Below are 61,908 nucleotides of genomic sequence, written 5' to 3' on the forward strand. Positions count from 1 at the left end.
TGTGACCCAGCTCAGCTCCCCCATCCACAGTGCCACAGAGGGGTCTCCTGAGAAGGCAAGCAGGACCCGGCTCCTCCCGGACATCCTCCTCCTCTCTGCCCCGGGAGAAAATCCCAGCGCATAATTGTGGCTTGCACCTCTCTCCAGGATCTGGTCTTCCTCTAATCCACTGTCCACAGAGCTGTCAAATAGGTATCTCTAAAGGGCACACGTGGCTCAAACTCCCCCTCTCTTCACGGCTGCGTCTGAGCCTCGGCTCTAACCCTCCTCCCTGCCTGCCTCCCCACCTCCTCCACACTGACAGTCACCTGGGTAACTCCTACTTCTTCCAGATGCAGCTCAGGGGTTGCCTCCCCAGAGGGCCTGCCAGCCTCTGACCTGGGTTGCTCCCCGCCCTCCCCACTCCTTTACCGTCTCTTCTAGAACTTGCATTTGTCCTGCATTTACCATCTCTCAGCTTACTCGGGAGTGTCCGTACTCCCCCAGGAGCGGTGGGCTTTCCTAAAATGCTGCCTGTCCTTCCTGAGCCCCCAGAGTCTAGCATGGGGTCTGGCACACAGAAAGTGCTGAATGAATGTTGAGTAAATGGAATCGTAACTGAAGAAATGATCAGTGTCTAACGCATACCTGTCACCCGGAGCCTCCAACTCCCAAATGTGCCTCGCCCAGAGCTTGGCACACAGTAGGTGCTCAGTAAAGGTTGTCTGCATTCCATTTTCTGAATTAATCTGCCTCAACGCAAGGCCTGGGGTAGGCTGAGATACGATAAGGAGAAAAGGGAGGGTCTGGGTGCGGGAAACTTTAGCCAAAAGAGACGCTTGGGGTGCACCGCAGTGGGGGGAAGGGGCAGCAGGGTTGCCTGGAAAGGCGGGAAGAGCCAAGTCCCCCGCCCGCTGCCCTTCCGCGCCCCGAGGTCGGGCAGAGAGTCCCGCCGGGCTAGTCCGACTCAGCCCGGAGAGCGCAGGACCCTCGCGGTCACCCGGGTGCTGAGAACCCCCGGCTCGCGCGCTCGGCGCTCGGCGCTGGGCGGCGTGTGTGTCGCTTTAAAAGCTCCCTCCCGGCGCGCAGGGCCGGCCCCTTCCCTGACAGCNCCGGCCGCTCTGGACTGGACAGAACGAATCCCGGACTGTGCGGAGCCCGGGGGATGCCGGGCGTGGGCTGAGGGGATCCCGGCGCCCTCCGAGCCCTCCGACTTTGGCTCACGCTCTGGGACCGGCCCGGCGTTGCTTGGTCGCTCTGCGCCCGGGTCACCTGTGGCCTCGGAGCCACGAGCCCACCGGACCGTCGCTCGTTCCCGCCCCGGAGCCCGGCGGGCGTTGGGGGAGATTTTTCCTGCCCCCCTTCCTCGGAGCACGGAGGCCCCGCCCCCTCCCACCGTCCAGATGTCTCCCGTGGCGGCTCTGAGGACCTCCCTGAGGCCAGGGGCCGAAGGGTCCAGAGAGAGAAGCCCGCCCTAGGGAGCCTTTGAGGGGGCCCCCCAGCATCCTCTTGGGGCTTGGCCCCCGACGCTGCTTGGAAGGAAGGCCGGTGCTCCCACCCTTGGTGAGTCCGGGAGCGGAGCTGGGGTTCCGAGGGAAGGCGGGGCTGGGGAAGGGAGGGTCCGCTGCGAGTGAGGGCACCCTGGGGGCACTGGGAGGGAAGACAGAGGCTGGAGAGGCCCTCTGGAGAACCTGCGGGACCAGGCCTGGCTGGGGGGGGGGGGGGGGGTGGAGGCACCCCCCAGGGATCAGGGATTGCTGGGGCAGGGTGCCCCGTCCCAGGCTGAGGACTTCTGCCTCCAGAGCAGGGGCTCCTTCTTTTCCTTCTAGAGAGGGGGCTGTGCTGGAGACCATCTGCCCCCACCACCCCTCCCCACAAGGAAAAACGTCCCCAGCGACGGAGGGTGCAGGCTGGCGAGAGGAGGGAGGCAGCGGCATTGCCGGCTGGTGCTGCAGCCTGGGATGGCTGACGCCAGGCTTGCTCTCTCTGCAGGGGGCTGCCCTTCTCCTCTGCCCAGCTCCCTTTTCAGAGCTGCCCACATCTGGAGCCCCCTCCACATCTGGAAGACCCCCGCCACAGTCCCTCTGCAGGTGTCAGTTGCATCCGGAGACCTCCGCCTTTGCAACCGCCTAGGAGTTGTGAGGGATGACTGCTGCCTTCCCCCATCCCAAGGGCATCTCCTACCCTTAGTCCCTGCAGCGTCATCCCCCTGCCTCTGTGCCCAGGCTGGGCCGGAGATAAGCTCAGCACACGTTCAGGCACTTCAAGTCCTGGAGGCCACTCCTGAGACCCGAGGGCCCTCCCCCTGCTCTCCTGTGTCCTCACTTTGACCCCCCTCTGTCAGACTCTGTCTTCCTCTGGGTGTCCCATTCCCCACCCAGAGGCAGAGGAGGCGGGGTGGCAGGGGGCAGGGGCTGGGTGAGGGCCACCCAGGGCCAGGGTGGGCTGGGGGGCCGTTAAGATGTGGAGCTCTGCCTGGCCGAGGGGGGCTCCGTGGAGGCAGACGCAGCGTGTGCCCAGCTGGGGGGAATATGGGCAGGCCTGCAGCCACGTGGTAAAGGATGAACATTCGGGGCACCCCGGACCTCGGGCAGCCCAGTGACGACCCCAGCAGCGGTGGCCAGCGGGAGCGGATTCGGCAGCGGATGAAGATGGTCATCGGGCAGCTCGAGGGCATCCTGCAAGAGCTCAAGGAGGTGGCCAAGGAGCTGAGGGAGGTGAGTGAGGGGCCAGACAGACCCCAGGCCAGTTTTCCTGGGCCCGGCACCAGAACATGCCCATATGTGTTTAAGTGTGTATGTGTACTCAACGCTGTGTGCACATGTGTCACTTTGCTGGCGACTTCCTTTATTCTCCTCTCCCCAAATCCGCTTTGCTAGAAATCTCACCATTCGCCAAGACTGGAGGGGCCTCCGGGTTGCGGAGTTGGCTTGGGCAGCACGTTGTAGGCTCGCGGTTCTGTGGTTAGCGCTCCAGGCTGCCAAGGTGACAAATATAGACTAAATCCCACCGTAGCCTCTTAATGGGAGACACTCTTCTGGGGCCCAAGCTGGCTTTAGACCCTGCCATCTGCTTCTCAGACTCTGACCTACTCAGAAGGGGCTCTGGCCCTACTGAGAAGCTCTGAGTGTTCTCTACAAGTCACACAGATACTCAGAACCCTTGAACCAGGAAAATGTTAAAGCCATCTGCCCTGAGGTAGATTGTGTCTGGGAGCCGTTGGTGGGTACCGGAGCTCCTGGGTACCTTGGCAGGGGCAGGAATCTCCTCTAGAGGCGTGCATCCCCGTCTACAGTTCTGAATGTTTTTGCCAAGGCTGAAAAGTCATCCAGAGATGCTGGGATGTGTGTCCCTCTCTGTCTGTCTAAGTGGAGCCCGGTTTAATTACTGCTTCCCACATCGCTGGGGTAATGAGGTACACATGTCCTCAGCCCTGCCCCTTGGGCTGTGTTCGGGCCCAAAATGCATGACCAGCGTTCTGAGCCGCTGGCCTGAATTTGCCCACTGGGTGACGTTAAGCCGGCCAGGTGGGCTTTAGGCAAATTTCAACTCCCTGTAACCAGGGCCCCTGCGGACACGGCAGAGAGGGTGATTGAATGGGAGTTATGGGTTCATTCTTTCCGCGGCCAGCTGTGTGGGGAAACTGGGGGCTCCGGGAGGATTGAGGAGAGGGGGTGATGGTGGGTAACCACTTCAGCCTGGCTTGAGAGCCAAGGAGCAGGGCATGTTTGAAGGGGGCTGCGTCCCAAGCAGAGGGTTTGTGGAGAGGCTGGAACACGAACTGAGGTGAGGCAGGGCAGTCCCTCAGCCCAGAATCAGCCTTGTGGTCAAAGCCAGATGCCCCTGAGTGACCCCCAGACTCCTTGGTCCAAAGGACTACACTCCCCTTCATCTCTCTCTACCCCACCTTTTCCAGCTGTTCCCGTGGGCCCGTCAGGGCCATGGGAACCAGCCAGAGTCTCAGTCTTGCGCAGGGGCATGGGACCTGTGCCCCAATAGGCCCGCCCAGAAAAGAGACAGGTTGGATTCTAAGCCTGGGAGCCACATGGCAGAGCCTACTCTCAACTTTGCATCTTCTAAGATCTGCCACTCCTGTTCCCCCAAGCATAGTCATCCAAGAGCTTCAAGACCTCTCACAGATCACCCATACCAGCCCGGTCCATTTTCTGTTTGAAGAACCTGAGGCCCAGAGAGGCCTGGGGACTTATCCAAGGTCACACAGCCTACTAGTGGCATAACAAAGCCTAGAACTCAGGTTCCTATTGCCTATTCTGAGGCTGGAGCAGGTGGGCTAGCGGGTGACCTTTTTGCATTTTGACAGGGGCCTTCTAGAGATGACACCTTCTGCTCACGCGGTGATGCTCTGAGGGGGTGCCCTTTTGAGGATGAGGCAGAGAGATCAGAAGCACTAGGATTTATTCGCAGATCTTTTAGAGGTTCCCTGTCTCCCTTCTCAGTATATATACTCATCCAGTCCTGTGTCCTGAACAGCAGAGTCTCAGGGTCACAGGCTGTGGTGCCCAGAGGCCTGAGCCAGGACCGAGGGAGATGAGTTCCCTCCCCCTACACACCCTGTAGGCCATGTGCCTCCACCCAAGACTTTGGCAGGTTGCTATGGCAACCAACATCTACCCCGTATGCCACTGCCTGCCCGCTGCCAATGGCACCCAGCTGGGAGGGGGCAGGCCTCAGAGATTCCCCCCCCCACACACCAGTTCCCAGGCAGGGTCTGGACATGAGGGGATGGGCAGAAGCAGGTGTTGGAAAAAGCAGGTAAGGCTCTGGGAGGCCCAGGCAGCAGAGGAGACACCATAACTGACTTCCTATGGGATGGGATCTGTCAGGAATGGGGTTGCCCAGTGGGGGTACCAGGCAGTGGTTTGGGGTAAAAGGGTTGCAGCCCTCTGTCCCTGGAACTTGTGATCTTGGCTCTTGATCCTGAAAGAGGGCTTATAAATCTGGATCTACCTGGCTCCTCTCTGCCCCTTTGTGTGGCATTTTCCATCAGGGGCATGAGTCGATGCAAGGTCTAGAGGGTGGCAGGCACTTCTTCCCTCATCATACTCTCTGCCCCAGATACCACCACGTCAGGGCTCAGCAGCTGGGTTCTCATCAGGAGAGCAGAGCACTGAGATGTGAAGATGAGATTCATATGCAAGACTTCCAGGGAGCAGCACAGGATGCTTGACTGAAGGAGCAAGGTCCACTCATCCCCCTCCGCCATCCTCCTCCGCCGACCCCTGCTCCACTTCCCTAGCCTCACACACCACTGATCAAGGCAGACCCTCCTCGTCCTCTTGAGCATTCAGCCTGAAATTCATAGAAAGATGGGAGACCATAAAGCACTTCCTCCCGAGGCTCCTGAGCCTCAGTCTGCTCATCTCTGAAATGGGGATGCTAATCATTCACATCTCAGATGGTCTTGCAAGGGTTTATCAAGGACTTGGCATGCGGTAAGGGAGGCTACCACTTACACCCCTAAAGGTTTTGGAGATCCCTCTCCCATACCTCCCTCGCCCTCCCAACCCCCTGCTACAGCCCTGTGACTGGCTCCCCAGGTCCTAGGGAGCAAGTTCTGTCCCATGGGTTAGGAAAAACCTTCATGGACTAAGTGAGGTGAAGAAGGGAAACGTGCTTTGAAAGCTGAAAGTGTGCTCCAGAGGGATGTGACTGTCAGTCATTAATTAGCCCTCATCCCTCCTAGGCTCCCCAGTACTCCAGGATGCCAGGCCAGTCCCCGCAGGCCCTCCCAGCTCCTTAAAATTCTGCGAATCTCAGCTTCGATAGAGATGCAGCACAGCCTAGAGGCCAAGAACATGGGCTCTGCAGCCAGAGGTCTCTAGTTCAAATCCAAGCTCCTCCCCTTCCTAGCTGGGTGAGCTCAGGGAAAGTTACTTCACCTTTCTGGGTTTCCATTTTCTGGCAAATGGTGATACTGAATTTCATGCCTCCCCACCAGCCCCAGGGCTGTTGTAAGAATTAAATGTGATACTATGTATAAAGTACTTAGCACAGTGATGGACACAAGATTAGCTCCCCATCTTTTAGATATTATTAAGGAGATATTCTTGGAGTCGCATCAGCTTCTTAGCCCTGATCAGAGTGGTCAGAGCCAGGACCCTGGCCTCCTGGCTGGCACACTTCAGTATCTTTGGCAGGATGGCAGTCCCACCCTCTTCCAGCGAAGGAGGTAGAGAGCGACAGTGATGGGGGGATGGGGTCTCTGATAAGATGCCTTTTGAACAGAGACTCAAAGGAGAGGAAGGTACAAGACAAATGGGTAGCCGGGAGAAGAGCCTTCCAGGCAGTGGGAGCAGCTAGTGCAAAGGTCCTGAGGCGGACGTGTGGATGTGCGCTTGGCATGTTGGGGATCAGCAAGGGAGCCAGGGCAGCTGGAGTGGAGTGAACCGGGAGGAAAAAAGCAGGAAGAAAGTCCAAGAGAGAGCTAGATTACAAAGAGCCTTGCAGGGCTTGGTATGAAATTCAGATTAATCCTCAGTGAGAATCCCATGCCTGCTCCAGGAAGCTCCTGCTTGTGTTTCTGGGTGGGAATCTGCCTCCCCACGGGAATCCCTGGTGCTCACCAGCTGGGGGACCCCAAGGGCAGGGGTAAGGACCCCTAGATGTTGAGCTTACCTTAAGCAGATACTTGGCCTCCTCCTCCCCCTCCTCCGCAAGACGTCACTCAGCATGGGGACTCAAAAATGATCCTCGGGGTCACCATCAGTGTCTGTCACATCATCACTGACTCTTGGATGGGACATAGCTTAGGAGCACAGTTGCCTACCTGGGGTGGCCAGGGAGCGCCCCCCTGCCTGATTTCCATGGGGAACAGGACCGGTGGCAATTGTGCAGGTCTCATCAGCAAGGTGCTGCCTACGAGGTGGCATGGAAAGGCACGGGCCGTACGGCCATGAGATGATTGTGGCCCAGCCAAGAAGCAGCTGGGGCAGGAGAGGCTGGGGACCACGGAGCTGTGCCAAAGTGGGTCAGCGCCATCACCCGCAGCTCAGCAAGAATTGTGCGGATTTGTTCTTCTTATTATTTTTTTCTTTTCCCTCACCTTCCTTTCCTCCCTTTTCCCTTTCCGTTCTCCTCTGGACAGATTCACGAAGCTCCCTGGCCAATTAGGCCAAATTGCGGGATGAGAGTCATGAATCACAGTCAACTCTCTCCCCCCTCCCCAGCTCCACAGCCCCCCAGGAAGACAATAAATAACATAATCACAGAATTAAAAAATAATCAGTGATCATAAATAATGCAGATCCCCAGTTATGTAACCAGCTGCCTGGGGAACCGGGCGGGAGGGGAGGAGGTAGCCACTTGTCAAGCGAGGTGAAGGGGCCGGAGGTGAGGGAGATGCCGGCTCTGGGACTTCTGGGCCCTCAGTCCTGGCTCTGGGGCCTTATGTGCTTTTCTTGGAGTGGGGGCTCAGCCTGAGCTGGGGGGCGGGGCAGGGGCGGGCGAGACAGGACCATGGAACTCCTCAGAAAAGAAGCCCCCAGCAGTTTTTATATGACTTCTGTCTCAGCTCATCCACTCATCCAGCGGCTGTACTTATGAGGAGTGTGTGAATCCCTGTCCCTAACTAGGGGTGCCCTGGTGGGTGGGACGTTCCCAGTCCCCCACCCCTCATGGGGCTTACTGTCTAGTGGGAAGACACCAATCATATAACCTATATGTATACAAAATTGCAGCTGTGATAAATATTGGAAAATATTTTAAGGAAAGGTGCCTTGAGGACCTATGACAGGGAGCCTGTCCTCCACGGAGGCTCAGGGAAGACTCCTGATGGAAGTGAGATGGGGCGAATAGCAAGGGAGGGAGTGTTCCAGGTGAGGCCCAGAGGCAGAAGTGGGCTCGCCCCCGAGTGGGTAGAGCTGGGGAGGAAGCTTGCCTGGCAGGGTGGTAGCTGCCTGCTGGAGAGAAAAGGACCTGTGGCCCGAGTTGGTAGGGGCTTCTGTTTGAGATGCTCAGGAGTTTGGGGAGCAGGAAAGTGCTGGAAGCAGAGGGGTGACATGGTCCTGTTGGCTGACAATGAGGCGCCCTGAATACGGCGCGTAGCAGGAGCTGGGCAGGAAGCTGCCAACCGATGGGTGCAGCTGTTCAGGTGAGGTTGCTGGTGCTGTGAGGAGGACAGAGGTTGGGGACACCCTTGGGACAGGGCCTGGACTCCCCAGCAGGTGTGTCATGGCCCCTCAGCCCTTCCTTTCTCGTGTCCCTTCTTCCCCGCTCTAGATTGGCTAACTCTTGTTCTTAAGGTGCCAGGCCCAGGAGTCAGGACCCCTGACTTGGGCTCTCAGCTCTGCCCCTTCCAGTTTCTGGCCCTTAGTGCCCCCCCCCCCGCCCAGCCCTGCAGCAAGCACAGTGAGGGGGTGAAGTCAGCAGCGTCTCCAGTCCTCTGGCTTTGAGGCTCTAGGATTCTGTAATTTTCATGCTGTCATTTCTCTCTCTGTTTTCTCTCTCCCCCTCTTTTTCCTTCTGTATATATAATTATTTCCCCGTACTCCAAGACAATCCTAAATTATATGTAGGCAAAATGATTATTAAATCTCAGAGAGAAATCACAGATTTCAAGGCATCTGAAGCAAGAGGGGCAGGTAACGTGGGGCCTGCCTCTCCTCCACCCTCCCCTCTGGCCCCACGAAATGAGGTATAAGGACAGGTGGTGGGGTTTGTGGACGGACCCAGGCCCTGCAGATAGGCTGGGTGCCCTTGGCACATCATTCCTCTGACCCTCACTTATGTCATTCATCAAGTGCCTGCCCCTAATGGTTTGGGCCCAATTTGCCTTTGAATGTCATTACCGTTTGGCTGTTAGAACCTCTTCTGCTCCTGCTCTGTCTGTACTTTAGGGAACATAGGTGCCACCCATGTGCTGGGATTTGGAATACCCAATATGTCCCATGATTCTGTCACAAGCATTTGAAATGTCTGCATCAGGATGTCGTTCCACTGGTGAAGAACTGACTCCCATCAGCTCTTGGGCCCGGTGCCAGGGGCCCAGTTATACATTAGCACCCATTGGTGCACAGTGGGTATTGATAGTCTTTGTTGTTCTACCTGCTTTCTGTGCATCAAGTCATTAATTACAAAAGCCCTATCAAGTAGGTACTACCAGAATTCCCCTTTATGACGACACAGGCACAGAGACGCTGGGTAATTTGGCCAAGGTCACACAGCCAGTCAGCAGTGAGACCTGGGTTGCACCTGGCTAGGCCTGACTCCAGAGTCCAGGTTCTTAAGTGCATGGCTGTGCTGATTCTACAGTTTAAATCACATTCATATCTATTAAGTCCCCATCACCTTGGTGAGGAGAGGATTGTCATCCCACTTTTATAGAGGAGGAAACAGAGATGTGGGGAGAGAAAATCACCAGATGTGGCCGACTTGGGATTTGAACCCAAGCCTCCCCTCTGTCCTGTCCCTCCCCCCACCCAGGATGGACAGAGAAGGGCGGTCTAATGGAGAAGGGAAAGGGCCTGATAGTGAAGGCTGCCTGAGCAGGTGGCCAGCCAGAAGTTCTTGGGTGGGACAGAGTGTGTCCGGGCCTGACAGCTTTAGGGCTTCTGCCCTGTGCACCCTGGGTCTTCCTCACAGGGCAACAGGAGCCCAGCTTCTGGGCCTGGCCTGGCCTCAGCCAACCCTGTGTGGTAACCCCCGGTCATTTCATGACATTTCTATTAGCTGTGTCCCCGTGCTGCCGCAGCGGAAGGCTCAGGCTCAACTTGATCAGCAGAGTCTAATTTGAGGGTGTGGCTGCCCCAGAGACTCAGGGCCTCCCCTGGGCCTGGCAGTGCCCTGAGGTGCTATGCCTTCACCAGCTTTAATCCCCAGCCCCGTAGGCCACTGGTCCTCGAAGGATGGCCCTGGATCAGCAGTGCAGTGCCTGAAAGCATGTTGAATATGTACCTCCTTAAGCTCCACCCGGGACCTACATGGTGTGCATCAGCCCACTCTGGTTTGAGAGCCCCTACTCTGGGCCAGGGCCCCCAGCCCTCAGGTGGGGCTTGGGTTGACCAGGGGCCCCTGGGGAATATGAGCTTCTCTGAGGTAGGGGGAGTCACTCAGGGGTGGGGGGCACAAGAAGGGATTGCCAGGTTGGAGGTGGGGCTCTGTCCTCATTTCCTGCCCAACCCCAGACATTGCAGTGGCACCTGGCACCTCGCGGGGGTGGGCAGTCTTGCAGGGGAGCAGCGGGAGGGGGTGGGAATCTCAGCTCCCTCCAGGTGCCTTGGGTGCATCTTCTAGAAGCTCAGGAGATAATGATCTCATGGGTGCAAAGCCTAACACTTAGTTGGTGCTCAGGGACGGGAGATGATGTTGTTTTTATCACCGGTGCCCTCACAGAACCCTTTTACTGCCCTTCTCATCATTCCTCAGTGAGAGCACTGGTGAGGATGGTAGGGCTGGAGTCATTGTACTCAACTGATGGCAAATGAGATTTGAGATCCAGAGAGGTTATGTGACTTACCCAAAGACACACAGAGCAACGTCTAAGCTGAATCTAGAACCCAAGCGCCTTGACTCCCCCAGCTCTGCAGGCTCCAGCCAAGTGTTCCCGCCACCCATGGGGCTGGGGCCATGGGGAGTGGGCACCCCTAGGCATGGACACCCCAAACAGCTTCTCAAGCCCTCTCTACAGACCTGGGGTCCCAGAATCTCAGAGATGGAAGGAGCCTTGGAAATAAACCATTCACCCAACCTCCCCCATTTACAGATTGAGAAAGTGAGACCTCAGAGGGAAAATGACTGACCAGGCCACCCATGTCGGACCCCCTGACTCCTAACCAAGTAAACTTCTCACTGATCCACGCACCCACTGGCCTGTTGCTTATGCCCTTGCTTTCATCTTGCACTTGGGGACATTCCCCACCCCCACTCCTCCCCAAACACCGAGCACATCACTGGACAGCAGTCAGCCTCATACCAGTTTGTTGGATGAGGGGCTTCCTTAGTTAATTCATTACATGATTGCTCTGAGCCCAGGAGAAGAACCCCAGAGAAGCGCCGGGAGCCTGGGGACTCACTGTGTATGTCTTGTCCTTGGGTCTCTTGGTCCCCTTGCTTTACTCTTGTTTTTGGTTTTGGTCTGAATCGGTTCTCCCTTCTCTTATTCTGCCCATTCTCTGCGCTCTCTGGTGGGGTCTCCCTTTCCCCCTCACTGTCTTCATCCCTGGCTTCTGCACTGACAGGGCCTAGGCGAGGGAGTGCCCTGAGGCAGGGCCGCCTGTATAGAGGCAGGGAGTGGCTTCATGTGGCCGTGGGCGGGGTGCAGCGATCTCTGTGGCCGAGCTGCCCCACCCCAGCCCCGAGTGCATGTAATAAGCGGTTCTGGGCCCAGGATGGAGGGTTTTCTTATTGCTTACCAAATGATGCTTGTCATATTCCGTCCGCAGTGAGCCAGAGTTGATCTCCACTCATCAGGGGGCAGGAAAGGGAAGGAAGGAGGAAGCTCCGGGGTATGTGGGGGTCTCCTGATGGGGACCCCTGGGGGGCTGTCACTGACCCACGGCACAGGCCGCACCAGAATGCTCTGGAAAACCTGGCCAGAGTCATTTGTAGTAACGTGAATGGAACTTGAGGGTGTTATGCTGAGTGAAATAAGTCAGGCAGAGAAGGACAGATACCGTATGTTTGCACATANGTAAAAGAAAATCCAAAGGAAAAAAAAAAAAAAGAAAACCTGGCCAGAGTCTTCCTCATGGTCACCCCATATCATATCCTCTCCAGAGGGGTGTAGTCGGCCCATCTCTCCACTGAGTGGCCTTGCCAGAGTGTCAGCCGCCTCTTAATCAAAGGAAGATGGAGCTCTGGGCACCAGGACAGCATCTGGCTTTGGGGGAAAGGGGTGTGTGCGTGGTTGGGGTGCTGAAAGGAGGGACTGAGGAATAGAAAATGGGGGAATGGCCCAGATGAGCTCTTCTCAGGCTCCTCCCACGTGGGCCCTCAATGGGGCAAATGAACCAGTGACCTCAGGCCCAGTCACCGTCCTCTAGCCACNGCCCCCCTCACTCATCTCTCCTTCCCTGGCCAGGTGGTAAGCCAGATCGACAAGCTAACCTCAGACTTCGACTTTGAACTAGAGCCAGACGACTGGACCACGGCCACTGTGAGCAGCACCTCCAGCAGTGACAAGGCGGGCGTGGGCGGCCCCTTCGACCTGGGTCACCTAGACTTCATGACAGCCGACATCCTTTCGGACAGCTGGGAGTTCTGCTCCTTCCTGGATGTATCCACCCCTTCGGACTCCGTGGACGGCCCAGAGTCGACCCGGCCAGTGACAGGCCCCGACTACCAGCTCATGAATGGAGGCATGCCCATCCCCAACGGGCCACGAGTGGAGACCCCGGACTCCTCGAGTGAGGAGGCCTTCAGCGCCGGCCCTGCGAAGGGCCAGCTGGCCCAGCGGACCCCAGGCACGCGGGAGAGGGTGCGGTTCAGTGACAAAGTGCTCTACCACGCCCTATGCTGTGACGACGAGGAAGGGGACGGCGAGGAGGAGGCGACAGAGGAGGAGGTGGGCCTGTCCCCAGAGCCTCCCCGTACAGAGGCTCACGCGGGCCCCCTCAAGCCCTCCCCGGCTCCCTACAAGCCAAGACGCTCCCCAGGGAGCAGCCGCCGCTCAGGCCCCACCTTGGCCCCTGAGCAGACCCGTAGGGTCACCAGGAACAGCAGCACCCAGACAGTGTCAGACAAAAGCACGCAGACGTTGCTGCCCTACACGGCTGCCAGACAGAAAGCGAAGGGGAAAAACTAGGGGCTGGGGAGGGGGCTGGGGGGCAGTGGGCACACAGAGCAATAAATATATATATATATACATATATATTTCTTTAAACAAACGCAGTCATAATAAAATTTTAAAACGCTAAGGATCCAGCCCCGAAGGCCCCAAAGCTTTCACAGAGCTCATCTGAGACACAGAGATGCCTACTCACCATCTAGGTCCCCCGAGGTGCGGCCAGACCCTCCCTCCCTTCCTTCTCATTGCCAGGCCCCTGAAACGGGGATCCAAAAGCATGTTGATTTGGTGGGAGAGTCTAACCTGGGACCTGGGTCTAACCCAGGTCTAACCTGGGAGTCCTCTGAGGCCCCTGGGCACAGTGGCAGAGTCCAGCTGCTGGCCTGGGCCCCGTCCCAGAGGGGACCCATCAACAGGTAGCAGGCTCACAGGAGCAGTGTCCAAGGCCAAGGGCTAACCATAGGTCTGACTGCAGGGCTGAGGGCCCAGGGGTAGCATCACTCCAGCTGGGCCTGGGACCACTTACACCCCCCACCCCCCAACCCTCATGCTTTCCACTCCAAGGCAGACCTGTGCCTCTCCGTCCCAAAGGCAGACTTGCCTGGAGATACACGACCCCACCCCACTCCCCTTCCATCTCCGGGTTCCCCAGGACACAGAGAAGGAACAGACCCCCGAGGACCAAAGTAGATTCTGAAGGGGTCTGTTCGGAGAGACTAGACCCCCCACCATCGTTCCAGCTCCTCTCCTCAGCTTTGTCCTCTAGGGATGGAAGACTCGAGGCAGAGCCTCAGCCGGCCACTGACTGGGCCCCTTGCAGACCTGAGGTCCGTGTGAGAGAGCAGCTGTGGGGCTGCGATCCAGGGCTAAAGGCAAGAGGGGCCTACAGGCAACAAGGCCTCATCTGGGGTGTGGCCGACACAGGCACAGCATCTGGATATCCTGGAGATAATAATCATGATCATCACTCCCATTTACTGAGCAGGCCTCTGTGTCACTCCTATACTAAGTATGTTTTATAGTATGATCCCATGTAATCTTTGCAATAACCTGATGTGATAGGAACTGTTCCTAGCCCCATTTTTCAGAGGAAAAGACTGAGGTTCAGAGATGTTAAGTCGCTGGCCCAAGGTCACAGAGCCTGTGCTGCCCTGCCTCCCATGAGTGTGTGGTTCCCAGGCTATACCTGGCTTTGCTATTTAGCAGCCGTGTGACCTTGGGCAAGCCCATTTGCCTCTCTGAGCCTATCTACCTCATCTCTAAAATGGGTCTGATAGACTTCACCTACCTCACCAGCTGCTGTGGGGCCTTGACAAGATGAGAAATGTGAAAGCACTTGGGAAGCACAAAGGCACTGGATAGGCACTGTGGTCAGTGTGACCCCAACCTGGATTCCAGTGTTTTCCAGGGTGAGGAGCACTAAGGGAGGTGTGGGAAAGAAGTCACTCCCATCGACTGGGAGCTGTCCGTGGGTCACTGCTCTGCTTTGTTCCCCACATCAGCTCGCTACACTACCACGCGCTCAGAGCAGGGAGGTGTTGGCGACATCACAGTAAGGACGTCAATCCTCGGTTGGGGGGTGGGGCGGCTGCTGCACATTTCAATTAAAGCAGATTTACAGCCCAGCGGGACCCGTTGGGAAGGGTCTCTGCTCCTCACAGGGGTGCCTAGGAGGGCCCGACCAACTGCCCCTGCCGGAGGGGAGACAGGATTGTGCAGGCTGCCTGGAGCCAAGGCCAAGGCCGTCCTGATACGGGCCAGGCCCAGGCTGTGTGGGCTGCAGGGTGGGGCTTTCGCCTCAGGCTTGGGCTGGGGTCAGAGTCCTAGAGAGCTAGCCACGGGGTGGAAATCCATGGGTAAGGTGCACTGTGCTAGGTCCGCCCGGGCCCCCGCACAAGAGCCAAGGGTCTGAGCCCTTCTGTTTCCCTCCGGCAGTGCAGTGTCTAGGACGTGGCTCAGAGGATGAATGCCAGGGGCTGCCCTGAGGAAGGGGCCAGCTGGGTTCTGCCCCGTGTGCCCAGGAGGAGGGGGCAGTGAGACCGTGCCCAGCACACCCAGCTCTGGGGAGTCATTCACTTCTTTTTTATATATATTAAAACAACTTTATTGAGGTATAAAGTATCAGCTTTATCGAGGTACCATAGCTGCCTATCCTTAAAGTGTGCAATCTGGTGGATTTCGACGTATGTACACACCTGTGAAACCGTTACCACAGCCAAGGTAGTGAACATATTTGTCACCGCAGAAGTTTCCTCATTACCTCTCAATAACCCTTCTTTTTCACCCCCCTTCACTTTTCCCAAGTAACCACCCATCTACTTTTTGTCCTATAAGTTTTTTTTTTTTTTTAATTTAAATCCAAGTTAGTTAACATACAGTATAAATAATAAGTTCAGGAATAGAATTTAGTGATTCATCGCTTCCATATAACACCCAGTGCTCATACTAACAAGTTCCGTCCTTAATGCCCTGAGCCCCTTGTGCCCTTCCACCCACCCAATACCCAGCCAGCAACCCTCAGTTTGTTCTGTGTATTTAAGAGGGAAGACATCCACCTTTATCTCCTAGACTGGTTCTTCCTCTCCAATGGCAAGATTGTTTTTAGACTTACAGCCTCTCATCTTTACAGCAGTCAGGGAAAAGAAACCTACAGAATGATCCCCATTTCACTGAGGAAGAAACTGAGGCCCAGAGCCAGAGATCTCTGAGAGAGCCCTGGGTAAGGCTCTGTCCTCTCCCAGAACCCCTACGTACACCCACTCTGGCTCTGCGATTACACGTGGTCATGGCTGACATCTGTCAGTTGGTCCCTGGGCCCACCATCCGGGTACTTGCCTCAAATGAGCCAGAGGGGCCAGGGGGTCCTGGAAGAGGGAAATGGGTATAGATTCTAGAAGACCAAAAATGTAATGGACTCCTCTTGCAATTACACCACACCCAGTCTGGACCTCCCTGACAGTGGCGTGGGATCCCCATGGCTTGCTTATGATGTGAAATGCAGAATGTGGCCAAAAGGAGCTGTGGCCGTCAGAGCTGTCGAGCCATGGAATGCACCTCTGCTGAGTAGTGAGCTCCCTGTCCTTCCAACAGATACAGCCATCCCTGAGACCTTCCTCCAGACCTCCCTGCTCCTCCATGGACAGTCCCTCACTGCCCTTCACCCCCACCTCCAGACCTCTGCCCATTTCTGGGTTTCCTCGCCCACCATATCCATCGGATCCCCTCGTTTCCAGAAAATCATTTCACTAGACACCTACTGTGTACTCAGGCTTGTGCTGAACGCTGCTGGGGCAGACGGGGAGGGAGGTGGGTGCATGTGGCAGAGAGAGGTCATAACCGTAATAAACAGCTCACATTCACTGAGCATGCACTATGCGCTGCGCAGTGTTCTGAGCATACGCCTTATCTCATTTATTCCTCACAGCAAATATGAGATAAGCAATTTTAGTCATACCTATTTTCCAGGTGAGGACAATGAAGCTCTGAGAGGTTAACTCACCTAAAGGACAGGGTGAGTTATGGCATGAGGGTTGGACTCCAAACTCAATGAGTTGACACTCGAACACCTGCTGCAGCCAAAATTGGTGATGGAGCCATGGTCTGGTCTCTGAGGGTGAGGGAGGGGCTGGGGGTCTGAGAGCCAGGTGGCCCGGTGGGGATGGGGCAGTGTTGAGAGCAGGAAACCTGTGAACGACATCTGGTCTTTGGAGAGCTTGGCTATTGTTGATGCAAATGTCACGGCTCTTGACACAGAGCTTGGCACCGAATGGCTTATGAGTTCGACAAATGTTTGTTCATTGAATGAATGAGCCCCCTTCGCAAAGGGGGCATCCGTTGTGGATTCATTCAATCAATTTTTATTGTAGACCTCAAACGTGTCAGGCCTCACACTGCTTATGCACACTCACACCAAACACCCCTGTGAGGATCTGGTCTGGTGTGGCTGGGCGAGGTCAAAAAGGAAGGGTGGGAAATTTCAGTGCTGAGAACCCAGAGGTGACATTGGGTCCCGACTGTGGTCCCTGGGAGAGGAGCCAGGTGCATGAGGCAGGAGAACAGCCTGATGAGGAGACCACTCTTAATGAGGTGGGCACATGGTCCCCAGTGACTGAGAATAAAGAGGCACCACTGTCCCCATGTTAAAGGGAATGGACAGGTGATCTAGTCTACACAAGTGATCTGATGGGGCCTGGGCAGAAAGGACAGAAAGCAATTCAGAGACTCAAGCACCACCCCCCACCCTTGGAGGCAGAGTGAAGCCAAGTTGACAGAAGGGGAACATGGTGGAGAGGAAGCTGGGATTTCAAGGCAGGCCCATCCTTCCTCCTTCTCCTCCTCCTGAGTTCCCTTCCTCTGTGCCAACCCCTCTCTCTCCCATTGTCCAGCTGTGACTTGTGTAAGGACACTGACAGTTATTGACTACCTAGTATATGCCAGGTACTATGCTGCATCTTCGAACTAGCAGGAGACGACAGGTGTAGCAATGCCCAGCACATAATAAGTTGCTCAACAATTATTTATTGAATAAAGGGATGAAACACAATCTTCATTTTATAGGTGAGGATGCTAATGAGCGAACAAGGAATGTGTTCCAAGTGGCGTGGTCAGAAATTGGTGGAGGTGGGGATTTGACACGGCTAGTATTATTAACACGGTATCAGAGCTACTGTTCACAGAATAGCTACTATTACGTGGCATGTTAGACACCATATGTAAATAATCTTCCCTACTCCATCTATGGCGCCCCCTCCAGGTAACTGGGATGATTACCATTTTACAAATGAGGAACCTGAGACCCAGAGAGGTACAGTACCCTGTCCCTGATAGCCAGCTCCGAAGTACAGAAACAGGATGTGGATGGAGACTTCGTGCTTCCCACGTGCTTCTGGGTGGCCCAGAACCCCTACAAGTTGAGACATTGCCAGACCACAGATCCACCCCTCCTTGCCCCTGCCAGAGCTCAGGCCCCACCTCTTGCGACTCCGCCCCTCAGGCTTCAGGGAGCAGGAGGCAGGGCTCCTAGAACCCACCCCCAGTTCCCTGTGGGTCCGAGACACTGCCTGCTTGACCAGCAGACCACAGCTCCAGGTCCGGAGTAACCTTTCCCCTTCTCAGCTCTCCAGCAGAGCCTGGGGAATGAGGCCCTCACCCTTTCTGGTCTGGGTTGAACTGGCATTTGTTAGGGGCTAGAGTATGTAGGAAAGGCTTCTGGGAGGAGGAAGGTCTCGAAATGGAATGCATTTGCAATGGAGTAGAAGTTGGGCAGCTGGAAAAGGGGGCTGCAGGGGCACTGGGGCCGGCGGAACTTGACAAAGTTGGCTGGGCAGTGGTTCGGCGGACAGCAGAAAGAGTTCTCGCTACAGCGGAGGGTGCACATTGGTGCCATTTTGGAAAGACGGGAGCACCTGCTCAGATCCACTGCATCCTCTGGACTGTGGGAGAAGGAATCCGGCTTTCCCGTCTAGTCTGAGACTGGGAGAATAGATTTAAGAGAGCTCGGTAATGCATTAGCCAATAGAGGCTATCATGACAGGCACCCACTTTAATGAACCGATAAGAACAGCACATGATGAGCAACTTGGTAAGTAAAATAGATATGCTAAAGCCCTTGAAAGTCATCGTACCTTAACAACTTAAAGAACCCTCCTGCAGTGCATTTTCACTGAGCTTTCCTTTCCCGTCAGGATGGGGGTTGGGACACTGGGGCCACATTTGCCCCCTTCCAGGCGAACTAGCCGAGATCCTGATGCGACCTGACTCTGCCCACCTTCCAGGCCTGAAAGTCAACTACACAGAGGAACACAGCCACTGTCAGCATCTACCTCTCCCGCTTTAGCTGTCCCCAGCCATGCCAACCAAGGAGACAGATGTGGGTATCCTCAGGCCAATGCTGTCCATGCCCAGGCACCCAAGCCTGATGGGATCCCACCAGGAACACTCAATCTCGCTCACCTGCCTGAGGCTCTCAGTTCCCTGTCCAGGCTGCTCCCTCTCCTATCCCTACTGGACTGGGCAGAAGGCAACCACATGGTGGTGTGGACCCAGCAGGGCATGCTTCCTGTCGCCTGCTATCTTAGAAGTGCCACAGAGCCCCAGTCTCCAGGAACCAGCTCTACCCCACCTGTCCTCCACCCTCAAGAAGGCAACACAGGGCGGGGGTCCGTACAGGCCCCAGCCTGTAGAGGAACAGTGGGAGAAGGCCTGGGGACCCTGATTTTTGTAGGTTTTTTTTATGGTCAGTGATAGAGCCTTCCTAGGAGACTTTTATAGGGATGGAGAATTTTCCCCGAGCCAAGCAGTACACTGATTGTGAGAAGGGTCCCAAAGGAGGTTGTAATGCTGTATCTACTTTGGAGAGGCAGGGAAGGGAAGATGCTCACTGGTGGCCCAGGAGTGCAGGGGACAGAACAGAACTCTGGTACCTGCTCATAGCCAGCAGTCTTGGTACCATGTCTCCCCCTTGGCCCCGAAAACTGACCACTCCCTCTGGGGACAGTGTTGGGAGAAGGTGTATTTGCCCCAGAGACCCAGGGTGACAGTGGAGAGTTACCAACAGTTAAGAGAGGATGAGTCCCAGGGTGATGAGCCCAGTTTGGCCTGTGCCAGAAGAAGACATTTGGGTGCGGCCTGTGATCCCAGAGGCATGGGGTGGGGGGCGGGGATACCAGAGGTGTCTAGGAGAGGAGCCAGGAGCATGAGCCAAGAGATCAGCCTGCTGAGGAGACAGCTCTAGGACAAGGCCCAGGGGTGCTCAGCCTGACACTCCTTTTACAAGTGGTCCACTCCAGTGACCCCCCGTGCCCAAGAAGGAGGCACCATGCCTCTCACCATGGACTTCACCCCAAATCTGGTATAGGCAAGAGTAGGGGTCTTTCAGGGTGAGCCCCAGGCACGGAATATATTCTTGCCCACTCAGCAAATGGGTCTCCCTTGGGTTCCTGCCTTTCTCAAAAGGAAAGCTCGCTTCAGGCCCTTCCCTCCGGTTTCCTCATAGAAGGGTTTCTTGCGCTCACACTTTGGAGGGGAGCTGATCAGGAAAGCTGCAGAAGGTCCTCCTGCCCCAGAGGGGGCGCTCTGAGAACTTTCCTAGCCCAGAGATACCTGCCCCCAGCCAAGCTGACCCTACTCTCCCTCCAATGTTCCTGGGCATTTCTCTTCCTCTCATGCAGAGGTTGCACATTGGTGGCCTGCACACCTGTTTTGCTCCCTACACATTTGTTTTGTTTTGTAAGTGGATTTTACATAAAAATACAGATTTCAGTTTTCCTGGGGGAAAAAAATCCCCTCAATTTTGCTCTAAAAACTTGGCTTAAAAAAAGATATGACAATATGGGGCTGGTACCCCACATGGAACCAGCAGAAACGGAGCAGCCGGGACCCCCTCCAGGTGGGATGGGCACTCACCAGCCCCCACAGACCCCCGCCTCCCGGCTACCTCCCCTAGCGGCCCCCAGTCACTGACCTTGGCTCCTTCAGGCATGCAAGTCTGATTCCTTTGCTTCTCCCACCTGCCCTCAGTTTCTCTCTCTCTTTTTTTTAATGTTTATTTATTTATTTGGTTAGAGAGGGCATGCACACAGGGAAAAGCAGAGAGAGAGGGAAAAACAGAATCCCAGGCAGGCCCTGTACTGTCCGACAAGCGGCGTGATCTCCTGAACTGTTTGATCATGACCTGAGCCAAAATCAAGAATCAGACACTCAACTGACTGAGCCACCCCGGCGCCCCTGCCCTCAGCTCATCTTTATCCTGCCATCTCTTCCTCTTCCTGCCTCTCCCAGAACATACATTTGATCCACCCTCCTTTCTGCAGTGGGGTTTGTTTTCCCCACACAGCTGCCTCCTCCAGTAGATTGCAAGCCCCTTGAGGGCAGGAATCATTCATGTGCTCCTGGGAGTTGGCCCAGGTTCTCAGCAAATATGTGCTGAATGAGTAAGTCTCTCACCCCTGCTTAGACCTTCAACAGCTGTCTTTGCCCCCATGGTTTAAACACTCTTTCCAGATCCAGAGTGGGGGTCATGACACCTAAAATCTTTCCAAAAGGAGGGGCTGGGCACCAGTGAGGGCTGGGCTGGGCTGCACTTGACCTGCTTAGCTGGTCTCTTCAGACCTCCTCTCACTAAGACCCTACCTGGGTGTGGCTGTGGGAGGGCACAGGGTCTGAGCTGTCTCTTAGAGGCCCAGCTGAGCACACCCACTCCAGGCTGTCCCTCGGTGCTCCCCCACCCCCACCCAGTTATCAGTGAGCTACAGGTTTGTAATGAGAGCTTCCTTCATTATGCAAAAAGCAGCTTAATGTTCTAGAAACTCACTTTCCTCTCTTCCCCCACCTCTTTGTGCTCCTTTTCATCCTTAGTTCATCAGGTACAAAGCAAGCACTGTCCAGTCATCTGTCATGAGAAAGCTGACACTTCTCTGCTTTTTATTTTTTTATTAAAAAATTTTTTTTGATGTTTTTTATTTATTTCTGAGAAAGAGAGATAGCATGAGCAGGGGAGGGTCAGAGGGAGAGAGAGACACAAAATCCGAAGACAGGCTCCAGGCTCTGAACTGTCAGCACAGAGCCCGAAGTGAGGCTCAACCCACGAACTGTGAGATCATGACCTGAGCCGAAGCTGGATGCCCAACCGACTGAGCCACCCAGGCGCCCCACTTCTCTGCTTTTTAAAGATGTAAGCTGGGGCGCCTGGGTGGCTTAGTCGGTTAAGCGTCCGACTTTCGCTTAGGTCATGATCTCGCGGTTCGTGGGTTCGAGCCCCGCATCGGGCTCTGTGCTGACTGCCAGCTCAGAGCCTGGAGCCTGTTTCAGTCTGTGACTCCCTCTCTCTCTGACCCTCCCCTGCTCACGCTGTCTCTCTCTCTCTCCTAGAAATAAATAAAAACATTAAAAAAAAAATTAAAAAAAAAAAAAAGATGTAAGCTCAAGGTCACAGACACAGCAATAGAGAACATCTGTATTGAGTGAACCGTTCTCTTGTCAGACTGCCCCAGTGATCAGTGGCATTTCTAGGATAATTGGATGAGATAAGGACTCAGCTGCTGCGTAAGTTTAGTCTACACTCAGAGTTAGGGCTCAGGAAGAGGCCAAGGATAGGATTCAGTCTAGTGCAAAGGGAGGGCTCAGTCTATGACCAGAGTCCAGGGTCAGTGTGTGACCAGGGTCAGGACTCAGTTTGTGGTCAGGGTCCAGGGTCATTATGTTACCAGGGTCCAGGATCAGTGCGTGACTAAGGTCAGGGCTCAGTGTGTGATCAGGGTTGGGACTCTGTTCTCTCTGACTCAGCTCCCCAATCTCTAGTGTAAGCCATTCTTTACACCAAACACAAAATAGCTTGTCACCCTCCTGCTTTAAAAGCTCTTAGGAGGGGCACCTGAGTGGCTCAGTCAGTTAAGCATCCAACTCTTGATTTGGCTCAGGTCATGATCTCACGGTTTGTGAGAGATTGAGTTCAACGTCGGGCTATGCACTGACAGTAAGGAGCCTGCTTGGGATTCTCTCTCTGCCTCTCTCTCCACCCCTGCATCTCTCGCATGTGCATGCACTCACTCTCACTTTCTCTCTCTCTCTCTCAAAATAAATAAATAAACTTAAAAAAAAAACAAACCTTAAAAGGGGTGCCCTGGGTGGCTCAATCGGCTAACCGTCCAACTTCAGCTCAGGTCATGATCTCGCGGTTTGTGGCTTTGAGCCTTGTGTCAGGCTCACTGCTGGCAGTGTGGAGCCCACTCTGGATCCTCTTTCCCGCTCTCTCTGCCTCTTCTCTCTCTCTCAAAATTAAATAAACATTTTTAAAAAATTAAAATAAAATAAAAGCTCTTATGAAAAGAAGGAAGAGAAGGAGGAGAAAGAAAAGAAAGAGAAGAAGAAGAAAGCTACAGTGGTTCCTTGATGGCCTTTAGGATTACAAAGAGCATAACCTGGTCTCCACTGGTCTCGGCTTCCATTCAAGGCAATGAGCTGCTTGCAGTTTTTCAAGTGCCGGTTTCCCGCATGCCTCTGTGTTCTTCGGGGCTACTTCCCCTCATGGACTGGCCCTGCTTCTCCTCTGTCCTGTACAGCGGTTAGAACTCGGGCTCTGCAGTCGAGCAAAGCTGGGTTCAGACCCTGCCCCTGGTGCTTGCTTGCTGTGGGGCTTTGGGCAAATAGCTTAGCTGCATCGGATTACTGAGGACAGTTAAACAACACCCGCGCGAGGGCCAGGGCGAGGCTTTCAGAGTCCGCCCACACACAGGTTTTAAGGCATATTACTCATTGTAATCATCCATTATTCCCTGCTGGTTGACATGTTTGGTCAACACCCAGCATCCCATTCCTGCCCCCTTCTAGTGGCCTTGCTGGCCGTCTCTGACTGCAAAGCTAAAAATGACACTTCCCAGGCCCCCTTGCAGCGGAGACTCTGTGTGTGAGCTAGGTTCCAGCAATTAGAGGCACTTTGGCAAGACTCGGAAGGCAGATTTGGAGGCTGTCGATGGCTGCTCTGGGCTGTTTTCGGCCAGCAGCCCAGTTGTGGAAATGCAGGAGCATTTCAGCATTGAGTCTTCAAAGTCAAGGGTGCAGAGAGGCAGCAGTACGGTCTCTGATCCCCGGGCCTGGCTACCGCAGCACGAACCCACTGATTCCAATGATTCCTCCCCACACCCCATATTCTTTTGTTACCATAACGGATTACTGCAATTTAGAGGCTTTACACAGCACAGATTTACTCCCTAATGGCTTTGGAGGTTGGAAGTCCAAAATCAATCTCACTGAGCTAAAATCGAGGTCAGCAGTTCTGTGTTCCTTCTGGAGTCCCTAGTGGAGAATCCAGCTCCCTGTCTTCTCCAGTTTCTAGAAGCTATTCGCATTCCTTGGCTAATGGCCCCTTTCTCCATCTTCAAGTCAGTTTCTGCCTCTGTCATCTCATCTCCTTTTATTCTCCCTCCCTCTTCTGATTCAGCTTCCTGTCTCCCTCTTATAAGGACCCTTGTGATTATATCGGGCTCACCTGGATAACCCAAGCTGTTCTCTCCATCTCAAGATTCTTCACTTAATAACAACCGAAAAGTCTCCCTCATCATAGAAAATAACATTCACAACTTCCAGGAATCTGGTGGGACATTCAGCCCATCACAATGCCTTTCCAATTATATCCTGGCTAGTCAGTTCCATGGTATTCTGGGAATCCTTCTTGGAGACCCAGATTCAAGCCTGCTCCTTCAGCCCTTCCAACAATTTTGTAAACACCCAGGGCCCCGTCTTCACCCTCTTTCTGCTTAAAATACAGTGCTTCTGTTTCCTGCACCCAGTCATGACTAAAATACCAAGTGTCCTCCAAGACTCAGTTCAAATGTCACCATCTTTGGGGAGCCTTCTCTCATTCTTCCAGGGCTTCTTCCTCCGTCCTCTGGACCCCACAGCTCTTCCTACGTCAAGTTTGTATAAATGTTATCTCCCCTAGAGAATCATGGCCGCCCCATCCAACCATAGCCTGGGATCACACATAAAGGAAGGCTGCATAAAGAGATGAACTGGAGCCCAATGGCTGACAGCAACTTCCTGGGTGTCAGCCTTGGATGTGGGTAGAGGCAGGCGTGCCCTGGGAAGGACAGGGATCAGCCAGGGTGGGGTCAGGCAGCCTGGGCAGCCAGCGACGCAAGGGGGAAAGCCAGGGATGGGAACACAATCTCAACCCCCCACGCCCGCGAGGCTCAGAGGAAAAGCAAAAGGGCACTGAAGCAAATCAGTAGACAGATATGTGAAGACAGTACACTCTTCAGCTCCAGAGCTGCTGCTTAGTCTGGGACTTTGTGGCTCTGAGTCCAGAAAGGCAGAAATGGTGGTGGAGAATGGAATAGGAGAAGTCCTTAATATACAGAAGAGTGTGGAGGGTCAAATCTAAAAAAGATACTAGTGAGAAGAGGACAGTCTCCCTTGACTGGGGTGTAGAAGAAGCAACAGGCCAAGTGATGTCCCCAGTCCATGGCAGGCCCTGACTCTACCTTGCTTGGGACGGGACAAGCAGTCCATCCCCAGAACCCAGAAGGGGATGCCCATGTCTTGGTGTAAATGGAGCAAGAAAATGGTCCTGAAAATTATGAGGTCCATGCAACAAATCAAAGTCTGTGTGCCAGCACAGATAAGGTAAGTATGACGATGGGACAAGAGGGGAGGAACAGGCTGCCAGAAGGCCACCTCCACTGTCCAGAGGTAAAGAGCCTGAATCGGAAGACCCAAAGTTTCTGCCCTGCGCGTGGCTGTTGTGTGCCGTGACATTGGGTAGCGCCTTCCCCCGCCCCCACAGTGTCCTCCATCTCTACGGTGAGAGCTGTAGACTGTGCTGAAGGACTCTGTGAACAAGGAAAACTGGAAAGAGCGGTGCCAAGCAAGGGGTCAGGAAGGGCAGAGGGGTGGGAGATGCTGGCCCTGGGCCGTGGTAGGAAAGGGGCTCCGGCCGGGCAGGGAGGCCTGGAAGGCCTGAGGTGTCACAAATGAGGTCCCAAAAGATGGAGATGGGCGTGAGTGAGCTTAAGGAACCAGCCCTCCTCCATCCCGGCACTCAGCACACTTCAAATTAATAATTAAAATGCTTCCTGTCAGATTCCAGCCTGACACGTAATTAGAGCAGCTCCAGGCGTTCGGCGATGGTGATGAAAACAGTTCTTGTTAGAAAGAGACTTTTCTGGGCATGAACAGGATGAGGATAGAACCCTTCTCTCCAGATTTCTCCATCAGGGCCTCCCCTCCATTCCATACAGATACGGACAGAGGCTTTCCTTTTAGCTTGAGGACAGGTGGGGGTGTGGGGAGAGGCATCTGTGTCCCCATGTGTACCAGAGGAGGTAGGACAGGCGCCGTCCCAGCTGACATGAGAGTGCAACACAGAGATTTGTGCAAGTGGGTGAGCAGGTGGGGGCTCCTTGGGGTTTCAAAGGCCAGACAGACAAATCTGAAGGCCAGCTGCCAAATCCCGTCCCCAACATGAACACACAAGGTGTTGGTATCATATCTCTTCCCTCCAGGGCAGCTGGGGAGTCGCTGAGCTCAGCCACTTACTCTTCAGGGGCCAAGGTGCCCCTGGCCCCGCCCCACCAACCCATGGCATCCATCACTTCCTTCTAGAGCACAGCCCTGCCCCATGCCTATCAACAAAGTGGGGCACAGATCCAGGAGTGCTAGCTTGTGGGCTTCTCAGACCCCCAAGAGCCCGAGCTCAGAGGTGCTGTCCATGGTTCCAGACAAAATTTCAGTTTTCAGGCTTCTCTCGTGTCAGTTCTCCCAAGAGCCTCTGCCAGTCTCCTCCCTCCTTTGAACCATTCCTCCAGGTTCCAGATTCTAGTCTCTGTTCCCTGTCAAAGTGTCTCAGCTCCACACCTGCCACCAGGTCCGGCCCCCCAAGAGAGGGAAGGGATCCCCACTGCTTAGCTCACTAAAGGAGAACCGTTTACCCTGACGGACCTGGCCCTCAGGAGCCTGGGACTCAGAGCTCATGCCAAAGCTACCTATGAGCAGAAGAAAATCATTTTAAAGCAGTGTTGTGCTACTTTGTTGAAGTTGCCTTCATAAATATTTTAAAGGTGTTTATTAGGAAAACTACAGGAGTGGAAAGAAGGCTGCTGAAGCCAGGAGGAGAGATGCCCCCGAAAGGTCTCAGCTCCCACTGATGCCACCACCAATGAAATATGTACTCCTTCTGAGGGGCTGGCCCGTGGGGGCTGCAAAGAGGAGTCCACTCTGTGGGCTTGCAGGAGGCGGCTGCTCAGATACCATGCTCAATCCTCAGGTTGAACCCCATAGGGCTATATAGCAGAGTCCTAGGGACAGAGCACTGAGCTGGGGGTAGGGGCCTCCTGGGTTTTCCTCCAAGCTTTGCTGCTAGTTGCTGGGCAACTGCTCCCCTCCTCTGAGCTCAACAGTACAATGGAGAAAGGCTGAGGGTCCCTTCCCGGGCAGGCGGACATACCCAGATTGTGGATGCTGTCCTTTGCTCTCCCCGCCCCCCACTCCCTCATCTCCTTCTCCCCCAACACCCCCACCCCACCCTCGCCAGGCAAGGCCAAGTCAGACCAAGAGCGACAGGGCCAGAGCAGGTGCACAGGGCCAGACTACCACCCCCCCACCAGGAGCATCTCGGCTTGCCTCACCCCACTCCGGAGGGCAGGGCCTGAGGAAGGGGTAAGAACGGTATCTGCCTGCTACCCCATCTTCCCTCTGGCAGGGGTGGACAGGAATGGAGGCACCATGGCTGCCTCCAATGCAGCTCTCTCCTCGGAAAGAGCTTCTCTCTCTTCCCCAAGCCAAAGCCAACAAGCCAATTAAACCCCGAGAAAGCAGGATCGATCGGCAGGCCAAGGGATTACATTGATCCGCAATGCTGGTACCCAAGGGGCCGTGGCTGCTTCTCCCTTGCACCTGGGGCTCCTTCGACTGCTATCCTCAGCTGAAAAATGTGTAGTCCTCCCTGTCCCTGTCTCCATCCTCCCCCACCTCACCCCCACCCTGTCTGTCTGTCCCCTCTCTTTTGGTCTCAAGTCATAATTGTCTCCTTTGTCTGCATTGGGCCAAATGCCACCCGCTCAGACTTATCCTTTTCTACTGTGTAAGTGCGGGTGAGGCGGCCCCACAAAGCCTCTGTCCTTTGGGTGATCTGTCTCCATCTCAACCAGGGAAGGAGCGTGCTACTCTTGACCCCATTTTACAGATATAACCTACAAGGACACAGAGCATTTAGTACCCAGCTCCCCAAGGTTAGCAGGTAGTGTTTTCTACACAGAATGTGGGAGTGGGCGAAGGGAGCTTAGGGAACCTTCTCTGGTAAATTAAAAAAAAAAGAGAGAGAGAGAGAGAAAGAGAATGACTTGCAATTACCATATCAATTATTTCTGGGTAAATAGGTACTTCTAAGAGATTTTTAAAATAGATTATTCCCTTAAATAGGTTAAGCACCCTTTGGCAGCCTCATTTACATTACTCATTTGCTGGGAAATTCTTTTTACAGGGATAGTGCAGAAGTTAACTTCAGTCTCAGTCTTTTCCCTTTGGAGACTGGATTAATGAGGTCTGGGCACTTCCTGGCCCGCAAAGCACACGGTCCACTCTGTGCCCAGGGCTGGGTGGGGGAATCCAGACCTGCTCTGGGGAGGAGGAGAAGAACTCCCAGAGATGGCAGTGAAATACGGAGGTGCATGGAGGTGAAACATGGAGGTGCGGTCAGAGATGCGGGGGTCGTGGTGGGGGAGATCTGTGTAGGTGGAGGGGAGGGAGCTTGAGCAAAGGCTTGTAAATAGGATTGAATGTGGTGCGTGCAACTTCTGGCAATCTATCAGTCATCTCTGGCCCTTTCCCCCTCATCATCCATCACCCATTCTGTCCCCCAGACAGAGCAGAATGCACTCACTCCTCTCTCAGCACTGCAGAGCCCATTCGACAAGTGCCCTAGGTCTGGAGGCCCTGGCTGCCAGCGTTCTCTTGTGCTGACCCAGATCCTCCCAGCGCAGCAGGCAAGCAGACACCCGGAAGGGCAGCATGGATAGTGACACTAAGGAAATCAGTACCCCGGCCATGTCACCCAGGCCCTTAGCGTGGTCACCCAAGGAGGCTGAGCCCCATCTTGCAACCTGGGGCCCTTTGGGTTCCCAGAAGTTTCTCTGAAGGTGCCGTCAGTGAGCACATGGACTTCAAAGCAGTTATGAAAACTATAGGGGGAAAAAATAGTGCGTTCATTCATTAGCAGCAAATTACACTTAATTATCTTAGCGAATAAGACAAAATGTCAGGTCTAAGAATGGGGGTCACATTCTGCAGGAACCGTTTTGGAGAGAATATTGAAAAATGAGAGGAGGAAGGGAGCAGAATAGGGTCCAGACCAGGTCCCCTGAGAGCCCAATGACCCAGGGTATTAGGGGACCAGGTAGGCAAACTCAGGAAAGACTGGAAGCCAGACCCCCCACGAGAGGGGGGGGCAGTGGTAGAGGAAGCATGATAGATCTGGCTGGTCTGAGGCACAGTGGAGACTTGGGATATCCTGATGCAGAAGCGAGTTTGAGACACAAAGGGAAGGAAGCTGGAAGAACGCAAGCCTGCTTATTTGAGCCTGGCACACAAGCGCGCACTGATGGCTGCAGGAAGCAGGACAGGTGGTCCTTCCCTCCGTGGAGAACGTGGTGCTCAAGGGAGGGAGGGAGCCAGAACCAGCCACGTGGCTGTGCACATCTGGAGGCCTGGAGGCGACCAGAGAGAGAGAGAGAGAGAGACAGACAGACAGAGGGAGAAAAGAAGGCAGTGGGAGGAGGAGAGGGTTGGGGCCCTGTTTCCCGCACTGAGCTCAAGGGTCTGAGCCATCAGTCATGGCACCCCTTCCTTCTCACTCCCCCAGAGCCTGGGTGCCTGGTCCGACTGAGGCGAGAGCTCAGGGTCCCTCCTCTCCCCTGGGCCCCACGACACAGGGCCCCCTTTCTTCATGCACCTGGGATCACAGATTCCCTCAAGCTTCTTTGCACCTGTATTTTCTGTGCTTCCTTTAGTGAGAAAACAAACGCCCTGCAGTCTGATACAGAGACCACTGAGAACAGTTGTGTCAGGTGCTTGGTCTCAAAGGTCTCTGCTCAGGATTGTCCACCTGAGCCCTATTTTGCATTACCTTGTGAGCTAGGCTAGAGCCTCTGGGTCACGCCCATCCAATATTTATCAATGATCTCCACCAGTTCCACCAAAACTTCTAAGGATGGAGCCAAGGCAGCAGTATTATTGAAAAATCTCCGAAGTGACTGTAATGTGCAGCCAGGGTTAAGAACTACCAGACTGATGGAATCCGGAGTTGTATCATGGTTGTATCAGTTGATCCGGAGTGCTCAGGGTCAAGGAGGTGAGAGAATGGTCTATTATGAGCCGAAACATTATCAGGCCAGGGCATGGATCTCAAAGGACAGTGATGAAACATGGCCAGGGGAGAGCTATGGGGGTGGAGAAATCATACCAGCTAAGGGAGGTGAGGGGAGCAGAGGATGTTTTGCTGTTCGGACACTGGGGAAAGGCTGGGAACAAAGGTCAGAGTCTCTGGGGGCTGGGATGGATCTACCCCCACGAGATCCTGTGTTTCCTGTGTCCTAACCTGCACCACCTCATTAGTGTGGAAATAGTCACCATAACTACCTGGAGCAAGGGAAGCCAAATGGCAGGTGACAGAACTTCCTCAACACAAGTGCAAAAGATTTAACTCGCCCTGAGACATCCGCATCCAGTGAGGTGTTGATAAATGTCCCTCCATCCATTATGGTCGGGTTTTCTGGGTACAGGATGTAGGAGGCAGCCCCGCCCTAACACACACTCAGACCTCCACGCTGCTCCCACTCCATTTAGCAGACACACTCACTTCCAGAACTGGAGTCCCAGAGCCATGAAGACAGCTAGGTCCTGGGGAACGGAAGCAGTGGGCTGCCACAAGGCAGATGCTGAAGGGGAAGGCGGTTGGTCCAGAGTGGGCTGGGAAGGAAGAGACGACCACAGGCCCCCACATACTCCTGAGTAGGGCTCCATCGCTGAGGTCCCTTTAAGCCCACCTGGGAATTCCCATCACCCTGCCTGCCTTATGTAGACTCCATTCTGCTCAGGCCTAAGTGTTCTTTGCTTGCTCATTCTTGCTGCCAGAGGGACCAGTTTAAACAGGCTGTCAAAACAATCGGCAACTATACCAACATTTAAAATATACAGGCCTAGGACCCTGAGATCTCACCTCTGGGGGCTCCATATTACAGAACGTCAAGCACAAACTTGTAGTATTTGTATCCAAACAATAGGAACTGGCACAATATATTTTAGAACAGCAGTAGTATGAGATACTATGTAGCCATTCAGAGAGAATGAGGGAGGTCTTTGCAAGAAGCTAGACACAAAATAGTGTGTACTGTAGGATTCCATTTACATGAGGTTCAAGGATAAGCAAAATCAACCCATGGTGAAAGCAGCCAGAATAATAGCTGCAGTTGGGGCCACTGAGTGGGAAAAGGCACGAGGGAACTTTCTAGATTCTGAAAGTGTTTTATATCTGGATCTGGGTAAATGTGTAAAATTCCAGGAAGCCATACATTGAGGACCAGCATCGTTTAAACACTAGATGCATGTTACACTTCAATATAAAAAGTAAAGAGAAAGAAGAACTGGAGTGGGGGGGATGGTAATGAAAACAGAAAACACATTGTAGGACAATACAGATGGTGGTTTTCTAGAGGTGTTAGCCTAGGGAAAAGACTAGAAGGATAGCAAACCCTTAATAATGCTTCCCTCTAAACAGTGTGGAGGTTCCTCAAAAAAATTAACAGTAGAACACCCCTATGACCCAGCAATAGCACTGCTAGGAATTTACCCAAGGGATACAGGAGTGCTGATGCATAGGGGCACATGTACCCCAATGTTCATAGCAGCACTCTCAACAATAGCCAAAACATGGAAAGAGCCTAAGTGTCCATCAACTGATGAATGGATCAAGATGTGGTTTATGTATACGTTGGAATACTACATGGCAATGAGAAAGGATGAAATCTGGCCATGTGTAGCAACCTGGATGGAACTCGAGGGTGTTACGCTAAGTGAAATAAGTCAGGCAGAGGACAGATACCATATGTTTTCACTCATAAGTGGATCAGGAGAAACTTAAGAGAGGACCATAGGGGAGGGGAAGGGGGAAAACAGTTAAGGAGAAGGGTGAAGGCAAACCATAAGAGACTCTTAAATACTGAGAACAAACTGAGGGTTGATGGGGGTGGGGGAGAGGAGGAAATGGGGAATGGGCATGGAAGAGGGCACTTGTTGGGATGAGCACTGGGTGTTATATGGAAATCAACTTGACAATAAACTATAAATAAAAAATAAAAATAAATAATAAATAATGCTTCCTTCTGAGTGGGGGGACTGGAGGTGAAGACAACCACTCTACACATTTCTGTTGTTAAATAAGGAAATTCAACCAAGTGCATCTGAAGATCTAACTGGCTTTCCTAGAGGATTCAGGCCATCTAATCAGTAGAGGGAAGCTCCCAGAAGCTTGTACAACATGGGAAGTTTTTACAGGAGGGTGGGGCAAGGAAGTTTTGGAGAAAAGGATGGTTCCAGGCAAGGCTGCTCTCTCTGGGCAGGGTAGGGCAGCGGGAAAAGTGAGGGGTCTCAGCATACAGATGACCTCATCTTCCTTTGGGGGACGGAGAGGGCCCACGTGGTAGATTCACTGACTACTAAGTCAACTACTAAGATGCAGAAAATCCCTACTAAGACTGTATTTCTGGGGGAGGTCCAAAGTGCAATTAGATTGTGTATTAAGTCCTGGTTTAAGGATTTGGCCTAAAAGTGATGCCATTTGGGGCCTGGGGAGTTTTGTTTTTGTTTGCTTGCTTATTTGTTTAACACAATACTATTCTCATTTATAACGTTTAATCGGCTGCCCTGCCTCATGATGTGGCACCTTACTTCACGCTTTCCTTGGCTCCTGCTTCCCTAGGATCCCCCTGCCCTTGGAGGCCTGGGTTTCCACTACTTGGGGCAAATTTTGGCCTCATGTTTCCATTTAAGACTTGGGCTTTGCAGGAGGACCTTGGGACACTGCCCAGTTCAGAAGCTGCCAGGGTCTCTGCTCATTGGCCAACGTACTCAGCAACGGCCTCCTAGGACAGGCCAGGTCAGGTGCTCCCCCTGTACAGACCCTGGAAGGCATGATTCCTGCCTGTGAGCAGAAGCAGAGTGCTGTGAAAGAGGAAACAATCAGGTAGAGAAAGGCAGGATGACTCAGGGCCCCCCCAGCCATGCTACTTTCACCACCCACCAGGTCTCCTCCCTCTGAGTGATCAGAGCCACTAATTGGTCTTCATAGCCCTGCTTACAGATGCTCCTGGAGGTGTGTTCCGGTCACACCTCCAGCCAGGCAAGTGAACCCTTGCTCCGTCCCCTCTTTAATATGGATGTGACACCTGCAGGCTACAGCTTGTCGCACTGTGAGAATTATTTCTCCATTAAAATGCAGAAGTTGGAGCTTTGCCCAGGAAGGCAGCTAAAAATACTGCTCTCTGGGGGCACTTATCACAGGGGACTTAATGGCCACCTTCCCCACCCCGCAGCCTCCAGGAACGCCCCACACCTGCAGGGTCCCTCCTGCAAGCACTTGATCCAGTGTCTGAGGGTTACCCTGCCCCTGTCAGAAACCAGCAGCATTGGTTACCATGCCTATTTCACAGATGAGCAAACTGAGGTCCCTGTGCCGCATCTACAAAACCACCCAGGGAGTGAGCGCCTCCAGCCCCAGCCCCAGGGAAGGAAAATAATCCCTCACATGCAACCAGCACTTTATAGCAGGCAGTGTCTTCTCACCCATTGTCTTGTCCAACTCTCAGATCCCGTGAAACAAGAGCTAGAATCGCCCCCACTTTGCAGGTGGAGTTTAGCCTAGTGAGGTGAGCAACATGCTCAAGGGTGCAGGGGGGAGTAAGGGGCAAAGGCAGAGCCCTGGTACAAGTCTTTGGGTTCTAAAACATTCCCCAAGAACCAGCAGTGGGACTTCAAGCAAGGAGACCCGTCTCACTGCTAGGGCCTTGGACTTCATCATAGGCGCTCTGGTTGGTAAAGAATGCCGCGTGCATTTCAGGGGAGGAGTCAGCACCCTACTTCGTAGGTAAGGAAACTAAGGTTCAGAGGTATGAAAGTCTTTGTCACAAGTCAGTAGGGGGCCTGGGGCCAAAAGTTAAGTGTCCTGACCTCCAGCCCAGGCTCCTCCAGCCACCCCAGGGGCTGTGGGGCTCTGGGAATGACTGGCTGGCCAGGGGCTAAGACCCTGTCACCCAGGGGCAGATGGGCACAGTATGCCTGGTAGGCTCCCACATCCCTGAACCTGGTTGCTGCCTCTCTTCTCAGTCTTTGGAGGTGGAAGATGGTGAAATCCTCAGGCCTATTTTTTCATGTAAGAAACGTAAGGTCTGGAGAAGCTAAATTCCCTGCTCAGGGTCACAGGGGAAAATGAGGTCCTGGACCTGGATCTCTGATTCAAGTCTGGTGCCCATTCCACGGGGCCAGCCAACGACAGCATGCAGAGCTCCTTCCCTGGCATCAGCTTCTTACTGGGTCTCAGCTTCCACATCTGTAAAATGGGCACACCAGAGGTGGCCCTAAACAAGCCCAAGAGCTGAGTCTTTGGAGATAAAGAAATTAGGTGGTGCTTCCAGAAGTGGGAGGAGCCCCATACACTGACGGAGAGCTTCGTTTTCTGGACCACAAACTTCACTTTACCAAGAAGGAAACCAAGGGCAGGGAGGGGCTGCACAGTGGCAGAGATCCAGAGATTTAAGGAGAGCAAAAGGGAGGAGGTGCAGGCATCCCCACTCTGGCCTCAAATGTCCAGGAGGGAATCCTTCCTACTGAGTTCTGCTGCACAACCTGCTTCCACACCCTTCTCGGAGAAAACGCTTTCTACAAAGCCATTTATTTTTCCCAAAATACGCCCCCAGTTAACAAAATTCCTCAGAGTCCCACATTTAAATTAGACGTGCCACCTCTTCCATTCCTGGGGAAGGAAGAAATGTCACCGGGAGGACATCAGAAGTTTTCCGGAGGCTGGAGGCCAACGAAAGACAAGCCAAGAGAATGTCTTCCCAGCCCCAGAATAGCACCGTGGTGGGGTGGGGGTGGGGGGTGAGGGGCTCTGTCCCTGCAGCCCCCTTGCCTCGTCCCCAGGCTTCACTTATGCTTCTGCTCTGCGGGGTCCAGAGCGCCACGGGCCGCCGGCCAACCTGCCCATGCCTGGAAAGACTTTGGAACCCATCGTTTCTACCCGTCTCTCCAGGTTTCTGCCCACACCCCTTGCTCTGGGTGAGGATTAGGGAGGGAGTGGGAGTGAGGTATCCAGGGAGCTGTGGGCACAGAAAGGGGTACAGTAGAGAGCAAGGCAGGAGCCCCCTTACGTAGCAGGCAGTTGCAGATTTCCTGACAGCTCCCCAGCTGAAGGGCAAGCTCCTTAGAGGAGGGGCCTGTCCTCTCACGCTGGGTCCCAGGTCCCTAACACAGTGCTGACACCCCACAGATGCTCAATGACCATGGCTAGAATGGATGAACCAAAGGAAAGGAAGGGAAAGCAGAGGGACAGCTGACCCCCAGGGGGCCCACGCAGATACCCAGAGACCCAGTGTGACCAGCACATGTTTCCCATGGGGAGGGGCTCACGGGGCACAGCCCAGGGCACCAGGGAAGAGACTGGGCTAAGGGAGGTCGGTACGTGTCCCAGCACGTGACCCAGCACATGCACCTGTGTGCCTCCACAGGCCTGGGGGAAGGGCCCTGCCTTCACTCTGAGAGGGAGGGGAAAGGCCAACGCTGGGGCCAGAGGAGGAGCAGGCAGGAGGAGAGACGTCTCTGGACCCGAGGTGATGCTGAGGGTGCAGTGCCCCTGTCTGAGCAGATGGGCTTACAGGTGGGCAGAAGAAAAGGCTGAGAAATGATAACTAGCATATCGGGGCCACTGGAGAAACAAGGCCAGGGTGACTGTGTATCCTGTCTTTGGAGAAATAAGGCAGAGGATCCGTCTGAATATTGAGTCCTTTGGGGCATAAAGGCAGCCAGATGGTCCGTGCAGCATAGCCGTTGGAGAGATAAGGTGGTGGGGTGGTCTTTGTATCGTGTCCGTAAGAAATGACAGTACGATGATTTACGTATCATGTCATGGGAGAAATAAGGCAGCAGAATGACTTGGGAATCACGTCCATCGGAGAAATAAGGCTGCGGGGTGGTCTCTCTGTCCTTTGGAGAACGAGCAGGACCTGCCAGAGTGGAGGCACCTGTCGGAGGCAGGGCTCACACTGAGGCTCCAGTGGGGCCAGAGGTGGGAGCCCCCAGGTGGAGGCGGCAGCTCCTTGGTGCTCGCGGTCAGGCTATTTCTTGTCCATCATCTACATTTCACGATGGAAAGAAAACACAGGGGAAAAGGCATTAAGTGCAGGATCTACTCTTGGGCATGCACGAGAACCCCAGGCACATGGTCACACACTTCCAGGGGCAGGGTGTGTCTGCGAGTGGCTGCCACAGTCTGACCAGCGGCTCCCTGCGCTAAGCGCTGCCCTGGAGGCCCAGACAGACGGCAACACAGGAGCTGAGCCTCCGACAGACCTTGGTGTACCTGAGGGAGGCTGCCTAATCCTCACCAGTCCACCCGCTCCACACCCCTCCCATCCACTGTCCCCTCTCCCTGGCACCCTTGTCATCTCCAACCTCCCCGCTTCTATCCTCCGCCATCGTACCCTCTCCTCCACTAGCAAGAAGTCCTTCCCACCTCCCCTTCTGTGTAGAATTCTCCAAGGGCAGCGCTGTGTGGAACCTCCCTCCCTCTGGCTCTGGTCTCTACATGGGGGGCACCCAGTGGACTCACACCCTTGGCTTTGCCCCACCCCTGACCTGAATGGAGAGCTTAGAAGGAGGACCAGGGCATGTGTGCCCCTACTGCTCCCTCTGCCATCCTTTGGGCTCTGTGTGTCCCAGGGAAGTAGTGTTCCCTTCTGGGTACTGCCTCTGTGCTCACCCAGCATGACCAGAGACTGGGGGGGCCAGGCTGCCATGCTGTACCCCACACCCGGGCCACACTGCAGCTGTCTTCTGGAACAAAGCTGACATTTTCATCTCCATCTGCTCAATCCTTCTATGCCTCATTTGGTTCAGAACAACAGGGAGGCAGATAACTTATCTCCATCCTTCCATACCTCAACATAGGTCTCCATTACTGCCATGGAACATTCTACAGCATTTAAAAGACCTGCTTTGCAGAGCACTTCTGCATTTGTCACCTTACCTAATCCTCACAACCATCTTGTAAGTGGGGGCACATTCTGCAGATGAGGAAACTTCCAGGAAGGTCAGAAGCAGAGACTAGACCCAAGGTTTCCCCTCCCAACCCAGGGGCCTCTTTCTTCTGCACAGGGATGCCTTCCTAAACACCTCTTACTGCCTTTCGTGAAAGTCTGAGTCTACGGCCCTCGTGTGTCATGTATTTTGTGCAGGTTTCTGAGGGCCCCATTGCCCCCCTGCCTCTGGAAGTTTCCGGAAGACAGGGCCTATGTCCTTCCCTTCTCCTCTAAATGGAGGGGTGAGCCTCCAAGAGCTCAGTGAAAGTTTATTTCCTGACAGGGATGCCAAGGAAGCCGTAAAGAGACTTAAGTTTCCTTAACCACTGGCAACCAACTTTGATTTTTAGGCGGAAGCCATTCACGTCTAACGGCAATACTGCATCAAGGAACGTTTTCTTCAAATGACACACACAACAGATACACGTGTGTCTCCAGACAAACACACTCAGATGTCGCTGTTGGTTACTCTCCATAAGGATGAATCTCAACCTTCTCACCAACCCCTTCTTAAAGTAACCGCTGATGTTGTCTAATATGAATAACCATGATTGTTAACATTTATTAACCACCTACCATGTAGCGGGAACATGGCTGCCGAGCTGAAAACCGTATTTCCTAGCCTCTCTTGTGCTAGGTAGGCGTCATGTGACTAGGTCTGATCGATGGATGTAAATAGGAGGTATTTCTAGTCAAGCCCTAGGAAGAAAATGTTCCTCCCTTTCCTCTTTCCCCTTCTGGGCGGGGGAAGGGGGGCTGCACAGAAGCTGGAGTAGCTGCCCAGGACCAGGGTAGAAGCTCTGAGCAGAAGGGAGCAGACACCAATAAATGGAACCTAGCTCCAGGACATCAGTGGCTTTAAGATCACCTATGCTTAGACTGTTACAGGAGAGAGACATAAATTCGCGTCGTTGTGAAGCCTCTGTCGTATCTGCATCGTATTAGAGCAGCTGAGACCTTGGTTCCTCTCCACCAGTGGGGAGTCAGGCTGCTCTCCCAGGGAGGGAGTCTCAGGTCACCAGTGAACAGGTGATCACCACCCCTCACCACCAGGGACCCTCCCCAGCCTCCTACACACAGACGCGCGAACACACAGACCCATGATCTCAAGCACCACGTGTCTTTACCTTCTTTGCTTTCAGAGTGTTTCAGAGGCCGCAGGGCTGCAACAAAGGAAGGAGCACATGGTGATGGGGGGACCACAGGAAGGGGCGGGGGAAGGGGTCTGACAGAGGGAGCCGGGGAAGAAAGGAAGCCTGGATGGATTGGAAGAGGCTGGGAGGATGAGGGCAATGGCCCAGCACCAGGGAAGGGGCCTGAGGCTGCTGTCCCAAGTCCTGGCTCCGCTCTGTAGCCGGTCACTCCTGTCTCTGGGCCTCTGTTTTCTCCATCTATACAATGGGAACAGCTACCCGGCCCTCCTGTGAGCTAGAGACGGGGAAGGAGTTTGCTCTGCAAATAAGGGCCAAGTAAGGGGCTACAGGAGGAGGCTGCAGACATCCCCAGGTGGGCCTGGGGTCATGCAAATCTGACACTGGACAAATCTCTAGGCCACCCTCTTCTCCCCACCCCCTCCTTCTGTCAACTACCTCTGCCTCTGAGCAAGAAAAACGAGGCCTGATCCCAGGGCTGTCTCCACACCAAAGGCTGAGAATTAATTGGCATAATTTACGGCAGTCCCCAGGTGTCAGTCTCCTGCTCTTCCTTCCGTGGGGGTGGGGAGGGGACCAGTGTCAACTGGCACCCTCCCAAATGGGAACCTACCCCTCCCAGCCCAGGAGCCCCATAGGGGAGCACAGTGAGGCCTCGGGGGGCCACGAAACACTAGTGCCTCCGCACCTGCCCCAAGCTGGGCTCCAGGTTTGTGTCCCCAAAGCCCCATACCCTTTGTAAACCACCTGTGTATCTAATCACTTGAAAGAGCTTCAGAACAGCCCTCTGGTGCCATTGAGGCAGGGGCAGGATAACACTTTACAGATGGGAAACTGAAGCCCAGAGCACCAAAGCACTTTGCCCGAAGTCACACAGCCCGTAACCAGAATGGGACGGTCTTCAACTGTTTGGCCACTAACATGACTCCAAGAGACCGTCGCAGGCACCAGGTGTGGTACTAGGCCCTTTATAAGGCCCTTTATTAACTCATCTCACTTAATTTAGCCCACACGACCTATGAAGGGAGGCAGTTACTAGGAGGAAACCAAGACTCAAAGATGAAGACATAGAGGCCCAGAAAAGCAAAGCAACTGGCTCAAGGCCACTGAGCCTACGAGCTGGAGCTGGAGCTTCAACCCAGGATGCCCTGTCTCCTGAGTCCTCACTCTGCAACTAGGAGGCCACCAGACCCCACGCTGCAGGCACAGGGTTACTGAGCGTGGAGCTGGCCCTGGGAGAAAGGTAAGGTAGGCAGGAAAGATGAAGCCGCCCCCAAGAGGGAGTCCAGGGAAACCCAGATCGAGGCCTAATGCTAAGCAAATACCAGACTCACCGGGGTAGGGGGCCACGGTCCACGCCACGGTCCACGGGACACACTTCACTCAAACCTCAAGTGAATGTGGCTCCTCCAGGTCCTAGCGTCCTCACCCCGTTCCTGTGTCCTTCCCGCAGCCAATAAGGCCAGCTCTGAGCTCAGACTCACCTGTTTTGGATCCTTCTCCATCCCCGTCCTGGTCCTCAGCACCTGGAAGACAAGGACTCGGTGAACAAAAACCAAAAAACCCACTGCGATTACTGCACCTCCCCATGTGAGAGTGTGGGAGGTAGGTAGGTGGGCTGAGTCGGCCTGACCTGTGATCCGGATGGTGGACACAGGACGGAAGCCTGAGGCCAGCACAGAGCAGAGCCCACCACTCACCAAGCCAAGCATCTTCTTCTCACCCCTCCACCCGACCCCATTATTCACCCATCCACTCACTCACCAAGCCCATCCACCACCAGCCTCCAACACAAGCACCACCCGTCTGTCCCTTCTCCTCCACATAGGCACCCTCCCTCCCAATGCCTGGCCAGCTCCCACCTCTCACCATCTACATTCAAGTCTGCCCCGGAAGCCTTTGCGTACCCACATACCACCTGCTGGCATCGACCCCACCTCCCCCCTCTGCTCACCAGTGTGGATTCCCGCACTGATAGGCAGGCTCGCATCTGTTGCCACACACAAGACATATCCAGCCTCAAGGTCACATGCACACAGTCAGACCCCATGGGCACACTCATGCTCATTCTGTCACTAGGAAGCGCCCCACATGTTGATGTCATAGACAAATCCACACACCCCAAGACAAGTGTGTGCGCGTGTGCACACCTTCTCTTGCTCACCTGCGTTCTCCTCCTCACAGCTCTGTTTGATCTTTCTCCAGCACACGAAGGCCAGGGCCACCAGCAGAGCGACAAGACAGACAGACAGCCCCACGGTCACCCACAGGGCCTCGGGAGGGAATGTCATGGGCTGCCCTGGGAGGGGTCGGGGGGAGAACGGGAAGAGACTGTCACGTCCAGCACCCATGGCCCGGAGGACAGCACACCATGGGCCACAAGGTATGAACAGGGAGCCCCCACCCTTGCTGGGCTCCAATGCTATGAAGAGAGCTCCCTTCAGTCCCCACACCCCTTCCCCCCACACTGGGACACATCCAAACCCTGACACGGCCATGGCTGGTGTCCACATGCCTCAACCTGGCAAGGTCCAAGAGTCTGAAGTTGATGATGCTCTAGAACCTTCACCTAGTGGCTCTCCACTGACATTTGAATAATGCTTCAGCCTTCTGGAGGGCCTCCATCACATGGCTGCCGCTTACCCTCCCCCAGCCTCTCTTTCCAACTCCACTCCAGGAACACAGCCATGCTGGTGTCCTGATCATTCTCTGCACACACAACTGGTTCCTTCCAGCCTCCACACCATTGCTGTCAGGTTCCCCTACCTTAAAAAGCGCTCCCAAACTCTCACGTAGTTTAAGATTCCCCTCCACAGGAGGCCCTCCCTGACTGTTCCAACCCCACCCGGCGATATGCACCATCCTACGGATCCGGCGTCGGCAAATCGTGGTCTGCGAGCCAGATATGGCCTGTGGTCTGTTTTTGTACAGGCTGCGGGCTAATAATAGTTTTCATATTTGCAAAGGGTTACCGAAAAAGAAACAGGAGGAGCAGAAGGGGAAGGAGAAACAGCCGCAGCAACAGAGATTGCACGTGGCCCACAAAAGCCTGAAATATTTACTATCCAGCCCTTTACCGAAAGTGGTGGGGGAGCCCCAGCGCGTAGATGGGGGTGGGAACTGAGGGCGCCCCAGCGAGGGTTCTGGGTTTACCCAAGAGGAGGAGACTTGCCAGGGGAATGTTGCCGGGACGCAGCAGAGGGAAGGGCCGGAGGCGCCGGCACCTGGATCAGCCTCAGAGGCTGTTTGAGCATGCTCACCATCAGCCCCGGGCCCTGGGCCCATGCTGGGCCCTGGACAGAAGCCCTGGGGACATCAAATCTAACAAAAGACAGAGTTGCTTTCCTCTGCTCTCTGGAGACCGTGAGGGCCCAGGGCATCAGCCGTCCAGGGGGGCCAGCTGGTTCTGCGGAAACCACTGTCGTTGCAGAGAGCTGTGCCAGGAGGCCCTTCAGCGGCAGAGGCCCTGGCAGGGACACAGGCATGTGCAGCAGATGTTCCCTGCAGCCAGCACGGCTGGCAGAGCTGCCGCTCAGGACACTGCACAGGGGAGGAGGAGAGGGTAGCAGCGGCCGTGAGGGGCCAGGAAGGCTAGTCCACGAAGCCCGTGAAGGAAACTTCCCCTCGGCATCCTCGGTGGGGCTCCTGCAGCAAAGGAGGGTGCCGAGCCACAGAAATACTGAGGAGGAGGGAGGACCTCTCTCCACGTTCACCCCCTGACTGGTGCCAGTGCCTGGAACACAGGTCAGACTTGCCCTCGTTCAAACAGTAAAGCACGGGGCTCAGACCTGGGTGTTGAGGCTCCGTTTCCAGTGCTTGCTCCGTAAAGGCCCCTCCACGCACAGCGCACTCAACGTCACTAACCTCCAGCAGGTGTGGGAGACCGGGCTGGAGGACTGACAGTCCGAATCCCAGAATGTTTCACAAGGCACAGAGCTGCCTGTAGTGAAATACAGGCCAAGGGCTCCAAAGTAGGCCAGACCTGCTCTTACAAAACCAGGAGGCTGGGTGGTGGGGAGGACAGAAAATTAGGCTGAGAGGCTAAAGGTTGGATCCTAGTGGTGGCTCATCTGCTCGCCACAAGGTGCTGGGACCAAGGGCCACAGCCCCCATGGGTGACTTGAGACGGGCCACACACCCTCTAAACAGAAATGCAAACTATAGTGTTTATCATGTATCCAGTTTTCAAAAAGGTGCAGGACCCTCAAGGTAGAGCCACTGCACCAGTCTGTAGACTTGGAAAGTTCTCTCTCTCCTCGCTGGGCTTTGGAATAAAAGCACTTTCAAGGTTACCTGCTAAAGTTTAACATAAAGGTGGTTTTTTCCCCTCCTAGGTGGGGTAAGCATTCTCCCTACAATTCCATTTACACCCATAGACCCTTTCTGCACAGTGTAGCAAATATCCAGTTCAGCCCAGTGTGCAAATTATCACGAAGTTCACCGATCCTTCAAGACCCTTTCAACTCCCGCCTGTCCCTGGAGACCTCTCCTGACCGCTCCCGCCCATTCTGACCCCTGCCTCCTTTCTCAGAAAGCTTCACTTACTTCTTATCCTTTCCGGAAACACCTGGCAGGTGGAAGTCATGGGCAGGGAAAAGAGGACAATAGGCAGACAGACCTGCTGTCCCGACACCAGAGTACGGCGGGAGGCCCCCTCTTCACACCCCGAGACACAAGGAGCACCCACTGATGTGGGCACTGCAGGGAGGGAGGGTGTTGGGGCTCAGACCCCAAACAAACCCCGACGGATTGAGGGACTCGGCAAGTGGGCGGCATCAATCTGGTGTCTGACCACGCGGGGGCAGCAGAGATCCCCCCACGCGCAACTGCTGCCTGGGTAGAGAGCTCACGTCCACAGGAGCGGACGCCGGTGGGGTGAGGAGAGACCTGCTGTCTCTCGGGCCTCAGATTAGGCGCCCTTGGACACAGCAACACTTGCCATTGCGCTGCAGGGTTCCCGTAGAAAAGCACGGCCTCGCCACGCCTTGTGTCTGCTCAGGACTCCCACTCACACGTCCAGGTTCCAGGCCGCTACGGCCTCCCCCGTATACGGAGCCTAAGTACCACCTAAGGCGCTCTTAGGACGGCGAATATTACACCTGGCTCTTATCAGCTCCTTAAAGCAAGTCCCTTAAGGACGTCTTGGTGAAGAGTCTGAGACATCTTGGTGAAATGTCTGAGAACGTTTTCTCAAAAGACTTCTGACCACCCAAACCTACCTAAAACAGCAGCTCTCAGTCTAGGAAAAGAGGCAGCGGCTCCCTCCGTCCCCCGCCCCCCGCCCCCATCTGTTCACCTGCCCCCTACCTACCTGTGATGGTGACGGAGCCGTGAGCGTCCTGCTGCAGCACGGGGTTGCGCACCAGGCAGCTGTACGTGCCGTTGGCGCCCAGCACCACCCTCAGGACGCTGCGCACGTCGAACAAGCCCTGCTCGTTGGCCATCTGCGACGTGGTCACGTTCACGTTGCCGGTCAGGGGCGCACCCTGCCCGTCCTGCCAGAACACCTCGGCCTCCGGGTAGCCCCGGTAGCTGGAGCACGTGATGGTCACCGTGTCCCCAGGCCGCAGGTCCTTGTTGGGCTCCAGGGTCATGCTGGGCTTCGAGTAGGGAGCTGGAGTGGGGCAGAGGGCAGAGGTCGAGGTGAGGCAAGGACGGGGGAGGGGGTCACAGGAGAGGAAAGGGCACCTGGAGGAACACGGGTCAGTAAAGGGGCTGGAGTTACGCATGGGCTCAGCGATGGCCCAAGAGGTGAGGGGCGGCGGGAAGCGAGGCGTGTCTCCAGGGGAGGGCGCCCCCTGCCGGCGCTCACCCGCCACCTGCAGGCTGACTGCCGCGCTGCCGAAGTCCCGGATGCTCACAAAGCAGGTGAAGCTGCCCTCGTCGGCCACGCGCACTCGCTGCAGCCTCAGGGACGCGTTGCCCTGAGCCAGCAGGTCGGGGAAGAGCGCCGTGCGGTTGGCATAGGCGCTGCCCTGGTCCCGGCCTTCGGCGAAGCTGTGCACCAGCTGCTTGGTGTCCGTCAGCTGCCAGATGAGGTTGAGCTGCGCCAGGCTGAAGCCGGGCTCGGGTGAGAAGGAGCAGCGCAGGGTGGCGTCGGTGCCCACCAGGGCCACCACGGGGTCTTCGGGGACCTGGACCTCCACGGCGCCTGGGGGCAAGGTTGGATAGGCCATAAGGAAGGGTGAGGACAAGTCGGGCTGCCAGCCCCCAGCCGCACAGACCTCCTCCTCTGTTAACTCCCAGTTCCTGTTCCATCTTCCCATTTTGTTTCCAGACCCAAAAGCAGACTGAGTTTCCAGATTCCCAGACGTGCAGTCACCCTAATCTTATGACAAGAACCACAGCAGCTTGCCCTTGGCCTGACAATGCGTGTCCCCGGGGGCCAGCCCTGGGGCGGCATCCAGCCCTAGCACAACCCTCCTCCCCTGCAATGGATCTGTTTGCCTCTCCTACCCTTACGCTCTCTGCTGTGATCCGAATGCTTCTCCATCCTTTCCAGAGGTTTCCGGAGCCCTGGAGTCAGGAAACCCGGAGGGCGGAGAAGGCCTGTGATCATTGTTCTCACCCCTACCACCAACGTGAGTTTCCCTGCCTCCCCACCCTGTTTATCTTTCCTGTTATCATCACAGGGAATGTCATCGTTCCGGGAGACGGAAGGTAGGGCGCGAGGTTCAAGTCCCGCAGCCCCTGCTGATTGGACCAAAACTTCCTTCCCTCACGGGATACTGAAGCAAACAAACCAAACCAAAAACCTGTGGGGCTTCTGTGCGGCGTGATGGTGACGGAGCCGTGAGCGTCCTGCTGCAGCACGGGGTTGCGCACCAGGCAGCTGTACGTGCCGTTGGCGCCCAGCACCACCCTCAGGACGCTGCGCACGTCGAACAAGCCCTGCTCGTTGGCCATCTGCGACGTGGTCACGTTCACGTTGCCGGTCAGGGGCGCACCCTGCCCGTCCTGCCAGAACACCTCGGCCTCCGGGTAGCCCCGGTAGCTGGAGCACGTGATGGTCACCGTGTCCCCAGGCCGCAGGTCCTTGTTGGGCTCCAGGGTCATGCTGGGCTTCGAGTAGGGAGCTGGAGTGGGGCAGAGGGCAGAGGTCGAGGTGAGGCAAGGACGGGGGAGGGGGTCACAGGAGAGGAAAGGGCACCTGGAGGAACACGGGTCAGTAAAGGGGCTGGAGTTACGCATGGGCTCAGCGATGGCCCAAGAGGTGAGGGGCGGCGGGAAGCGAGGCGTGTCTCCAGGGGAGGGCGCCCCCTGCCGGCGCTCACCCGCCACCTGCAGGCTGACTGCCGCGCTGCCGAAGTCCCGGATGCTCACAAAGCAGGTGAAGCTGCCCTCGTCGGCCACGCGCACTCGCTGCAGCCTCAGGGACGCGTTGCCCTGAGCCAGCAGGTCGGGGAAGAGCGCCGTGCGGTTGGCATAGGCGCTGCCCTGGTCCCGGCCTTCGGCGAAGCTGTGCACCAGCTGCTTGGTGTCCGTCAGCTGCCAGATGAGGTTGAGCTGCGCCAGGCTGAAGCCGGGCTCGGGTGAGAAGGAGCAGCGCAGGGTGGCGTCGGTGCCCACCAGGGCCACCACGGGGTCTTCGGGGACCTGGACCTCCAGCGCGCCTGGGGGCGGTGGGGTGGGGCAGTGAGGGAGGGCGTGGACACTGGGGGCCTCCCTAGCTCTCCTCCCCTTCCGGGCTAACCCCAGGCCGGTCCAACCCTCCTTTAAGGCTTGAGACCCAAAGTAAGTTTATTATCTGTGGTCCCCATTCAGTCAACAAGACTATATGGTAAGCACCTACCATTTGTCAAACATAATGGTTAGGAATGCAACAGAGAAAAAGGCCAAGGTCACACCCTTACAGAGCTTACCTTTTAATGGGAGAGAGGGTCAAAGTAAGACACAAAGTCTCATTAGCGTGGGATTAGGAGTATGAAAGCCGCCAAAGGATTAGAGATGTTAGCTTTTCAAAAATTTGACAGGTACTTTACACCTGTCTGTGTTAGCCGCATTTTCTCATAAGTATGTATTTTCTTTATTAATCGGAAAGGAAAATGTATATCAGATGTTAATAGTGGTTTTCTCTGGATGAGAAAGGATAACAGGTAGTTTTTCATTGTTTTTTTTTTCCCTAAAAAAACATGATTAGCTTCTATACATGAAAGAAAGAATGCCCATACCTTTCAAGGTGCTGGTGAGTCACATTCTCACTAAAAGGATATTAAGTTGAGATTTAAAGGAAATGAAAAAGAGCGTCACATACAAAAGGCCAGTGTCAGGGCGTCTGGGTGACTCAGCGGGTTGGGCATCCAACCCTTTAAGTCCGCTGAGGTCATGATCTTACGGTTCGTGGGTTCAAGCCCCAAGTCTGGCTCTGGGCTGGCAGGGTGGAGCCTGCTTGGGGTCTTCTGTTTCCCTCTCTTTCTGCCCTTCCCCGGCTCACAACCTGTCTGTCCCTCTTTCTCTCCCCCACAAAAATAAATAAACAAAACAAACAAACAAAAAAGAGCCATTGTAAGAGTGTTCCAGCTAGAGGGAACAGTGAGTGGGGAGGCCCTGAGGCAAGATTCAGCTCCCCACGTTAAAATATCAGATAGCTGTCCAGTGTGGCAGAGGAGTCTGGATGGAAGAGCTTTGGAAGACTGCGAAAGAATTTCGGCTTGCTACACATAATGGGAAGTCACGGGGTGCCAGGAGAGGTGTTAATCTGACATAATCTGGCAAACAATGCTTACAACTCCCTCTGGCTCCTCTGTGGAGAATGGACTATTTCAGTGGTCCTTGTAAGAAGTGATATTAGCTTAGCTCCAGAGGGTGGCACTGGTGGTAGAGAGCATGGGACAGATTCAGGGTTTACCGATGGCGGAGAACCAACAGGGCCCGCCGGTGAACTGGAGGTGAGGGGGCATTTGGGGACGAAACCCGAGGAATGGCCCAGATAAAGCCCTTTCTCTAGAGAAATCGGAGCAGCCGGGACTAGAGCGTGTTTCCACTTATGGCCAGCAGGTGGCACGAGACACTCAGCTTTGTCTTTCCCTTTGGTGGAAGAAGGCAGCCTCTCCCTCCGCCAGAGGCTAAGGATTTCAAATGTGAGGATGTTGTTATTAAAAGTAATGCCATTGTTGAATGCTGATTCCGTGCCAGGAGCTGAATGGGAAGATTTACATCATTTATTCAACATGGTAATTGAGCTGTGTGGCTGCACCAATCCGGACACTGGGGACAGACCCTGCTCTTTGAGCAGAGCAGGCAGTAAGCACGGAAACATATAACATGTCAGGTGGAGGAAAAGTCTGGGAAGAAGCATGCAGAAGCAAAGTCGAAGACAGGGAGAGATGATGTGCTATTTTATTTTATTTTTAATGTTTATTTATTTTTGAGAGAGAGAGAGACACAGTGTGAGTGGGGGAGGTGCAGAGACTCAGAGAGAAAGAGGCACAGAATCAGAAGCAGGCTCCAAGCTCTGAGCCATCAGCGAGAGCCCGATGCAGGGCTCGAACCCACGAACTGTGAGATCATGACCTGAGCTGAAGTCGGCCGCTTAGCTGACTGAGCCACCCAGGCGCCCCGATGATATGCTATTTTATACAAGGCAGCCAAGAAAGCTTTGCTGAGGAGGTGACATAGGAGCAAAGACCTGAACAAAATAAAGGATCAAGTCGTGCAAATGTCTGGGGACAGAAAGTTCCAGGCAGAGGGAACAGGACGTGCAGAGGCCCTCAGGAGGGAACACACAGTGTGTGTGCAAGAAACACGTTAGTGCTCACATTACCAGTTTACAGAAGAGGAGACAGAGGCTGACAAATGCAAAGTAAGTCACCTGTTGAATCCCAGGGATGGAAAGGAGTGTGGCCAGGGCACAGGGGAGATTCGCCCAAACCCTCCCCAGACAGAGGCCTGGCAGGAGCCCTGGTGGGGGTGGGCGCCTTCCCCCCACCCTTCCAGTCCCCACACTGCTCCCCTCACCTGTGATGCAGAACCACAGCACTGCCAGGGCTGTGGCCAAACGCACACGGGCACCCACACCCGTGCTGGCCCCGCGACACAGCATCTTCCCGAGAGGCAGCAGCTGACAGCTGGGCTCTCCGTAGTGGAAGGCTGCCCCTGCCTGCGAGGAAGAAGAATCGAGGCCTTTGTCGCGGACGGTCCTCCCCAGGCCCTCCCTCACCTCACGCCCCCTCGCCCCCTTGACCAGCTCAGGGAAGGCTTCAATTGCCCCCTGGCAAGTCTTCCCTCCACACCCTACAAGGCTCCCCACTTGAGGGATTTTTTTTGAGAGATGCTGGCTAGAGGGCACTGAGTCATTGGGGAGGCTAGACTAGGGCACATGGAGGCAGCTGGGACCCACCCTTCCAGAACTAAGATGTTGGTATGAACAGGAAGACAGGCAAGGTGGCAAGTAGGGGCAAGGCTGGCCGGCCCAGGGCAAGAATGTGCGCAGATCACTTTGGCTCCAGACAACAGCTGGTGGGGAGAGGAAGGGCTGAGGCTGGAGCTGGACGTAGAGATAAGCTGAGAGTTCTGAAGTTTATCCTGAAGGCCACTGGGAGCCACTGAAGGTTCTGGAACAGGAGAAAGGATATGGTCAGAGCTGTGCTTCGGAAAAATGACTGATAGCATCTGCAGCATACATGAGAAGAGATCAAGCAGGTCTAGGTGAAAACAGCAGCACTGGAGGGTGTGGGGAGAGGGTCAGGAGCTGTCAGGCAGCCACAGCTTTGAGTCCAGTGAGCGGGTCGGGCAGAACACGTGGCTGACACAGAACATGGAGGCGTTCGGTGTACGGTGTGTGAAGTTCGCCGTGTTTGTGCGGAAACTTCCAGGGGAGAGTTCTAGGAGGCAGCTGGTGTGAGAGCACGAGGCCCAAGAGAGAGGATATTTGCCAGTTGGACGCTTTCTATTGAGTGACCGAGACCAATCAGAAATGGAAGAGGCCAGGCCTGGGGTGGACCTCAGAGGCTGGGGTCAGGACTGAGTGAGAGGTATGTCTGTGGCCACAGACCCGAGCCAGGGCCCCCCTCCCCCAGCCTCCCTGGGCCCAGGCCTGCTCCCAATCCTGGCTGCCCCTCAGCCCACCGCCCCGCTGTCTGACTTGGGCAGGCTGTACCTGTCCCACAGTTGCTGCCTCACTGTCCATGCCACGTGCCATTGAGCCACATAACCTGGGTGGATTTAGGCCATCCATCACTGTTCAACAGGAACACGACCGATTTCACATTCTCGCAACCACCCAGGGAGAGGGGCGAGTTGACTTGGCCCCATTTCGCAAGAGAAAAATAAATAAATAAATAAAGCCCATACACGTGAGGTGACATTGTTAGTGCGATAGAACTTGCCGGTTGGCACAGCCGAGGAGGTCTGGGTGCCCAGCCTTCGGCCACACCTCTCTGCCTCTCCCGAGGGGCAAGTCTCACAGCCATCAGCATCATTCCGGTCACAGGGACCCGGCGTCAGGCCTTTCAGTCCCAGCCAGGCTCTCCTCCCCCCAGCACACAGCAGGCAGCTGGGCTGAGGGAGTCCCTTGGCCAAACCGGGTGCATCCTGCCCCCCCACCCAGCTGTCCACCTCGGGGAAGCCCTGAGCAGCCACTTCCTTCCCAGACACTTCCGGTCCAAACCCAGCAGCCTCAAAGCCTCGCCGCCTGCTGAGTCAGCAGCCTTCTTGCTCATTCATAAAGGCACCCTTGGCGGGCACCGCATCCTGCCCACAAGGGCAACCACTGGCCACAGGAAAAGCTAGCAGGCGGCAGCCTCCTGCACTGCTCCCCACCCCCACCCCTAAGGAAGAACCAGGGTCTAAGGATTAAGAAGCTTCCAGATTCCAAGGCTCCCTTCCTCTCCTTTCACCCCCAGACAAAACCAAGCCTATCTGTTCTTCCTGGGGCCACCTCCTCTCCCCCTCCCTCTCCACTTATGCCTGCCACTCCTGCCCTGGCCCGTGGGGTCAGCGCTCCTCTGGCCCTCCCGTGACCTCCCTCACTGGCCCTGCTATCTCTGCTCTGCTCCCTGCCAACCTCATTGTCTACGACGTCTGCTTTCAGGACCTAAGACAGGAATCTGCTCACATCCTTGCCCGTGCTCAAGAACCTTCCATGGCTCCCCATTTACCCCTGAAATAAAGCCACTTTGCTCTGCCTGTCACTCCAGACCTTTCTCATGAAGCGTCCAGACAGTAAGCCAGGGTCTCTTGGGAATGCCTGCCATTCTGGGTAGGGGAGGTCAGAGAGCACCTCTCTCCTAGCCAGACCTATCAGAGCTCCCCAAGGGCCAAGCTGTCCTTCACTCCAGAGGGAGAATGAGAAGTTTTCCATGGGTGGGCAAGCCCACTTTGATTACCTTCTCAGATTGTGAACCCGGGAAAGTTCCCGCCCTCAAGGCTTACCCTTGGGGAAAGCCTGACAGTCTAGAACCAAGGTGACCTGAGAATTCCACACCACAAAGAGGCTCCTACCCCCACAGCAGGGCCCTCAGGGACTGAGGGCAGGAAGGAGAAACGCATATTGGAGATAAGGTGCCACACAGGGGATGGGAGCTTGGCCTGGGAACAGAAAGCCAATCACTGCCCATTGGGAGAGATGGGCTGCCCCTGTCTCCCTAGCCTCATGGAGACGCACAGATCGCATGCTGCATTTGCACCGCCCTGCCCACCTCCTCTACAAAGGGGAATTCTCATACCCTGGCGGGACTGGCCGGAGTCAGCAGCTACTCCTCCCTGTGAGTCACCAGCCAGCCCTCCCTCCTCCTCTTCCTTCATCCCAGTCTCAGCCCAATGTGGGAACTCTGAGGAGCCCTGCCAGGAAAGAGCACAGAGTGCCTTGGCTTTCCTGGAGAAGCAGGACTGAGGGGCCCAGACCGCCCTTGGCCTGATGGTACAGCAAGTTCATCCAACCCCAGCAGAGGTGTGGCCACAGGGGAGCTCCCAAGAGATGACCCAAGGTGTGCCCCCTTTAAGCCAAAACCAAAAAACAAGACACCCCAAACCTAGAGATGCCCACGAGGAACACTGCTGGGAGCCGCACTGGCCTCGCTGGGTGACAGTCACAGCGAGGAGATGGCAGCGTTTGCACAGCTCCTCCCATGAGAAGCAAAACTGGTATCTCCTTCTGCTACTACTGGCTCATGCTAGAAATGAGCCTGCTGGTATTGACCAGGCCTCACAATATTCCAAATCAGAGTGATATTCCCTACACAGATTCCTCATAAGGAAAAGCATATTCCTGCCTTTTCAAAAGAGATTTTAGATGAAAGCATTGTGGATGACTGTCAAAAGGCTCTTTCTACGGGCCTTGCAGATCCAAGACTTAGATAATAACGGGGGTTAAGAACACAAGAGTTACAATTGAGTCTGGCCCTGAGACAAAGAGCCTAATTTAGAGTTAAGGACAGATATCCACCCCCACCCAACTGTTTCTGCTTGGAGCACCAGCCCCCCAAGGCATCTTGTGATCAGTATTCAGGGTGACTTATTCTGGCCTTGAATATGCTGATTGCACCCTGTGAAGGAACCTATTGAGGAATTTCTTCTTTTGTAATTATGGCAGCAAACATTGTGTTTCCTGAAAGACCTGTTATTCTTAATACTTCTCCTTAAAAGAACAAGCTATTGACCCCAGCTCACAAAGAAGTAACTTCACCCTTTTTATGATGAAAACATTGTCTTGGATGCTAAAGATACCTTCCTTCCCCATAGGATAAGCATCTAAATCACCTACCTCAATCACTATTGATAAAGGTTATGCGTGAGTCTTCCACAAATCTATGTTCTGGGAAATTCTTACATATCAAAGAAATTTGTCATCAGAAATCATTGTCTAAGGCAAATGCCACTTCTGTGCTGTCCCCCAAACACTTGACCACCCCATACTCTCTTAACCCCCTGCCTCCTCCCAGTCCCTGCAGGGGCCACTTGGACAATGCCTCCCACCAAGAGGGCAAGAAGAGTCAAACCAAATAACTAGTGTCAATCTGTGCTAACCAGCATAGCACAGAGGCAGGGCCTCTGAAAACAGCACTTTAGCACCTGGATCAAGCTATGCCTGAAGCACACATGGACTGCCCAGATACTTGAGTCCATCCTTTTTTCACTCAAGCTAGTTTCAGCGAAGTTTTTATTATCTGCAATTGAAGGACTCATTAAATATACATTCATTTGTATATTCAGTAGTGCATTTAACTACTCACTGAGTACCTGGGAGGCAGACCTACCAGGTCTGGGGACAGAGAGAGGACTAAGCTGTGTCTGTCCTCAAGGAGCCTGCATTCCAATAGGGAAGTGCATGTAAATCACTGCACTTCCACACAGTATCTTATTTAAGATACTGTAAGAGCTACTAGAAAGCACCTCAGAGAAATAATAACTCAAAGGCGAGTCCTGAAAAAGGATGAGCAGATCCACAGGTAGACAGGCTCCTCCCCAGCCCCAAGAGACCTGTCCTCCTGGCGTTGCCTATGTGCCTCTCATCCAGATCCTTTTGAAATAGTAGAAAATGAGTCCAGAGTTTGGCATCCTGGTTCAGCTCTGTCACCGCTGTGCAGTCTTTAACAGAGGATTTCCCCTCTCTAAACTTAGCATTCCTACGTATGAAAGAAATGCTTGTCTGGAGGCACCTGGGTGGCTCAGTTGGCTGAGCTTCCAATTCTTGATTTCCGCTCAAGTCACAATCTCACGATTCGTGGGATTGAGCCCCGTGTTGGGGTCTGCACTGAATGTGTACAGTATGTGTACTGTATCCTTGAGGTAGAGCCAATTAACTATCATGAAGGTCACATTGAAATGTACAAAATGATTGCAGCCAAAACCACCAGTTTCCCCCTGTACCTACTTTCCTTTTCTGTAGAATCTTTAACTAGGCACATGGCCACTCAGCTAAAGACTACAGATCCCAGCCTGCCTTGCAGGGGAAAGGTGTGTCCGTGTGACCATCTTCCGGCTAATAGGATACCAGAGGAACTGATGTGTGCAATGTGTGGGTCATACCCTTCAAGAGAGGGAGCATACCCTCTCTTTTCTCCTCCCCTTTCCCGCTAGCTGGAACACAGCTGTGGTCACCATCTGAGGCCGTGCTGCCAAGAGCAACACTCTGGGGACTTCAGAACAGCAAGACACAAGGCCCCCTTAGGGAGTGCAGTATCAGCCCTGGGCATACCGGGACTGTCACATGGGTGAGAAGAAGCATCTACTCTAGCGTCACTGTTATTTTGGGTCTTTCTTAACAGCATCTGAAGTGACTAATTTAAGGAGCCATCCCTCCCCTCCTTTCCCTCCTCCTCTCCCAGCTCTTCCCACCCCATGAAAATTGCCACTGTTCAGAGCAGCAAAAGGAAACCACATCTAAAATAGGTGTTTCAAAATATGAACTGGACACTCCATCATTTAAGTCACTTAATGATGCCTAGACCTGGCTCAGGAGATATTTCAAGAGTACATGTGACCTGGCTTGGAGACTGTTTGTATGGGAGGGAGGGGCTGAAAGGGGCAAGGACGTCCTGAAGGCTTGAACAAATGGATACCTGTGTGCACCCATCATAAGATGGGGAGACCTGGAAATGAAGCACATTTGAGGAAGAGCAATGCGCATCGGGCTTGAGCTACAGAGCATCCGTGCCAAATGTCACATGGATGCCTCGACACACAGAGCTGGAACTCAGAACAGGACCAGGAGCTATCCATGCTCTGGTAGGGATGGGAGCCAAAGGTGGGATCATTGAAGAAGGTCTTGGAATGAGAACAGGTCCCCCAACAAATTCTGAAGAAACTGCAGAAGTTAATGGTCAGGTGTCAGAACAGGGAACTTCTCTCTGGCCACCCGCACAACCCATTTGCCCCCTCCAGTGATGGGCACCCACTACCTCACAAAGAAGTCCGCTGGCGTTGGGGCAGCTGTCACTGGTAGAAAGCTCAGCCCTATCCTGAGCCCAAATCTGTCTCCCACACAGTCCTCCTTTGACCTTGTAGAACAAGTCGGCCTCCTCCCTGCAAGTTTTAGATCTTTTCCCTTGATGAAGTCACACTGGGCAGCCATGCAATATTATTCACCAATATAACCCAAAATAATAGACACAACATTGTGGCCAATGTCCGGAAGCCACGGACCCGCATTGCTGCTGATTCTCATCTCTGCCATCCTCTTCTGATGGATTAGGGGAAGGGGTGGAACTTTATGGGATGTTTCATGTGGGTTAGCATTACATTTCATCCAGCTAAGCTGAGTCCATCACTCCAGCTGCCAAGATCTCTTCTTTCAAATTGCGGCAAAATGTATGGAACGTGAGGTTTACCATTTTGTCCACTTTAAGGGTACAATTCAGTGGTGTGAAGTACAGTCACAGTGCTGTGTCACCATGCCGTGATCTTTTGAAGTACTATTTTGACAGGTCCTGGTACACAGAAGGCGCTCGATAGTTTTTTGGTGGATGAAAAAAAGAAAAATGAGTGTCAACCCCAAAAGATTGCTCTCTTCTCCTTGCTTTGTTTCTTGTGTCATCAAGCTCCTCAGGAAGAGGACAGGAAGAGGCAGACCCCAAAGCACTGGGTTCTGCCCCTGGATCAACATCCATCCGCTATTGCGGGCTTTGAGATTAGGAGTCTTCCTACCCAACTGCCCGTCACATGTCCTGTCTGCAAGGTGTCACTGCTTCTGGCCGACGACCGGTCAAATGCGGGGGAACCAGAAAAAAAAAAAAGGCTCATTCTAAAGAAGATGGACTTTTCTTTGAGTCCTCAATTAATAACTGGTTCTAGGATTTTGTCAGGGGTTAAGGACACGATCACCAATCTGTTGTTCCCGTAATCGGCCTTCTTCCCCATAAAACTGGCTCTCTGCTCGTCTCAAGTGTCCTGGCATTCACTTACCCATTCAGGCAACAAACATGAAGAAGTACTATGGGGATGGAGGGCCCAGCAGTTCCCTGGAGGGGTGGGGAGGCTCTGAGGAAGAGACATTTCAGAGATCTGGCTGCTTGAGCAAAGAATGGGCCCCCACAGCACACTCTGAGAAGACATGGGCTCTGAGGAGTGGCTGTTAGGAGATGGGACATGGGAGGTGGTCAGGGATTGGTTAAGAATTGATTTTGTTGGGGCGCCTGGGTGGCTTAGTCAGTTAAGCATCCGACTTTCGCTTGAGTCATGATCTCGCTGTTCGTGGGTTCGAGCCCCGCATCAGGCTCTGTGCTGACTGCCAGCTCAGAGCCTGGAGCCTATTTCAGTCTGTGACTCCCTCTCTCTCTGACCCTCCCCTGCTCGCGCTGTCTCTCTCTCTCCTAGAAATAAAAAATAAATAAATAAAAAAAAATAAAGAATTGATTTTTTGGGAAACTGTGGAAGGCTATGACCTCCACCCACTCTGCCTACTCCGGCTGTCCTGGAGTCTCCAGGACAGCTTCTCGGCTATCTTCTCTCCAAGTTCACTCAGCATCAGGACAGACAATCACAGGTGCCAGAAGACAAATCCATGTAAAGTAGATTATCGCCTCCCCACCTTGCCTGAATACCTTCTTCACAGCTTCTGCCACTTCCTTCTTTGACAAAGAAACAAAACAGATGCTGAGCAGACATTCTCTGCCTTCGGTGGTCAGTCTTGATACTCTTAGTCACTTTCCTCTGCGTCCTTTATTCTAGAGGGCTTCTGTCTTGTTCTACGCTGGCTCTGTCTGGTAACAGGGCTCCCCTGTCCTTTAGGGGACCCAGTCATGTGGTGCTGGTGGGATGGGCCTCCAGCCTTGGGCCTCAGTGGGTGACCAGAACTGACTCACTGGAGACCCCTCAGTGATTGGCTCTGGAACAGGCTTATAGCCAAACCACACCCATGCAGACTTCCCAGAGCTGTCCTGCTGGAGCGAGTGCGGAAAAGACTCTTTCTGTAAAGGTCCAGATAGTAAATGTTTTAGGCTCTGCAGGCCATCTGATATCTGTCACAACTACTCAACTCTGCCATTGTACACGGAAGCAGTCATAGACAATGTATAAATGAATGAGCAGAGCTGTGTTCCAACAGAACTTTATTTACGGACACCCAGATTTGAATTGCATGTAATTTTCATGAATCACGTGATTTTTTTTCCTCAACCATGACAAATGTAAAAACCATTCTTAGCTGTGGGCTATACAAAAACGAGTGGCAGAAGATCTGGCCCAGGGGCCACACTTTGTAGGAACTGGATTATGGATCTACTGGCTCCAGTCTCAAAGATGCCCAGCTTGCAGCAAAAATGGGAAACCGTGAGGAACTGGTACATTAATTATGGTGCATCTATGTCAGGGCATAGCATAGAGCTTTTGAAAAGAATGTGTACAAATATGGAGATAATTCCACGGCATACATCATGTCAATAAAGTATTCTGTCAACTGTATGATCTCATTTCCGTGTTAACAAATGGTCCCATGGTCCTCTCTCTGTGTCAGTATCACATACATTTCAGTACAGATTCTTCCTTCTCCAGCCGTGAACCTCCTGGGGTTAGCTCCTAGGCTTTCTCCTCAAATCTCTCTACTATTTTCTCCTAGATGACTTCCTCCACTCCCGTGGCTTTAAATACCATTTATATGTTGGCAACTCCCAGATTTTCTTCCCCAAGTCCACACCTCTCTCATCTGAGCTCCAACTGTCCCCTCAACATCTCTGTGCCAGTGACTGACTCACAGACATCTCATTTTTAACCTGTCCCTCTTCAAACTGTTGATTTGCCCCCTCAACCCATTCTTCCCCAGCTCTTCCTGCATGGGAAAGGCACCACTCTCCACTCTCTGCTCAAGCCAGAAACCTGTGTTTCTCTCACCTCTGCAATCCACCACCAAGAACAACCATTCCTAACACCAAAATGTATCTTAGGGGTCGGCAAACTACAGCCCAAGCACCAGATTCAGCCCACTGTCTGCTTTTGTTCAGCTCGCCAGTTAAGAAAGGGTTTACTTTTTTACATGGTTGGAAATCAAAAGAAGAATATCTCATGAGCCACGGAAATTACACAAAATTCAAATTTCAGCATCTGTAAATAAAGTTTCATTGGAACACAGCCACATTTCATTCACGTATTGTCTGTGGCTGCTTTTGCACTGCAAACAGCAGAACGGAGTAGTTGCAATAGTCACAAAGCCTAAGATATTTACTTTCTGGCCCTTTGTGGAAAAAAGTCAACCGACTTTCCTGACAGAGTTTCACTCTGTTTCTCTCTACCTGTGCTCCTCTCTCTGGTAGGCCACGTCGTCATCATCTGTTGCCTGGATGACCACAAAAGCTTTTTCACTGGTCTCTCAACTTTCTCTCTCATCTCCCCACCCAGTTCTATATTCCAGCCTGGACTCTACACAGCACCCAGAATAACTGCTATAAAAACATAAACTGCATTAGGCCAACATGCTCTAGTCAGCTCCGCCATGGCCCACGGAGCCCTACCTGGTCTGGCTTGCTTACCTCCCTAGCCTCACCTCCTTGCCACAGTGGCCTCTTCACCTTCCTATAACATGGGATCCTCTCCTCATGAGGTTTTGCAAACACCATTCCTTCTTCCTGCATGACATGGGTAACATCTCTTTATCCTGAGAGTCACCTTGGCAGAAAAGCCAGGAAGAGATCTGCCACTCCAAGGAAATCCCTATTACTCACTGCACAGTTTTCTCTTCCTCATGTCATACTAGAAGTTCCCTGAGAAGAAACAGCATCTGCTCTACTGACTATTGTATCCTTCATTCTAGCAAAGTCCCGGCACATAATGAGGGCTCAATGCATTGTTGAATAACTGAAGGAGTGTGTGTGTTTAGATAGATAGAGAGAAAGAGATGGATGTTTGTATATGGGAAAAGGGTCTGGAAGTGTGAGAATGAACCCAACTCTGGGACTTGGGAATGAGAGTAAGTGTCTACTTCCATTTCTTGGTTGATATACTTCGGTAACTTTGACAATGAGCATGTAATTCTTTTGCAATTAACAAAAAAAACCCAGCAACTTCAAAGATTTTTATAGATTTTAGACAGGGCTCCATCACTCACTTGCTAGGCTCCCTAGGGCAAACCCATGCCTCTCTGGGGCCTTTATCTCCTTAGCCCTCAGAGAAAGGTCTCACCACCATCCCACACTACAAGCTTGGTCACATGTTGAGCTGCTATAGTCAGAAGAGACTTCATGGAAGAAGTGAGCCCTGGTGTTTAAAGGAGATGAGTCTGGAATCAGAGATACAGGTTTAAATTCAGACTCACCACTTCCTAGTCATGAGACTTTCAGAAAACATCCTCTCTGAGGTTCAGTTTGCTCATTTATAAAATAAGGATTCGAAATTACCCTCTAGGATGATTATAGGACAGCCTGGGAACAGCTTCCCCTGTGGACCTTCCCTTTTCCTGATAATCTGAGTCAGTTTGGGCCTTTTGTGTTGTTAAATGGCATCATAAGTCCACCTTGTCTGTCCCAGGATACAGTTTGGGCTTAGGAGCTGGCAGCCCTGGGTTCAAATTCTGACTTGAACGTTTTGCTAGACACATGACCAAGTATAAATGACTTAATCTCGCTGAGACTTGATTCCATAGCTCTAAAACAGGAGGAACAATCCCTACCCCACATGGGCTGCTATGAGAATAAAATAAGACAATATACAGAAAGGACTTGGGAAAGCACCTAGCAGCCACAAACAGCGCTAACAATTGTTATTCCTGTTGCTATTATTGCCATAGGCATAGGGATAAGGCCTCCTGCACCCCCTGCACTGAGCATCACCCCCTCCCCAGCCAGGAGCTCCTCTGTTGGGTTACACATCACGTCTCTGAGACCTTTACTCCTTCTGTGACCCCCTTTCCACCAAGAATCCCACCTGCACCCCAGCTCCAAGGCTGCAGACTCCCAATGTGGCTCCATCTCTGTGTCTGGCTCATCCCTGGTGGTCCTCTCCTCCTTCCTCCTCCCAAACACAAGATCACAGCACCAAGCATCATGGACTCCACCCCCTAGTGCCCCTGCTGCTACCATCTCCCCCCCATATGGGGCACAAATTCCAGTGTCCCCTGAGGAAGGCCCAGTCCGGGGGAGCCTGTGCTGACGTTAGGGTAACCTGGGAGCCCTGCTTCTCAGAGATAGTATCTCTTCCTACTCCCAGGATCCCAATAAAAAATGCTTCTCATTCCCCACTCCTCATGGGCTTCCCTCTGACGCGCTCTCCCTATGCCTCAGGAAGGCCGGATACCCAAAGGAATTAGGGGTGTGGAGGGGGCATCCATTCTCTGGACCACAAAGAGAATGAGAGGGAGGATGGGGGCGACGGGCAGGGGGCACCAGTCAGAACTGGAGAGGGGAGGAGGGACTTTGGGGGCATGAGTGTGCTGAGGACTAGGCCTCTGGAAAAGCAAGCCCTCTCAGCAATGGCCCCAACTGGGATACTCAGGTCAGGCCAGTCCTCTCCCCAGCCTCTCGGATGAGTCCCTTCTGCCTTGCTATGGGGACCCTGAGCATGTCTTGCCAGCCTCCAGAAGGAGGGGTAAAGCCTCTTGCTGCCTCCAGAGTGGCAGAAAGAACCTGTTTGGGGACAGACAGCATTCTGGCTCCAGCATTTGCCAGCTGAGTATCCTTGGGCATGTGACTTCCCCTCTCTGGGCCTTGGCTTGCCCATCTATACAATAGAGCTAATGATACCCTACTCCGTAGGACTGATATGATTAAATGAGATGATATGTACTAAACACAGCACACTCTAGCACAACCTTCTCCCTCCCCCCACCCCCCACCCCCAACATGAAAACTCCATGTCCCTATCTGGAACTTCATACTGCAGAGGTAGCAAAGGAAATTTCTCAAGGATCACATCAACCAGTTCCCACCCTCTTACTTCCCCCAGGCCCAGACTGCGCCTTCCCTTTCTGCTAGCGGACCTCCCTGTCACTCCTTCCTTGGGGTGTGGAAAAAGGACAGCAATGACAAGTGGACACCCACCCAGAGGATAAGCTCATGGGGCAGTGACCTCATCCTGCCTGCCCTTCTTCCTCCTCCCTTGACCCCATGACTCAGGTCCACAGCCTCACACCCCACGTGGTCAAAATCTTGGAGGCTGCTTAGATTTGGATCATTTCCTTCCCATTTAAAACCCCACACGTCCAACCAAGAACCAGCCAGCGGCAGGCCCAAGGTTTGTTCTACAACACGGTCTAAGACTCTCCTTGGGTGCTGTGGAATCACGGCCCTATGGTCATCCTGACACTCTGACCCCAAACAGTACTGCCCAGCTCACTGTCAAGGCTAAACCCTGCTCCAAAGAATGAAGATTTAGGACCCCAGACAAGACAAGACTACAGGTTAAGGGTGGAGGGATTCCCCCAGGAAGGCTCCGAGGTCAACCTCACCAGAATAAGGACACAGCCTCCTCAGAAGGGACATTTATAGAAATGTCCCTTCCGCAAACATTCAAGCACCCAAAACCTGACTGTCAGGCATCAGAGCATCTCCGACATTCAGCCAATGTCGGGGCCTCCCACTGGGGGCCTGGTCAGACTGTAGAGGGCCAGGAACAGGATGGAGAAACAGGTCCCCAAATCCTGGCACCCCTTCCCACCCTCAGGCTTGCATTACCACAGGCTTCTCACCTCTAATAAGCCAAGCCCCCGATGGTCGGATTTCTTGCAGTACAGGAGTCTGGAGTAAACTGGAAAGCTCACTGAAGGCAAGCAGGAGGGAGAAACCACCAGTGATGTCATCAAAGAGAAGACAGAACTCCAAACATCAGTCATGGGGCCAATAAAAGCATTGCTGAGGCCCCTTCGTGCAAAACTCGCTTCTTCAAGAGTCCCCTTGCCCTACAACCCCTTAGTGCAAAAACTGATGTTCACAGCCCTGACCCAAAGTCACAAAGAAAAATTTCACTGACGTCTGAAATGTCCTGATGTCAGACTGTGATGTACATAATATGAGAAAGAATTCCACGCTCAATAGTTAAATATAAATGTTAGCGCTAAAGCCCGGGAACTCCAGATATCAGGGAAATGTACTCACCCAAAATATCCCCATCCCCAAATGAGCTGGAAATATGAGCCATCATTCATACCCTCCAGCCCCGGAGCCCTCCACCCCTCCCTGCCACTCAGATGGGCCCAACCCATCAGACAAGTCTCAACTACTCAACTAATTTCAAGTTTAGACTTTATTTCTCTCAGCCCCCAAAACGACAAGGAAGACTGCACAGCATCAGATTTCCTAGAGATTTCTGGGAGGCCAAAGGGAATGAGAGGAAGTGGAACCGAATGAAGAAGTCTCTTAAAGACAGAACAGCTTCATTACTTTCTAATACAGAAGCTAACTGCTAAAGACATGCCTGCAAGAAAAGGACCTGGGGCCTTAATTTAATGATGCAATTGGCTCATTACAATTATCCACATCCAATTGGAAGGTAAATAGTTTTTCTCAATTAAGGCAAACAAACCCCTTTTCCCGCTTCCCCCAATCTTTTCTGCTTTACTGTTTTGCCTAACGTTTTCTTTCTCTCCGCGATAGATCCATCCATATCTGAGTCATCCGTCACGCATTTCTCATTAGGGCAGGTCCGGTTTAGAAATAAATCCCCTTTTCTGGCAGTTCACTCTGCCTTAGGCCACCAAACCTGCCAACTCCCTCCCTAAACAGCAACTGAGGGCCTTGGGACACGGAGATTCAACCCCCTCTATTCTAGTGTGTCCCCACCACGGTCCCCGCCTTCCCGCCACCCAATTCCCCATCTCCTCTCCGTTCCGCCTCACCCACCATCTCCTGGACACTTCCCGAGACCAAACTGCCCCATCCCTGCTCCCTCGTGTTCGCTTCCCACCCCCGACACAAATTCACCCCTTCACCCTGGTCAGATGTCCCTACCGATTCTCAGGATCTGTCCCCCCTCGCTCCCGCTGCTACCCGTGCGAGTCCTCCACTCCGTCCTTCCGGGCCAAGCAGAGTCGGGCCCCCTCCCCACCCTTCGCCTCCCCGGCAGCTCTCCCTCCTCAAGGATGGGACTGAGTGTTTTCGTCTACAGGGCCCTCGGCAGGGCCGGGAGACCCCGCTCCCCTCCTAGCTCCGGCTGGCTTCCTTGAGCTCTCCAGAATCACCACGGTGACAGATCGGTCCCCACGCCCCTGCACGCCCAGGGCCTCCGGTAATCACAAGCACCCACCAGCCTCCTCCAGGGCCTCCCGGGTGAGGGCAGGTCCCTCCGCGCCCCAGCCCGCTCGGCGGCGAGGCTGGGGCGGGCTTGGCTCCTGCCGGCCCCC

The 61,908-nt window shown here is 53.9% G+C and overlaps 2 protein-coding genes across 3 annotated transcripts; one reads left to right on the forward strand and one right to left on the reverse strand.

The window, feature by feature from the left end:
- Positions 1–1,097: 1,097 nt before the first annotated feature.
- Positions 1,098–12,749, forward strand: INSYN1 (inhibitory synaptic factor 1). 2 transcript variants are annotated; one of them, XM_077748481.1, is made up of 3 exons: positions 1,098–1,542; positions 1,972–2,696; positions 12,017–12,749. In XM_077748481.1, the coding sequence occupies exons 2-3, from the start codon at positions 2,541–2,543 to the stop codon at positions 12,737–12,739; spliced, it is 879 nt and encodes a 292-aa protein (XP_077604607.1). In that variant the 5' UTR covers positions 1,098–1,542; positions 1,972–2,540; the 3' UTR covers positions 12,740–12,749. The 2 variants fall into 2 exon arrangements, with proteins under 2 accessions (XP_077604607.1, XP_077604611.1); XM_077748485.1 differs by lacking the exons at positions 1,098–1,542; positions 1,972–2,696 and having other exon boundaries at positions 12,026–12,091; positions 12,187–12,749.
- Positions 12,750–35,206: 22,457 nt separating this feature from the next.
- CD276 (CD276 molecule) lies at positions 35,207–60,294 on the reverse strand. The gene is made up of 11 exons (XM_077745986.1): positions 60,259–60,294; positions 48,049–48,262; positions 47,667–47,808; positions 44,984–45,322; positions 44,465–44,785; positions 43,522–43,860; positions 43,021–43,323; positions 39,874–40,008; positions 39,194–39,235; positions 37,686–37,721; positions 35,207–35,613 (listed from the first exon to the last, which is right to left on the reverse strand). Exons 3-11 carry the CDS (start codon positions 47,749–47,751, stop codon positions 35,591–35,593), a joined length of 1,623 nt encoding a protein of 540 aa, XP_077602112.1. The 5' UTR covers positions 47,752–47,808; positions 48,049–48,262; positions 60,259–60,294; the 3' UTR covers positions 35,207–35,590.
- Between the last annotated feature and the right edge of the window lie 1,614 nt (positions 60,295–61,908).

The sequence above is a fragment of the Crocuta crocuta genome, unplaced genomic scaffold (assembly GCF_008692635.1).
Source record: "Crocuta crocuta isolate KB4526 unplaced genomic scaffold, BGI_CrCroc_1.0 scaffold130, whole genome shotgun sequence".
NCBI classification, from domain to species: domain Eukaryota; kingdom Metazoa; phylum Chordata; class Mammalia; order Carnivora; family Hyaenidae; genus Crocuta; species Crocuta crocuta.

Excerpts from the sequence above, each read along its gene's own strand:
- CD276 (XM_077745986.1), bottom strand. The coding sequence starts at position 47,751 with ATGCTGTGTCGCGGGGCCAGCACGGGTGTGGGTGCCCGTGTGCGTTTG. Across the intron at positions 40,009-43,020 it reads CGGCTCCGTCACCATCACAG|GGCAGCCCATGACATTCCCT; the intron begins GTAGGTAGGGGG and ends GACCCCTCCCAG. Across the intron at positions 37,722-39,193 it reads TGGAGAAGGATCCAAAACAG|CCCTGCGGCCTCTGAAACAC; the intron begins GTGAGTCTGAGC and ends CCTTTGTTGCAG.
- INSYN1 (XM_077748481.1), top strand. The coding sequence starts at position 2,541 with ATGAACATTCGGGGCACCCCGGACCTCGGGCAGCCCAGTGACGACCCC. Across the intron at positions 2,697-12,016 it reads TGGCCAAGGAGCTGAGGGAG|GTGGTAAGCCAGATCGACAA; the intron begins GTGAGTGAGGGG and ends TTCCCTGGCCAG.